Raw genomic sequence first — 72,089 nt, 5'->3', positions numbered from 1 at the left:
AAAAACACTAGTCCCATATAAACTGTAAAACAAAGATTGTCTGTTACAAAGATGAGCTTGGAGCAAAGCAAGAGATGCAAGGAGTTAAGCGGCTAGTCTATATTCAGCCAATAACCGCTTCTCAGTTGGAAAAATGCGTTAAGAAATGATAAATTTATGCCATCCAAGTGGGTTATGCTAACTCGAAAAATAAAACCGCCACATTGGAAAACATTCCTATGATACAAGAGTTTGCTGATGTGTTTCCACAAGAGATTCTCAGACTGCCACCTAAGGGAGACAGATTTCACCATCGAATTGGTGCCAGGGGCAGCCTTGGTATCCCGTGCACACTACAGAATGAGCACACCAGAGTTGATAGAATTAAAGATGCAATTACTGGAGCTGTTAGACAAATACTACATTTTCCACAGTGTGTCACCCTAGAGAGCCCTGGTGTTGTTCATTAAAAAGAAAGATGGGACCCTTCGCATGTGTATGGATTATCGTCAATTGAATAAATTGACAATAAAAAATAAGTACACTCTACTCCGTATTAATGAAATTTTTGATCAAGTAAAAGGAGCAACGATATTCTCAAAGATTGATTTGCAATCAGGGTATCACCAAATCAGGATTAAAGAAGAAGACATAGCTAAAACATTTTTTAGAACACGATATGGTCATTATGAGTTTGTGGTGTTTCCCTTTGGGTTAACCACCACCCTCGCAACTTTTATGTGTTTAATGAACATCATATTTCATCAGCATTTGGATAAGTTTGTGCTAATTTTTATTGATGATATACTGATATATTCCCGAACTATAGAGGAGCATAAGGAGCACCTCAGATTGGTACCACAAACCCTCCGAGAACACCAATTATATGCCAAGTTTAGCAAGTGTGATTTCTTTAAGGAAGAAATACAATATTTGGGACATATAATCACTAAAGAATGGATTGAAGTGGATCCCAAAAAGATAAGGACCATAATGGAATGGCGGTACCAAAGGATGTGGCAGAGATCAGATCCTTCATGGGACTAGCAGGTTATTATAGACAATTTATAGAAGGATTTTTGAGAGTAACTTATCCTATCACTTCCTTACAGAAAAAGGGAAGAACCTTTAGATGGACCCTAGAATGCCAAAAAAGTTTTGAGCAACTTAAACAACTGCTCACCACCACACCCATTCTAAGCATAGCCAATCCTAGTAAAGATTATGTGGTGCGCATGGAAACAAGTAAGGGAGGGGTAGGAGGCATGTTAATGCAAGAAGGGAAGGTAATTGCTTACGAGTCAAGAAAATTAAAAGAGCATGAGCAGAAATATTCCGCTTATGATCTGGAGTTGGCAGTTGTCATTCATGCTTTAAAAATCTGGCAACATTATCTTATGGGAGGAAAATTTTTGTTATTGATAGACCACCACAGTTTGACCAATTATTTTAGTTAGCCCACCTTAAATGCTAGGCAAGCATGGTGTCTGGATTTCCTAAGTGGTTTTGATTTTGAGATCAAGCATTTGAAAGGGAAATAGAACCAGGTGGCAGATGCTTTAAGTCAAAAATTACAATGTCTATATGAGATTTCTTGTAGTGAAGGGAAAAGCACCTTTGAGGAAATGATTAAAAAGTCAGCAGAAAAGATACCAGATATCAACAAATAAAACAACAAGTTCAACACTCAACCAATAAGTAAAATCAACAAGGTTATGCTATGGATGCTTCTGGAATGCTGTATTATAAGAAAAGGTTGTATGTGCCTAATCAAAACAACATTAAAAACTTGATTTTAGATGAATTTCATAAAAGTCACTATGTTGGGCATCCAGGATATCAGAAAATGATCACTGTACTTCGGAGAGAATATTATTGTTTGGGTATGAAGAAAGATGTGGCTGAATACTTATCACGTTGTCTTGAGTGCCAACGAATTAAAGCAGAACACCAACATGCTGTGGGGTTATTACAACCATTACCCATTTAGGAACGGAAGTGGGAAACCATATCTATGGACTTCATAACGGGTTTTCCCAAGTCAAAGAAAAATAACGACTCCATCATGGTTGTGGTGGTCAAGTTAAGTAAATCAGCACATTTTATACCTATGCAATCTACTTACAGAGCTGTGTAGATCGCCCATATTTTTATGCAGAATATATTTAGGCTACATGGATTACCAAAAACAATAATTTCAGACTGTGATGTAAAATTTACATCGGTCTTTTGGAAAACATTGTTTGGAGAATTGGGAACTCAACGAAATTTCACTACAGCTTATCACCCTCAAACTGATGGACAAATAGAATGGGTGAACAAGGTGGTGGAAGACATGTTAAGAGCATATGTAATGCAGCAACCAACCAAGTGGGAAGATTATTTGCACTTGGTCGAGTTTTCATACAATAATGGCTATCATACATCATTGCAAATGAGTTCATTTGAAGTATGGTACGGGCGGAAGTGTCGCACACCCTCAAGCTGGGGTGGACCAGAAGACAGGTTGATGTTAGGTCCCGGAATGCTTAAGGAAATGGAGGAAATGGTTAAGAAGGTACAGTCCAATCTAAAGGCATCTCGGGATGACCAAAAGAACTTTGCTAACCGGAAAAGGAAGTTTAAGGAATATCAAGTCGGTGATCATGTGTATGTGAGAATTCAAACAAAAAAGAGCACATTAGAATGGAGCGAGTGCACTAAGTTGGCACCCCGATTTTGTGGACCTTTTCAGGTCTTAGCAAGAATTGGTCTGGTAGCATACCAGCTTGCTCTGCCGAGTCATATATGGGTCCACAACGTCTTCCATGTTTCCGTGTTAAAAAAATATGTTTATGATCCTAAGCATGTAATCAACTGGTAGGATATACAGGTAAGAAATATCTCCGGTAGATTAATCTAAATGAGTTTAAAAAAAAAACTGATCTAAGATGTTGCATGTTTCAGGTCGAGCCGGAAGGAGAAATCTTGGTCGAGCCGCTGAACATCCTCGACCAAAGAGAAGTAATGCTGCGGAAACGAGCTATTACCCAGGTTAAAGTGCAATGGCAGCACTTTGGGCTAGATGAGGCCACCTGAGAAGATAAAGAGCTCATGAAAAAAGCTTATCCAGGGTTGTTCATGGCCAAAATACATCGGGACGATGTCCAATTTCAGGAGGGGGAGATGTAATGCCCCGAGAAAAATGTAAATATTTGGTTTTACTGTGGTAAAAGAAAAACTGAATATGATATTATAATCTGTTTGAAATTTAATAATATTTTTGTTATTAAAAGATAAGAAATGTTTTTCTTTTAAGAGCTAGCAACTTCTCAAGGAGGAAGTTGGGGAAAAGATAGTTGTTGTGATTGCAACCCTAACTACCTCCCATAACTGGAAGAGTTTCCAGAGAAAGGGAAGAGAGAGGAGGAAGAAAATCTGCATTGTAAGGACAGGCAGAGGAAAAAGGAGGCTAAGTCTGGTGATGATCAGATAGCCATGCACAATGTGCAAGTAACTTGCAGAGGACTGTGGTCTAGCAAGTAAGATAGGGGGGATTCTTGTCCTAAAAGACGAGTCTCATGGTCGGCAGTCGAGAAACAACAGAAAACCTAGGTGAACCTTCCAAGGAGCTCTTTACCAACTGGAAAGACCAGGTAAGTAAAGAAAAAGCTCCGAGGAAATCTGCTATATGAACTCTCATGTGTTTCATATTATTGATGAAAAGAACGAGAGGTTTACCACAATGGATAGCAGTAAATTGCATGTTGAAAGATAGATCTCTTTTCTTTGTTTTCTTTAAAAAAATATAACTGTGGAGTAGTTCTGTGTAAAAGTATTCTTTAAATTAAAATAGGAAATATCTTTTGTGGAGTCTGTTTGTATCCGTCAATTAATTATATTTGAGAATTTGGAAACACAGTAGACTAGAAATAGCATGAAAGTTAATCATGAAAGAGAAGAAAAAAACATATTAGGCAAATAAGAGAACTTTCTTAATATATATATATATATATCTTGGAGAGCACTCTTAAACTCTCGGAATACTAATTTAGCCAAAAGGGGAAGCTGTAGTAATTATAAAGACGAATTCAAAGAAGCATGCAAACTCGAACTTGACTCATATCTAATATCGAGCTAGATTTTACATACATATAAACTACAATAAGATTCGGTAGCAGACCATTTCATGATAAAAGCTTAAACCCCATAACCAGAGACGAAGGAACAATTCATAACCATAAGAGGCTATCACACTACAATAAGTAAAACAATGTATGCACAAGTGGAGAGACATTAACCATGAGAAATTTACTTAATAAATGCCATAAGTCACGAGTTCTGATAAACCTCAATTATAAATTCCCGAGCAAATAAGCCCGTGTTCCCAGAAGTTCATAAAAAGAAAAATTATAACATGAAAGCAGTGCTCTAGAGTCGAAATAGTGAATTTAAATTACACAGTAAACTTTAGAGAGTTATATTCTCATTTTCCAAAAGAACCGGTTCAGAAATAAACACAAATAGAAGCCTTAAGAATTCTGCTTTAGGTCGGCACGTATAGTTAAAGTTTAACATTTACAAACGAACCTAAGGTCCTCTTCAAAGAAATGGAATTATCGAGAATGACAACAACAAAAGAAAACCAAAGAAACCTACTGGCCCAGATAAATCTTTTAACAATTTTTACAATGGACTAAAGTAGCTTGTAAACATACAAAAAAGAACAAGCTCGTAGGCATTAAAACCCTAGAAGTGCGCCAGTGTGACCAAGTCCCTGGTCAAGGATTAACTAGGACTCAAACCCCATTAACAACGGAGAAGGGCCGTAGAGAAACGCTGTTCTGGGTACTCTAGGAGCCGCCACAAAATCTGTTACATAAAAAGAAATAAAAACTATAAACCCTTAAGTTGGGTGGCTCTGTATATGATGAACCCTTCCTTGACAAAACGACCCAGAACATTAAAACTTTCAATGGAACCAGAACTTTGATTCTCCAAGCGGAAATTATTGATGCTTACCGGTGGCCAACGCTGGAGGGTGGCAGCTTGAGAAGCTTCGCCCATTCCATACTACAAGCGACATCCCTTGGCCGCAAACATTACTCCTTCGACCGAAAGACAATCAAATAGAGAGCTGTTATAGTCGTGAACATAATGAAGCCACAAAAAAAGAGAGGAAGGAGACGAATACTAAAGCATTACATAAAACACTTAATTGAGCACATATAGTTACTTGAACATTGGATGGGTTGGCTCTAGAGTTTGAACTCAGGAGGATGAACACAGTCTTATTGATAGACTCGGCGCGAAGGAAGATGGAGCGGAGCTGAAATGAGTGCCAAGGCAAAATGGGCAGAGTGCCTCCTACTGCCGGTGTAAATGAATGCATAATCCACCGAACCAAGCACATCCCTCGGATTGACATCTGAGAACCTTTACCGTTGATCACTGGAGTAGCATGAGGAGCACGATGACCGAGGGTACGCCTACCCATGCCTCACCACATGATAGAGTAGGAGAAGAATAAATGTTAAGCCAAGTGTTAGAAGTTGGCAAAGCTGGCAGCTGGAAGGAGAAAGGGTGACCGTGACAGGTGGTACCACGCTTTAAATCCGATTGACAACCATTCTACCGTAAAGTTTTCTCGTTGCCTGAACTTATTTAACTATGTAATATCGTAAACAAAAAGAGTTAACAATTTTATAAATGCGGAGAGATATGTCGAGCCTTAAGTTAAACAAGGTTTTGCCATAAATTTTTAAATATATATATATGTATATATATATATAGTAATATTATTATATGTAGTAGGTAGGTACATGACATCTAACCCCTTTTCTCAAAATGGTTTTGGCTACAAAATTTAATGTAGGATCATGATGAAAAATCCATTTTAAGGTAGGATCATGGATTTGCACCATGTTATTTAAAATTGTATTTTTTAAAATATAATAAGAATGTTATTCTTTTAAATATAATAAAAATAATAATTTATTTAATTTACATTTACATAATTTTAAAATGATAAAATTTCATTATATTATAATAGAAAAAATTAATATAAAAATTAATTATTAAATTAGTAATTGTTTCTTAAATTATTAGTTAAAAAAACATTTAAAATTTATTTGAATTGAATTTTGAAATTCAACGCGTATGATTATTTCACTAAAAGATGACATAGTATTTAAAAATAATTATAATTTAAATTTCCAAATGTTTTTGGAGCATTTTATTATGACGTTTTTTGTTATTTTTTTAAAATTAAAGTTACATGATTTTAAAATGGCTATTTCTATATAACAAAACGTTTTAACAATATTTTAACAATACGCCCTATATACATTTATTAAAAAAAAAACTCAATAATATACATAAAACATATTAATATATAGTAAGTTCTAAATCTTTTTATCTACTGCAAATACTTTTATAACCAAAAAAAAACTATTTTACTGAAAACAAATTTAATATAATAAAAAAAAACCAGCAAAAATTATATTATTAAAATTTGATAGAGAAAACAAACATAAAACCATTAAAATTCAAATCTACCGAATTTAAATGTACAAATCGAAAATGTGGTGCTGTGTTGATCCACCGCGTATATGCTGTCAGATTTGTCGGATTCCACTAACGTCTCTGTCGATCCGTCAAATTTGTCGTGTTCAATTGAGGTTTATGTATGCATAGACAAGAATATATAACAGCACCAGTACCCTATTCACTAAATCTCCTACTTTCTTGCGAGGCTGATTCGTACTGTCCATTGTTTTCAGAGATGTCTAATCTTGTAGCAACATCGCACAGTATTATACTTGGGGTTTTAACTAATGAGAGGAATTGCTTGAAAAGTTATGGAAAATTTTAGTCATATTTTAAGAAAATTTGGTAAGGATTTTTGTAAATCTAAATTATAGTTGTTAAACTTAAAAAATTTAGATGTTTAGATGTTTTTGATGGTGCTGAATCCATTTCCACGGTCAAAAACAGGATTCAAATACTGCCTTTACAAGATTTTTTGAAATTTTTTATTCCCACCACTTTTGACCGTCCAACCGATTCCTCCACCTCAATATACTACTCCAAAATTACTCGAAAATTGCAGAATTTAATCTTCCAAACTTTAAAAAAATTGCAATAAAAGAATTAATCAGGTTGGACATCGCCTTTGTTACATCCAAAATTTATTCCGATGCTGTAATAAACTAGTATATGAAAGGTTCAATGAATGTGGACAACCTTTTCTGAGGTTCATTGCCTTTGACGCTATATTGAGTTCAATGCAACGCTTGACATGCTCCCAAAGATACATATAGCGAAATGTGTGGAGTATATGATTGCTTCACATGCTCGCAAACATATATATAGAATATATCTATATATAGGAAAATGTGTGGAGTATATGACTACAATATAGGTCAATGTGTTTTTTTAAGAGATAAGTATGGATCAAGGGTGACATGGGTAATGTAATTTATTTTTATTTTTGTAGCATTTTGAAATTTTTTGTTTTAGTTTTAAAAATAAAATAGATAAAAATAAAAAGATAGAAAAATAGAGAAAAGGAAAAAAAAATGAAAATAAATAAAAATCGAAAGAAAGAAATAGGAAAGAGATAAAAAAATAAAAGAACAAAATATATCATTTAAATGTTTTTTATTTTTCAACGAATGTGATCAAGCTCGATCAAATCAACAACTCCTGATCAATTGCAGGACCCCCCGCGTTGTCGTTAATGGACGTGGGTAGCTCTGCAAAGTTGTTTGCCCAATCCCGTCGTTGGGTATGTGGTAGCCCCACATGCATTACGGTACCCCCTTGCTAAAAACCACAAACCATTTTCGACTCCTCCCTTGCCCGCCCACCACTCCGCCTTCCCCCGCAGACCGCCATTCAACCATTCATTCCTTCCACCAACATTTCCTACTGCCAAAACCTCCGCTACAATTAATTATCGCCACTTCCCCTATAAATTTACCATATAAATTTATCGCATAACCGTCACGTATTTAATTCTCCCTCGCCAACGTTCAAAAACATTAAACTCTCCTGCACCACTTTTTCCCGTAAACAAATTTTATCGATTATCAACAATTGATTAAAAGCATATCCCTTTGCAAATTATCTTATTTGCTGCATTTTGTTTACAATCAAGACTCTGAGTTCAAATCTGCAAGTGAATGCGAGAAATTTCCCTGCTTATGATCATTCTATTTCTGAGTAATTGTTCTACTAACCACTAATGATTTTGTTTCCCTTAATGGCTTCTCATAAAGGGAAATTCAAAGTTGTAGCCAATTCCATGCTATCTTTGGTAATCAATTTAGATGAGTTACCTTTAGTTTACACTCAATTTGAAATTGGAGAAACCAATTACGAGTTCGATATTTATGAACTACACAATTGAGCCATTCAAAAATACCACGATGCTAGTGATGAGTTTTCTAGACATGTTATTTCTTTAGTTTCTTGTCTATTAGGATACCCTAGTGCTCAATGGGTAGATCAAGTAATTTTAGGATTTTTATTAGTATTTTCCTCTGGTAAAAAGACTTAAGTTATATTCGATTACAGTTAGTTCCTTTAAGATATTATTCATGAGCGGTTTTTGAAGTTCAGTGTAGAAGTCCTTTTCAAGGATCAATTAATTTTCGTCTATCTGTTTCTATATCATCAGTTATAAATAATTATGTTTCTTTGTAGAAGTTGGATGTTACAGGTAGCCCACTGTCAGTTACTCATTGGACTTCACTAGTGAGAAAGACTTCTGAAGAGTTCTCCTTTAGTGTTTTTTTAATCAATTCTTCTATGTGGAAAATTGTTTATTAAACAATGATGTTGCTCCTAGGATTTCTATTGAAATTAAAATAATTTTACATGTTAGTGAACAATTAAAGGTTGGAGACTGGTATTCATACTAGAATTTTACATAAATTAGGATTTATGGATGTGAGCTACAACCATACAAGTTTCTTATTTTCCTCCCAATGAGAATTTTTTCTCTTGAATATATTAGACAAATGATGAATGTTGATGATGTTCATTTTATTTCTAAAAGACAAAAAGTTAAATTTAAATTAGAAACACAGGTTGGCCCATTTATAGCCAACACAAGAATTGCAGAAAGAGAGGTGGATAATTTATTGAAACATATGAATTTCAAGTTGAGCTTAATTTGGTCCAATAACCCACTAGAGATTATATCATCAGCCAGAGCTGCACATAAATAAACACATTATGTTCATGTGGCTAAACAAGAGATTGAGAAATTTTCCAATAAAGAATAATGAAAAGAAAACACTTTACAGGAAGTCGAGGAAGTAATACCCAGTCAAATAGTGTTAGATACTCCAAAAACCATAGAGAAAGAATTAAAAGGCCAAGGGGAACTTAGTCACCATCAACATTAGATTTACAACAAACAACTTTCAATTTCATGAAAAAAAGAAAAGAAAACAACTAAAGAGGAAGAAGAATCTTAGAAACTCAGACTTCTAAAGGACCTTCTATATAATTCTCATAGGAGAATCACCATGTTCAATGTAGAAGATTGAGAAAAATAGTATAGATTCTCCTTCTCCTTCTTCTCCTTCTTCAAGGAAACAAAGAATATTTTCAAACTTTATAGAAATAAAAAAGAAGAATGAGACACTAAAGACTTCCACATATGCAAAATTTTGGAAATAATCCTCTTCAATGTAGACTAGACTACTTTAAGGATTAGACAGTGAAAGGGGATGGTTCTAATTAACATTTTTGGAACCAAAGGTCACTGTACCTAAGATTGTTGAAGACTATAAAACTTCCTTGATTTCTTTTGATACAAAACAAATTCATCCCGTAGATAATATTGATCTAAATAAAAATAAGGGGAGATGATTTAGACATCTTTGACAAGTTATGCAATGAAAACTTCTAAGCTGCAAGAATCATTAAATAATATTCATTCTCAATTAAAGCTACACAAAATTTATTCTCTAGCAAAGGATATCAGAATTAAGGGACTTGAGACATGGTTTTGAAATTAGTGTTGAATCCTAATGATGTAAAAGTAGTAGAAAAAATAATAAAAAAATAGAAATGTTGATATTCAAGCATTGAGGAAATAGTTGAAGTCACCAACAACTAAATATCCATAGGCCCAAGAAATCATTTAGTTAGAGAATGAGAAAGAGAACATGCTTTAAATGATTGTTGAGTAGGACATACAAATTTAGAAGATGGAAGAAGAAATGGAAAAGTTGATTATGAAAGAGACCTACGACTCAGTAATAGAGTACCAACTTCTACAACAGGAACAACAACAAGAAGAACTTATACAACAATAGTGTCCACAACAGAGAGAGATCCCATTGGCCAAAATTCAACAAAGCAGTTGTCAAAGGCCATGGGAGATCTATCCTTGAAGGATATGGAAATTGAGAAACTTAGAGTGCAGATTGAGAAGATTAAAGGTAACAAAATTAAAATTGAAAATTCATATTTGGCCGAAATACATAAAAATTACAAATTGACTAAGCAATTAGAAATCTATCAAAATAAATCATTGATTGCACAAGATTTATCTCAAGCCAAAGAGAAAATATACATTGATATGAATGTATCTTTAACAGAATTATGGCCATCAACTGAAATTATTTTTAAGCAAGAAGATTCATTGTAGAGGTCAAAGGCACCAATAGTAGAGATTAAAGAAGATCTAGATCATAAACCAAGAGAAAATACTAGGATAATCAATGTACTTGATTCCAAAACAAAGGAAGAACTTAAAGAATTTGGAATTGAAGAGAGGACAGATGCAGTTGTAGAGACACAATTTTTTTTGACAAAGGAAACTCTAATGTTACAATTGTAGAATAAGTTCCACAACTTAGGAGCACATATCAAGAAATTCCATTAAAAAATTAATGCTCTACGCAAAAAAGGAATCCCAAATATTCAAAGTTCTAGTGGCCAATTAACCCCACTAGAAAATTATTAGCACAGGTTGCATGAGATATCAACAGATAAAACCAAAGGTTTCAAAGCTAGAGGAATAATCACATGCAAAGCTTTCATGGAGGGCCTAGAATATGATTTTTTAATTAAACATGAAATTCAATATTTATTTTTAACTAGGCCTTATTTTGAATAGTAGACAAAATTTGACGAGTCATACTGGAAGTTAACCAATTTTTCTATCCCATATGATAAATGAAAAGATAAATTACTTGAGCTCATCAGATAGAACATAATGCAGAATTTCTGTGACCAAAATGTAGAAAAATAGTTGCAGGCAACATAATAATAGGGGCAATAAACAAAAGATTCAATTTCAAGGAGCAGTCATCAAACAACAGCCTCAAAATTTGTGTTTAGTGTTAAAATAAATATAGAATAGCTAATTTTGTGTGAAATTTTTGTAAATATCCAAATCAGTTTTAATATTATTTCAGTTTGTAATAAATTTTGTTTTAAAGATTGAGATATTTTGAGTGAGACTATAAATATTTAGTATTTCGAATAAGACAGGGTTACACCCTTGTGATGAATCAGTGACATGATTGTAAAGCTTTAAGCTATTTCTTAAGATAATTGAAGGATTCTGGATTCATTCTCAAAAACTTGTGTAGCTATGTGAGTTTGTCTTGTTATTCAATTATGTTTCTCCTATTTATTTCTACACATGTTCAAGGTAACATTGAAGTTCGGGCAAGGCTATGTTGAATATCAATCTCCTTGAAAACCCCTACAAAGTTATAATTATTAAAAGAGATTAATTAACTGAACAATTTGTTTTAGTTAATTCCTCTAAATATTTTAATTGTTTCCTTTTGTCATCTCTTGCATATGTATTGTTTCGTCGTAGAAAGGTTCTACATGCGTCTAGTGTATATGATAAGTTAGACATTCAATATGAATGTTTGACAATTATATGCCTTCTTAATTTATGCTTTTCAAATCGATTTAAATATTAATTCTATTAAGGATAAAAATTAACCCTTTAGTTTTCTCAGAAATACCTAAAATTTAGATTTCTTTAAAGGTTTAATGCATTGGTCATCCAATTAAAATCAAAACCTTACTTAGATGCTTTGGCACAATTCCCCAACATAGAACTGTCTACCTATATACAACATTAGATTGGCGCCATTGCTGGGGAACAAAGATTGAAGCTTGTTTTCCTTGGGACAATGATCAAAATTGCCTCTTAATGGTGGATAAGGGGCCAATAGGCTAAAATAATTCACGTGGAGAATCCACATATTAAATATGGCTTCATGTAGAGATACCATATCTCAATCAGATCGATAGTTCTCTCTCCTCTATCGGATCTAGAGAAACATGTGAGAATTGCATCTATTAGATGTAGGTTAGAGGCTTCTATTTCTTCTTCTGCCTCTATTTTATCTGAAATACCCTCGCAATCTAACCCTTCTTATTAAACTTCAATACTTACCGAATTATCAGATCTTCCTCTAAAAAATTTAGAACTCCTTTCTAGAGGAGTAGATCTTCAAACTGCGTTATTAGTTCATCAACTTGAGACCTTTGAACTTAATTATTCCCTTTTAGAAATTTCTGACAGTGAAGAAGATCTTAAACTTTCCCATCCTGAAATTAAACCACTTAATTTTAAATCTTCTGTTGTACATACTTCTCCCTCTACTTCTGCTAAACCTGAAGAGAAGCTTAGTATTTATACTAATCCTCTAGTTTTTGAAGATCTTGAAAAGGTTTTACGTAAAGTTCAAAAATTGGTTATTAATCCTTAGTTTTTCCATAAACCTAAACCTCCATCACAACCATGTTCCACTAAATATGTTTCCCCAAAATAGACAGTTCTATTACAACATGAAATGGCTAGATTTTAAGCAATCAGGAAGCTCGATATCTAACATTAGCTTTTCTACCAGTAGCCCAACTTCATTCTTTTACTGATTGGTATTTAGAACATTTACCTAAATTTAATGGAGAAACAGTGTCATCCGCTGAAGATTACTTGGCTTCCTTTCTGGTTTTTTCTGATAACATGAATATTGAGCATGAAGATGTTTACATGAGACTTTTTGTTCAATCATTAGAAGTAAATGTTAGAATATGGATGAGACAATTACAAGTAAATTATATGAATTCATGGGCTAAAATAGTCAACATTTTCAAGAATTAGTGGACAATAAAAAAGAACGCTATTTACTATTTAACAGAATTTGAAGATTTTAGAAGGAATACTACTGAACCTGTTGTTGATTTCAATAAGAGATTCAATAAAATTTATAACAAGATGCCCCCAAATTGTAAACGTCCAGTCGCTGTAGCTAAAGTTAGGTTTTCTAAATCACTTGAAGATGATTTTGTTGTAATGCATAGAGAGAGAAAATTTGAAACTTTAGTAGACATACAAACTAATGCAATTGAAGTCAAAGCTAATAGGTCATCATCTAGTAAATTAAAAGCAAAGGTAAAAAAGGTTGAATGGAAAATAAGAGGTAGAGAAGAAAGTACGTCATAATCAAAAGCTAAAGATGAAGAACATAAACTTGATGAAATAACCTATTTACTAAGAAATATGTCTAACAAAATCTCAAGAATGGAAGCTCAACCTAGAGTGACCTAACAAGTTGCAACTAGACCTCAAGTCCAATACAAAAGACCTTTTCAACCACAAATTTTATAACGACCAAATATTGATAAGAAAATTCAACCTCCCTTAATGATTGATCATCAAGACCTTGACAAAATTGTTCCTATTACCACAATGATATCAATTACTTTGAAGATCCATCATCTCAAAATGTTATTCTTCCAATCAGTGAATATCAGTCTCTAATTCAAAATCAAGAAACCTCCCAAGTTTCCAAGTATTAAGCTTTTTTTGAGTTCCTCATTGCTGAATTAAATAGAAGGTATGAATAAAGACCTAGACAAGGACCTGGTAAACCTGTGAAAAAAGTCCTTTGATGACCATCAAGTGAAAGAAACTAAAATAAAAACATCATCATTCAACCACAAAATTAGTTACAAGACCAACATATTACTGAAAAATCTGTTCCAATTGTTTTTAATGTTGAGAAAGAGTTAGAAAGATTTATAATTCTAATTCCCTTATCTGATTCAATCTTAAAGTATAGATGTAGAGAGGGATATCATTACTTTACAAGATGAAAAACCTTCAAATCTTTTGTTCCTACTTTTGATATGATTGATGAAAGTGAACATCTTTTTTATGTCACATTGAAAGTTCATGGTTACCTTTTATACAATTGTATGTCAGATCTTGGTGCTTCCCAAAATCTAATGCCTAAAGTAATCATGGATCAAATTCGATTTCAAATCACTATACCATATCATGATTTGTATACTTTTGATTCCGAGAAAGTACCTTCCTTAAGATTAATTAAGGATTTAGTTGTAAAACTTGCTCAGATCGTTGTGAAAAGTATAGTCTTGGACATAGTTGTTACAGATATTCCCCAAAATTTTGGAATGCTATTGTCAAGATCCTATTATGCTAAGTTGGGAGGAAGTCTACAAATGAACATGTCCCATGCTACAATTCAAGTTTATGGAGGTGAACATTTAAGGCTATACAAAGAATTAAGATTTATTAATAAAGTTTGTAAATAAAATCAAGTAATTAATCGTCCAATTTATGCAATTGATCAATATTTTGGATGCTTCACTCTCGCTGCTAATGATCTTTCAAATCCTCAAATCAACATTGAAGAAATTGTCAATACACCTTACTTTTCAAACATTGACATTTGGAAAATGTATTTTGATCGAGAATTTTATAAAGATGGGGTTGGGGTTGTAATTGTACTCATTTATCCTGATAAGAAAAATATAACCCAATCCTTTAAATTATATTTTGAAGTCACAAAATATGTGGCAAAATATGAATCCCTAATTTTAGGATTGGAGTTAGCTACGAGATTGAAAGTTCAAAACTTGTCAGTATATGGTGATTCAGAGTTGATTGTAAAAAAAATTAGAAATATTTGTCAAACTAAAAATCTTGGGCTTAGATCTTACATAAATGAAGTTTGAGATAGTGTAGAAAATTATTTTCAAGCGTTCAATATCACATCAAGCCCAAGAGAAGAAAATATCGATGTCAGTGCCTTCGAAATTTCTGCAAGTTCTTTCAAATACCTAATCCTTTGCAATTACATTATCAAATTGAAGTAAAGTATAAACCTTCTATCCCTGATAATATAAAACACTGGAAAGCCTTTGAAGATGGTGAGCAGAAGAATTTTTTTTACAGGCAATAGATGATTTTTCTACTTTACATGATGAAGAAGAAAATATTGATGAAATCAAGTCAAGCGAGGATGATTCGGATTCATATTTAAAACATAAAATTGTTGATCATGATATTCCAAAGGGTTTGGTTCCCGTTGGAAATTGTTTTGATCATAATGATGTGTCGAAAGCTTCATTGTTAAATTCTGAGCAAGAAGATGTTTAGGACTGTAATCTTGGTACCTCTTAAGAGATAAAAAATGTTAAAATTTCAAAATCTTTACCTCAACATTATAAAGATGTATTTGCATGGTCATATGAAGAACTGAACCTATGACACAACCATTATTGAGCATAAAATTCCTCTTAAGCCTGGATTTGAACCATTTCAGCATAAATTAAGAAGAATAAATCTAGTCTTGCATCTAATCATTGAGAAAAATGTAAAGAAGCTATTGGATGCTAAAATAATTGTTCCCTTAAGATATTCTAAATGGATAACTAACCTGGTGCCTGTTAGAAATAAAAATTGAGGCATAACACTTTGTGTTGACTTTAGAAATCTGAATAAATTGTCTTTAAATGATAATTATCCATTACCAAACAAGGATGAATTTCTTCAGAGAATATCAAGTTCTAACAGGATTTCAATGTTAGATGGTTTCTCTAGATATAACTAGATTCTAGTTAGTGAAGAAGAAAGAGAGAAGACAAAATTTACAACTCCATGGGGTACATTTATGTATTCCAAGATGCTATTTGGTTTAATCAACACTGGAGCAACATTTCAAAGAGAAATGGATTTGGAATTTGCTGGTAATATAGATAAATTCTTTGTCATTTATCTTCGTGATTTAATTGTGTTTTTTATTCTGATGATAAACATATCAAACACTTGAGGAAAGGTTTTGGAAGATGCAGAAAATATGGGATTTCTCTTAATCCTAAAAAGTCACTTTTTGAAATGAAAGAAGGAAAGAAATTGGGACATATAATTTCAAAATAAGGAGTTGTGATTGATCCAAAAAGAGTTTCATAAATTCAGGTAATCATTTTTCCTAGAAACAAAAAGGAAATATAGTCATTTTCAGGAAAGATAAATTATTAAGAAGATTTATATCTAATTATGATGAGGTTGTGAAATATATTACTGATATTCTTAAGAAATATAGGTAAGTTAAATGGACTGTCCAAGATAGATACTCCTTCTCACATATCGAAAAATCAATTTTGGAATCCCTAGTGCTAACTAGTCTAGATTACACAAAACATTTTAGTATCTTCTCTTTCTCCTTGGATACTACCATATCAAATGTTTTATTGCAAAGAAATGAGATCAAGATGATCAACCAATTACCTTTTTCAGTAAGGTTCCTAGATATTCTTAACTAGGATATCATATCATAGAAAAACAAGCTGATGTCTTAGTACAAGTTTTGAAATCATTTAGGATTTCTGTTTTACATTCTGCTATAATTTGTTATGTCCTAACAATGAAGTAAAAGCAGTGTTGACTTAGCTTGATACAGATGGAGAGTGTTGAAGATGGATTGCTGAGATATTTGAGTTTCATTTAGACATCAAACCTACAATGTTGGTGAAAGGACAGGGTTTAGCTAAACTTTTCGTTGAATGAAATTGTAAAATACTGTGTATCAACAATATCATGCAAATTTCAGGTGAGAAGAATCCATAAGAACATTCTCATATTTCAAGTGAAAAGAATCCACCAAAACCTTCTCAGATTTGAGGTGAGAATAATCTACAAGACCCTTCTTCGAGTGTAGTTCTTGTTCCTCTTCCTTTAGATATTGATGAAAAGTTTTTATTATCTCATTGGTATAAGGACATACTACATTTTCTTCACGATTTTGAGTGTCCTCTTGAATTCACAAAGAATCAATGTAGATTTCTTAGAGTGAAGGCCATGAAGTATTTTATAATAAATGAAAATTTTTATTCTAAGGATCCTCTAAATATTCTCTTACCATGTTTGACCGAGAATGAAATTGAAGGAGTAATTGAGTAGTTTCATGAAGGCATTTGTGGAGGACATTTTGCTTGGAATGAAATTTCATATAAATTTTTGAGAGCAACTTTCTATTCTCCCAAATTGTTTTCATAGGTTGGAGCAAAGGTGAGGAGTTGTATCGCATGTTAGATATTTACAGGGAAACAAAGGTTAGAAACATTTTTCTTTGTTCCAGTATCAATTGAATCTCCTTTGTTACAATGGGGATTAGATTTCATTGGTGAAAGAGTTCTAGTTTCTAGTAATCAACATAGATGGACAATGACTAATTATTTCAAAAAGTGGGTAGAATCAATTCATGTTAAGAACGAAATTGATACAGTAGTGATGAGATTTATTGAACAAAACATATTGCCTAACTTTGGTTTCCCAAGACAAATTGTTATGGACAATGCACAAGATTTCAGTAGTATAAAAATGATAGAATTTTTTTACAAATAACAGATTACTTTACATCATTCTTCACCATATTATCCATAAGGTAGTGGGTTGGCTAAATCATTAAATAAAATTCTGATTAAATTCATTAAGAAAGTACGAGTTGATCATAAGAGAATTTAGGATAGTCGTCTCAAATATGCAATATGGGAAAACATAGTTTCACCCAAAAGGTCTACTACTAAATCTCCTTTTCAACTTGTATATGGAATTGAGACAATTTTCCTACACAGTTAGAATTTCAACTCATGAAGTTTTTGTAGGAATCATATGAAGAAGCATAGGATTTTTCAAGCAGAATCAACCAAATTATTGAAATAAATCATAACAGAGATGAAGTTCACCACAAGATTTGACAATGTCAAGATAAAATGAAGAGTTTGTTGTACAAAAAGGATAGAGAAAGAAATTTCAAATAAGCATATCTAGTTCTGAGATGGGATGTCAGAAGAGAAGAAAGAGGCAAACATGGAAAGTTTAATAATTTATGGTTGGAACCTTTCAGCATTGCAGAAGTGAAGGGAAAACATACACTCGTTTTACGGAACCTGGAAAGATAGTATTATGCATTGCTAGTCTATGGTTAATATCTCAAGCATGATATTCAATATTAAATGTTTTCAATTATCATCATTGTAAATTTACAATTTTCTTTAAATTTCATAAGCAAGTGTCATTTTCACAGCATGGACTCGATAGCCCGAGGAGAAGGAACATGGATCTGCAAGTTCTCTTCATGACACAGGGGGAAGCAATCCCAAAATATAGCCGATGTTGTAACTTATTTATAATGTTTGTAATATTTTGAATTTTTTCCTTTATTAATTTTTTTTTAGAAAAATAGACAAAAATAGAAAAATAGAGAAAAGGAAAAAAGAATGAAGAGAAATGTTAAATAAAAAAAATCAAAAGAAAGAAAGAAATAAAAAAGGGATTGAAAAAAGGAATGAAATATATCCCTAGTAATTATGTGCACATCTAAATGGTAGAAGATTTTTATTTTATCATTTTATTTTGATTAATCTTTAGCATTTTAAATAAAAAGGATTATTTATTTATTTTTTAATAAATCACCAACTTGATTTGTTGGATAACATTTAAATGATGTTTATTTTTTGACAGATGTGATCAGGCACGCCCATATCAACAACCCCCGATCAATTACGAGACCCCCCATGCTGTCAATTGTTAACAGAGAAGGGGGGCAAGGGTCCGCAAAGTGGTTAATGCTGTCATTGGGTACATTGAAACCCTGCATCCATTCCGGTACACCCCTAATGAAAACCACAAAACTTTTTCAACCCTCCGCACAAACCACCATTCCACCATTCATTCATTCTGCCGATTTCACCTATCGCCAAAACCTCCACTAAATTTAATCATTGTCATTTCCCTGATAAATTTATCACATAATTGTCATGCATTTAGTTCTCCCATGCCAAAGTTCGAAAACATTAAACTCTCCCATGCCATTTTCACCCATTAACCAATTTCATCCTTTATCATTAGTTGATAAGAAGCCTATCCCTCTACAAATTGTCTTCTTTCCTGCATTTTGTTTACAATTAGGACTCCTAGTTTGAATCTGCAAGTGAACACCATAAATTGACCAGCTTATAATCATTCTATTTCCAAGTAACTATTCTACTGACCTCCAATAATTTTGTTTTCCTTAATAGATTCTCATAAATGGAAATCCAAAGTTGTAGAGAGTCCCATGCTACCTTATGTAATCAATTAGATGAGTTACCTTTATTTGACACTCAATTTAATATTTCAGAAACCAATTGCGAGTTTGATCTCTATGAACTGCACAATTGGGGCTTTCAAAAATACCAGGATGATAGTGATGAGTTTTCATTGCGAGAATCTGTATTAGCTCAATTTGTCTTCCCTTATATCTACCATTTTCTAGATTTCGTTTCCTGGTGTGAAGCTTGCTATATTCTAAGTAAGAGAGCTATCATTGCTTAAAAAAATGAAACCTTGTTTCATGTAAGCCCTGAGTCAATTTTCCAATCCCTCTAATTCAATTCTCAAGAATCCCTACATATTTTTTCTACTAACACATTAATGGAGATTTATAAAAAACATTCCTTTTCTGAAAGAGCACATATTTTTTAATCTTTTATGGCCAAGAATTTTGAATTACCTAGAACCAATCGTCCTTATTCTACTGCCATGTTCCCTCAGTTGTCTAGGCAAGTTATTTATTTAGTTTCTTGTATATTAGGATACCCTAGTGACCAATGGGTGAATCAATTTATTTTATCTTTTTTATCAGCATTTTCCTCTGGTAAAAATTCTTTAGTTATGTTCAATTATAGTCAATTCCTTTCAGATATTACTCATTACCAATTTTTGAAGTTCAGTGCAAAAGGCTCTTTCAAGCATCAATCAGTTTTTGTCTATTTGTTTTTATATCATCAGTAAAAAGATATTTACAATTCCTTTGTAGAACTTGGATTTTATATGAATCCCATTGTCAGTTATTCATTCGACTTCACTAGTGATAAATACTTCTAAAGAGTTCGCCTTTATTGATTTCTTCAATCAATTCTTATATATAGAAATTTTTTTATTAAAAAGTGATGAAGTTCCTAGGATATCTATTGAAATTAAAGTAATTTTACATCTTAGAGAACAGTTAAAGGTTGGAGACTAGTATTTAAGCTAGAATTTTACAAAAGTTAGGATTTATGAATGTGAGCTACAACTATACAAGTTGTTTATCTTCCTCCCAAAGAGATTTTTTTTTTTTTTTTTTTTTTGTCTTGAATATATTAGACAAATGATGAATGCTAGTCATGTTCATTTTGTTTATAGAAAACAAAAATCTCTATTTAAATTGAAAGCACAGGTTGGCCCATTTATAGCCAACACAAGAGTTGCAGAAAGAGAGGTAGATAATCTATTGAAACAAATGAAGTTCAAGTTGAGTTTCAGTTGGTCTTTTGAGTCACTGGAGATTATATCATCAACTAGAGTTGCACATAAATCAACACCTTATGTTCATCTCGCTAAACTAGAGATTGAGTAATTTTCCAATAAAGAAGAATGGGAGGAAAACGCTTTACAAGAAGTCGAGCAAGAATTACTGATTCATACAATGTTAAAGGCTCAAAAACCGACAAAGAGAGAATTTAAAAGGCCATGGGAAACTTAGTCACCATCAAGATTAGATTTAAAACAAATAACTTTTAAGGTCATGAAAAGAAGAAAGAAAACAATTGAAGAGGAAGAAGAATCTTAAAAAAATAAGACTTCTGAAGGATCGTCTACAATAATTTTCATAGGAGAATCTCCATTTTCACTGTAGCAGGTTGAACAAACAAATATAGCTTCTCCTTTTCCTTCTTCCCCTACTTCAAGGAAACAAAGTATCTTTTCAAAATTTCTAGAAATAAAAAAGAAGAATGAGACGTTGAAGACTTCCACATATGCAGAATTTTGGAAACAAAGCTCTACAATGGAGACTAGACTACTTTCAACATTAGACAATGAAAGGGGACAATTCCAATTGGTTTTTTTGGAACCAAAGGTACATGTACGTAAAACTGCTAAATACTATAAAACTTCCCTGCTTTGTTTCAATAAAAAACAAATTCATCCCATAGATCAAAATGATCTCCATAAAAAAGCAGGGAGCTGATTTATACATATTTCACAAATTCTACAATGACAACTTCTAAGCTACAAGCATCATTTAATAATTTTCATTCTTAATTAAAGCTATAAAAAAACATCTTGTCTAGCTAGGGATACCATAATTAAGGGTCTTGAAGACCTAGTTTTCAAATTATGATTAGATATTAAAGATATAAAAGCAACATAAAAATTAATCGAATATGGAAATTATGATATTCAAGCATTGATGAAATAGTTGAAGCTGCCAACAACTGAATATCCATAGGCTCAATAAGTTAGTCATTTAGAGAAGGAGAGAATGAACATGCAAAATATGATTGTTGACCAAAACATACAAAATTAGAGGATGGAAGCAGAAATGGAAAACTTGATTAAGGAAAGAGAACTACAATTCAACACTCGAGTAGCAACTTCTACAGCAAGAACTACAACATTATGAACTTCTACAGTAACAGTGTGAATATTAGAGCCAAAGCACGTTGGTAAAAATGTATCCGAGTAGTTGTCAAAGGCCATGGGAGATATATCCTTGAAGGATATGGAAATTGAGAAACTTAGAGTGAATATTGAGAAGATTTAAAACAACAAAATTAAAAATGATGTTCAGGTGAAATACAGAAAAACTACAAATTAACTAAGTAATTAGAAATCTACGAAAATGAATCGTTAAAGCCAAAGACAAATAATGGATTGATATTAATGAACCTTTGACTAAATTATGGCCATCAATTGAAATTGTTTCTAAGCAGGAAGATTTATTTGCAGATCTCAAAGAAAGCAATAGCAGAGATTAAAGAAGATCTAAATCATAAACCAGGAAACACTAGTAGGATAATCAAAGTCCTACATTCGATAAAAAAGGAATTGAAGATAGGACTGGTGCAATCCTAGAGTCAAGAAAAGTTTTTACAAAGAGAAATATAATGTTAGAAATGCAGAATAAGTGGCACAACTCAGAAGCACAGATCAAGAAATTCCATAGAAAATTTAATGCTTTGTGCTAAAAAGGCTCCCAAATATTTCAGATTCTACTAGCTAGTTATCCCCACTACAAAATTATCATCATAGGTTACATGAGATAGTAGAAAATAAAATCAAATTTTCTAAAGTTAGAGGAACAATCATAGGCAAATATTTCATGGAGGGCCTAGAATATCATTTGTATATTAAACATGAAACTCAACATTTATTTTTAACTAGGCCTACTTTTGAAAACTACAACAAATTTGATAAGTCATACAGGAAGTTAACCAAATTTTCTATCCTAGATGATAAAAGATGGGATAAATTACTTGAGCTCATCGAATAGAACAAAATGAAAAATTTCAGGGTGACAGAAGGCAAAAAAATAGGATAAGAAAACAAAATATTAGGGGCGACAAACAAAAAATTTCAATTTCAAGTAGCACTCATCAAACAACAACCTCAGAATGTGTGTTGAGTGTTGAAATCAATTTAGAATAGCTATGTTTTTGTGTTTTCTGTGTAAATATCCAAATAAGTTTTGGATATTATTTCAGTTTGTAGTAAATTTTGTTTTGAAGATTCATATATTTTGAGTGAGACTATAAATATTTAGTGTTTCGAATTAGACAGGGTTGAACCTTTGCGATGAATCAGTGACATGATTGTACATTTCTAAGCTATTTATGAAGATAATTGAGGGATTTTGGATTCATTCTCAACAACTTGTGTATCCATCTGAGTTTTTTTCGTATATCAATTATGGTTTTAATATTTATTTCTAAACATGTTCAACGTAACATAGAAGTTTGGGCAAGGCTAGATTGAATATCAATCTCCCTGAAAGCCCCCATAAAGTTATAATTATTAAAATAGATTAATTAATTGAATAATTTGTTTTAGTTAGTTCTTCTAAATATTTTAATTTTTGCCTTCTGTCATGTCCAGAATATGCATTGTTTGGTTGTAAAAAGCTTCTGCACACATCTACTGTATATGATAAATTAGATGTTCAATATGAATGTTTAACAATTATATACCTTCTTAATTTCTACTTTTCAAATCAATTTAAATATTAATTCTATTAAGAATGAAAATCAACCCTTTATTTTCCTCAAAAATACTTAGAATCTACAATTGTTTACAGTTTTAATGCATTTATCATCCAATTAAAATGAAAACCTTACTTAGATTCTTTGACACAGTTCCCCAAACTAAAACTTTCTACAAAGATACAACAAGCTCTATTCACATTTTAATTTTACACAACATTTTTATTTCTTAATTTTATAAATATTGGTCAACATTTCAATCCAACATTACAAAATTAGTCAACCATATCTACTAATGTAGTTGAATATATTCAAATATGTTTGACTATGTTTATAATTAACACTCTTAAACTTCGGTCAAACTTAATCACCGACTAATATCATTGTTTGATATTAATAATCAAGCATGTTGTGTTGCTATAATGGTACATAAATCTATCCAATGTTACACTGTGACAAATATTGTCACAATGTTACATTACATTGTGATTTCCCCAACTCCCCAATGTGACAACATAAAATTTTCAACCACATTTACTAATGTGCTTGTGCATGCACTTTATATGCATTAATCATTGTATATCAACAACATTTTCTAATGTAGTTGTGTTAGGAGTTATAAAATTTCTATTTGTTACATTTGGATTTATAATATTAGGGATTTTAATATTGGGTATAATAATAGAGTTTATAATACTTTGTTTATAATACAGTGTGTTTGATATATAGGTTTAAATATATATGGTTATGATATTAGGGTTTATAATAGTTCAACTTTTATTAGGGTTTAATATATGGGGTTTAAAATATTACAGTTTATATTATGGTTTATAATATTAAGGTATATAAGATAGAGTTTAATATTATGGTTTATAATATACAATTTGTAATATTTGAGTCTATAATTTTTGGTTTATGTTTGATAATATTTGACTATGTTTGAAACTTAACACTCTTCAAATTCAATCAAACAAATTCGCCTATGAATATTAATAGTCAAATATAGTCAACAACATTACTCAAACATAGTCAAACAAAGTTAACCTTTACATTCGATGTTTAAACAATGGATCATGATTAAAATTGGTCCATTCTATGTTTACCATTTTTAACAAAAGTCAAAATTCACTCATAGTTGTCCTCCATCAATATAACACAGCCATATTCAATTAAAGTCAATCAAGATTGATTGAAGTCAAACATTATAAGCCTTAGTCAACTTAGGTCGTCCTAGGTCGGCCACGTTTAAGATTAAAAAATATTCAATAATAATAGCAATAAAGTTGACTAATATTAATATTAAGTTTGAGTATACTATTATTATTATTATTATTATAGTTAACAATGATAAAATTTGGTCAACTTTACAATGAGACATTACAAAACTAGTCAACTGTATTTACTAATGTGGTTGACTACATTCAAATATGTTTGACCATGATCAATAGTCAACGGTCTTAAGCATCAATCAAACTTAATCACCTATGAATACGATTCATTAATATTAACAATCAAACATATTGTGACATTGAAATAATACACAAATCTATCCAATATGACAATGTGAGAAAGGTCTAGAATAATAATAATAATAATAATAATGATCACTGGGTCTAGAATAGATGTGATGGATGTATTGTTAAGTCACTCTGTGATGTGAAGGTCATTGGCTCAGTGGGAAAAAATCCATTCATATTAAGGGTTGGTGTGTGATTTTGAAGACATAGATGCCCATGGGTCACAATTTCTCAAGCCAATGATTAGGTCTGTTGTGATAATAATAATACATTATTACAATATTATAAATTGATATTAATTTCTTTCAATTTCTTTCTTCTTTTCTTTACATTCATTCAAATAGATTCTGATTTCTTTCGTCTTAAATAATAGCCATTAATAATATTAGTAATATATTGGATTATCAATAATATAATATATTAAATAATAATAATTTTATTATTTTAATCAATTTTCTCTTATAATTTCTTTTTTTAAACTCTATTTTTCCTACTAATTTATTATTTTATTGATTCTAATCTTATACTCAAAAACATTTTGAAGGAAAATTTGAATCTCTCATGATGTGTGGAGTATTTAATTTAAATCTTAGAGATTTATTATATTCTACAAAGTTCTTCATTCAACATTATCTGTAACTATGAAAATTTTCATATTGAAAACACAAAGCATTTACTTAAAATTAATACCACAAAATTTTAACGATTTTTTTTTTTCGATCACATTATTAAACTGAATAAAAAAGACTTAAAACAAAATATTTTGCAGGATGGGTTTTGGCTTTAAATTCCAAATCCATGAGATTGCCACGGATATCAAGTTCTTTGAAATTAAGGTGTCTATGAAGTTTAGAAATTTCAATTCATATTGATATCCCAATTAATTTCAATAGAATTCATTAAAATTTGGCAATAATATTTCAAGATATTTTGTTATTTGAAATACATTTTTGAATGCATAAATATATTCAATACCTTGAAAAACCCTAGGGCACTGGAATTATGTAGATTAAATAATTTAAATTAATGTTTTTGAAAATATCTATCAAATTTTGATTAAAACTAACCAGAAAAAAGGTCATGAAAAAAACAATTTCGTCACTGCACTTTAAAAAAATTATAATTTAAAAGAATTAAAAGTTACAATTTCATCAAAGTTACAATTTCACTATTCAACTTTGCATTGGTTTTTGCATGTAAATAGTGTGATAGAAAACTTTAGAGTATTTAAATTTGGCTAATTATACAGCTTTAATTTATTATTCCAAAAAAATATCTCCCAAAATTCAAATAAAATGAACCTAGAATACAAACACACATATAGAATATTGCAAAACTTCCATTGATATAAACATTCAATTTTTGTAATTTAAAATTCAACATATTTATCTTGCAAAAATGATGATATTTTACCTCGTTTTATTAGTGAGAAAGAGTAATTTTCAAGTACCTATGTGCTGTCTTTTCCCAGTTAGATAAGGGTCGTTTATCTAACCCGTTTTCTCAAAATGGTTTTGGCCACAAAATTGAAGGTAGGATCACGGTTTATTATAATAAGAATGTTATTCTTTTAAATATAATAAATATAATAATCTATTTCGTTTACATTCATGTAATTTTAAAATTTTAGTATATTATAAAGGAAAAAATAATTATTAAATTAAGTAATTATTTTTAAATTATTAATCTAAAATAAAAAAACATTTTTTATTGAAAAATTATTTTAATTAATTTGTGATATTTAACTAATATTATTATTTCATTAAAAGATGATATAATATTTAAAAATAATCTAAATTTTAAATATTTTTAGAGTTTTTTATTATAATTGTTTTTTCGTTAAATAGATTTATATTGATATAAGTCTTTCGGATTAATCACATTGTTAAGATTTGGTAGACGAACCATATTAGTTGGTTCAAAAAATCGACCAAATCCTAACAATGTGATTAATCCAAAAGACTTATATTTACATTATGAATCACAAAAGTCTTAAATCTAGATTTATGTAATATTAAAATAACCATTTTTATATAACACTAATGTCATCTGGTCCCATGGCCAAGAGGAGTTGGATCTCTTTTTCAATAACCTCAATTGTCAGTCTTCTGCCATCAAGTTCACCATGGAAAAAGAGCTTAATGGTTGCCTCCCTTTCCTAGACATTCTTATATCTAAGGATAAGGATGGTTCACTTACTCACTCAGTGTTCCAGAAGAAAACACGTACTGAGCAGTATCTTCATGCCGACTCCCATCATTTCCCTATTCAAAAGTTGGGTGTTCATAGCACCCTCCCTACTCGTGCCTTGAGGATTTTTGATAATGGGAGTTTCCATAAGGAAAAATCCCATCTCCTTAATGTCTTTGTGGAGAATCGCTATAGTAGGCACCGAGGTTAGAAGGCTTTCCTTAAAACCTCTAAAAATTCGTTAATTAAAAAATAACCTAGAGAACGCCTACTAGGTGTCCATCTTCCCTATATCCAAGGAACCATATACAAGATTGCTTAGATCCTTAAGAAGTATGACATTCCCTCAACCTTTAGGCCCCTCAACACCATTTGTAAATCCCTTCGATCAGTGAAAGATCCCATTGACCCTAAAGACATGAAGGGTGTCTACTTGATCCCTTGTTCTTGTGGGACCCCCTATATCGGGGAAACAGGGCACTCCATCCATCAAAGGATCAACGAACATGCAGCTGACCTAAGACATGGGAGAACCAAGTCTCTAGCGTTAGTAGAGCATGCGGAAAAGACCAAACTTCTTGTTTGTATAGAGGAGGCCAAGGTCATTGGGAAGCTATTGAAATTGAAAGAAGGGCTGAAAATCTCAATAGAGATGATGGCTGGAAGATCAGTAGCTATTGGATCCTCACCCTTTCTGCTTAGTCTTGCCTTCGTTGTTCCCCTTAGTTTCCCGGATCTTTATTCTTGGAGCCTTGTGATGAGCCCCAATTTTTGGTAAAATTTGGGCTCATTTGGCCTACTTGCTTTGCTCAAACCATTCACTTTTTACTGCTTATGCATGCATTTCTTAGTTTATTCATGTTGTTTGTAGGAAGAAGGGTAGACACTTTATCTACGTGACTAATGCATGATGCTTTCAGGTTTTTGGCATTAAAAGGGAGAAAAAGACAACGAAAAGGAGACAAGGAGACAATGAGGTGGCACTGCTGGTTTTTAGGAGAGAATGTCCACGGTCTTGGGGACATTCCTCGTGATTCCCACCAAGAACTCCGAGCTCCAATCCATCTTCCCTCCGAGCTTAGAAGCAGCCAGCTGTTCTACAGGAACAATAGTTACAAACTGTTCTACAGGAACAGTAGTTATGACTGTCCTACAGGATCTGCAGTTAAACTCTAGTTGGACAGCCGAGCTCCTAAAATCAAGGATACCTGTTGGATAATCGTTTTTGCATAAATACTGAGGCCGTAGCATTGTAGAGAAGCTTTTTGAACCTTGCCATTACTTTTGTAATTGGAAAGTACGAGCTAGAGCTCAGTTTTTGTTCCTTTTTGTAAGCCAATTTGGCATGACATCAGATTATGAATAAAGAAGGCAGATTTTGATCTAGTTTTGAGTTTTCTCAAGGAGCTATAGCTCTCAGGTTAGGGCCCAACCTGAGAGCAATAGATCTCCTCAGTGTTGTAGTGTGTTTGCATTTCGTTCCAGCACTTTGAGTTTGTTTATTTTCACATGCAATTCGAATTCACAGTTTGTTAATTTAGTCATTTTCATGAGCATAGATAGGACTAGTTTATGGTGATTTGTTTCAGTTGCTTAAGTTGGATAGAAGGATAGATAAAATCTCTTGGAGCTCCAGCAAAAAGGTTGTAAAGGCTCACTGCCATCTCACTGTTAGGGATTGGGGTGTAGTCCATGACCAACCACCAAAAAGAACAACAGTCTTCTCATCTCCATGCAAGCTGCAACATAAACGTTTTCATTGAAGATCTCTTCATGCATTTTTGACATCGATCCATACTTCACTTCCACGCATAAGTTTCATTTCTTGTTTTCCATTTCTGTTCATAGGTTTCATGTCACATTTATCATAGGTTAATTTCTCGTTTTGATGCATAGGTCATTTGTTTCATTTACGCTGCTCCTTCTCAAACCATTTTCTTCTTCTTCTTCTTGATCTATCTGCAAGTTCTGTTTGACCTCTGTCTCCCTCATTCACCCTCCAACTCTCTCATTTCCCACATAGCTCCATCTCTTTCAACTTTCGTTGATTCCATCCTTTCATCTTTCCAATCATCCAACCATTGCATACACTCTTCCTTCATCTGATTTTCCAGCTCCTGAGCCCTCAACAGGTCCATCTCCATCTCACCTAGCCTCCCACACCACTCCAACACCCCATCATCTCCCAAAACCTCCACGGCTAACCATCCTGTAGAATTGCACAGCCTTCCTGTAGAAACCCGTGAGTTTCATGTAGAAATCCCCTGCAGACATCCTGTAGGAGGCCACTCACTCGGTTGCTTAGATTCTAAACGTGAGGAACCTCTGTGGACTGATGCTAAGGATCTATTGGGACCTCCCACAGCCATTCTGACCTTGCCCAAGCTTTCCTTCCATTCCAACCGCTCCTGCACAACCAAACCCTAATTAAAAGCATCCTCACAATAAGTCCAACCACCTAATGAAAAAATACAAAAACATGATTTTTCAGATGCAAGTAGCTTAGATGCATTTATTTCAGTTCACTGCAAGTAATGGAATTGTTGGTAGTTGTTTCATTCACAGTTTTGCATAGTTAAGGTCTAGCTAGTCAAATTAGGGTTTCCTAGGGTTTCCATGCTTTATTAGTTTTCAGTTTCCTTCTGCAATTAGACTAGTCTCCTTTGAGTTAGCTTTCGTCCATCAATGATAAAGCTTCTTCTGTGAGCCTATAGAAGTTGGCTTGAGCCCTAGCGGACTTGTGCCAGTTGACCAAGTGACAGTTGTGACAAGGGCTAGTACTTGTGCATACAGTACCGTCGCTTCCAAGTTTGTACGAACTACCGGGTTGATAAAATGAGAGACAGGAAGCCCCAGGAGTTGTAGCATTATTGCTACAATACTAGAGCTCACCATCTTTTTGGCGTCGTTGCCGGGGAAGCGTCAGAGTATTAGCACTTGTTGCTTTTCCTCTACTTTCCTACTCTTACCTTCTGCTAAGTAGTTTACTTCATTTCCATTCTGCAAAAGTAGCATAGCATTTCCTGCTTTCATAGATTAGCATTTCCTGCTTTCATAGATTAGTATTTCCTTTCTGCAAGCGTAGACTAGCATTTCCTTTTTGCAATTTCATTTAAGCAAAGTAGATTAGTCCTTTCCTGGTTTCAGTTAATTTTTCATCTTTCATAGATAGTTGTAGATCACTTTGTCTCAGTTTTGCAGGTACCAAACGAAAAGCAAAGCAAAAGCAATCAAAGAGAAAAAAGAAAGTCTTTTCCATTTCATGCCTTGTAGAAACCGAGATAGATCAGGCAAATTCCTACCAAACACCCCCACCACATCACTGAGTCACCCTTCTCTTTTCTTTCGTGACAGTGACCCAGAAGAACCTATAGGTGAAAATCCTGAGATATCCAAAGACCCTATAGGAGAAGAAGAGTTAGAGACTACTCCATTTGAAGCTATGGCTGATCATAGAAGAGAAGATGAGAGAATAGAAGGTGCCTTTCCCATCCGAGAGACCAATGGAGAGATGAAAATGAAAAACATTAGCCCCTCCGCCTTACCTCACTTCCATGGGTTGACCACTGAAGATCCAGATACCTTCCTGTTTGAGTTTGCTGTCCTTTGTAGAACCTATGACTATACTGAAGATGAGCAAAAGTTGAAACTTTTCCCTTCCACTCTCAAGGATGCAGCACTACACTGGTTCATGGGTTTGCCTGGGAATAGTATCACTACTTGGGCTCAGATGCAGCAAGCTTTCAACACCAAGTACCGGGATTACTGTAGGTCCAAGGAAACAAAGGGGGAAATCTTTCGGATGTCCATGGGGAATGATGAGTCCTTAGAGGATTATGAGGAGAGGTTCCAACTAAGCTATAAGCGGGCCAGGTGCACACTTGACCCTGAATCCCTCAAGTTGGTCCTACTCCGAGGAGTCCCTGAAGACCTCTTAGATACCCTTCACATGTTAGCTGGGGGGGACATTTACCAACTGCCTTATGAGGACATCAAGACTGTGTTCAGAAACCACTCCAGGGCAGCTCAGAAACGAGGTAGAGGAAACCACCTCTCCACTAGTGTCCCTTTCTCCAAACACGAGCTTGCAAATCAACTAGAAGATCTTAAGAGTGAGGTGAGACAAACCATTGCCATGCAGCTGGATACATTCAGGATTCAGCAAAAGAAAGAAGAGGCTGAGAGAGCCTTGGCTGTCTTCTGTCCTAGGTGCACAAGGAGGCACCCTAAGAACGAATGTCCATTGCATTCGGTTGAAGTGTGTTTCGTTTGTGAGGAGGACCATCCTACAAATCAGTGTCCAACCTTACCTGGGTTTAAAGCCATGTACCAAGGGACCGAAGCTCCCACAGAGCCTCTCTATTACCTCAACCAAAGGAGGCCACAAGGATCTCGCCCTTATCAGCAGGGGATGCAAGGGGCATCTCAAGCTTATTACAACCCCAACCAGTCAACTCGTATGCCTTCCTAGGGTCCCCCTGCTCATCCTTCATGGTCCATGCCTCCTCCATGGTCTTATCCACCTTAGTACCCCACTCAACCTACTTCTCATCCATATCACTCACATACCCAGCCACAGCCTCAATGGAATGCACCTCAGTCGGGGTGGAGGCCCCAATACAACACTCCTCCTGCCATTTTGCCTCCACCACCAGTTCAACCTCAACCATTACCTCCTGCTCCTCCAAGGCAACCTCAAATGCCTGCTCAACCGAACCCGAACCCCAACAATAGACAGGCCCAGCAGGTATACACTGGGGAAACCTCATGCCCTACCTATGCTGTGGAGATCCAGGAGATCAACCTTCGATCTGGAAAGACTCTACCAGATCGCCAACCTCCTCCCCCAGAGGATGAGGAAGATAGACAGGAAAGTGAACCAAAGGCTATTCCACCCTTTCCTAAGAGATTAACAGCCACCACACAACCTAACCCCGAGGAAGATGAGCTTTTGGGTGAGCTCAAGCAGTTGTGTGTAAAAATCCCACTTCTCCAAGCCATCAAAGATGTGCCAATATATAACAAGCTGGTTAAGGAGAAGTGTTTCAAACACCCAGGCAGACGGAAGAAAGATGCCTCAACTATCAATGTCATAGGACAACTGTCTGACCTTATGCTAGGACAAGTCATCTGCCCAAAGTACCTAGATCCTGGAAGTCCTGTAGTAGATGTTCACATCAATGGCACCATTATCCCCCACACCTTGATTGATCTGGGGGCGGCCATCAATGTGATGACGAGGGATACCATGCTTAAGCTCAATCTTCAGGGTTCCTTGAGGAAGACCTCGACAGTACTGCAATTAGCAGATCGCTCCACCGTGACTCCCGAAGGGATTGTGGAGGATGTCATGGTCTCCATTGATTCTTGGGAATACTCTGCAGACTTCCTGGTTCTGCAACCAAAGGCCAAGCTTACTGGATATCCTCTCATTTTGGGAAGGCCTTGGTTAGCTACTGCAGATGCTTACATAAGTTGTAGGGCAGGAAACATGACCATCAAAAATGGTCCCATGTCCAAGCAGCTAGTCCTATACCGTCCTGCCCAACCTTCTTTAGAGCATGATCTACCACTTTGGTTGGAAGAAGGAGAAGAAGACGAGGTGTACTCAGCACCTCTATGTACCTTAGATACCTCTAGAAAAGATCCCCCAACCGAGGATGACTTGATCGAGACCTTGATCCAGAATCCACCTTCCAGTGCATTACCCTTAGAAGAGTTGGTGGAAAATGCCCAAGCTAGCACCTTAGTGGATCTTTGTACAACCAACCCCGTTACTCCCAGAGTCAAAAGTGTGGAGTTTGGCCCTGAGAAAGCATTGAAGATTAGCTCCTCTCTATCCCCTTCCCAGGAAAAGGAGCTGTGTAGTCTGTTGGCCAACCACCTAGATGCTTTTGCTTGGAGCTATAAGGAAATGAAAGGAGTCCATCCCTCGGTCTGTACCCATCATATATACATCAAGGAGGATTGTAAACCGGTTAGGCAACCTCAGAGGAGAATGAATCCAGCCCTTAAAGACATTGTCAAGGAAGAATTGCAGAAACTGTTGGATGCCGGATTCATCTACCCCATCTCAGATAGTGAATGGGTGTCCCCTCTAGTGTTGGTTCCCAAGAAGAATGGGAAATGGAGAATCTGTGTGGACTACCGAGAACTGAACAAAGCTACCAAGAAGGACCATTTCCCTCTACCTTTCATAGATCAAGTGTTGGATGGACTGGCAGGAAAGAAGTTCTTCTCTTTCCTGGATGGGTTTAGCGGGTACAATCAGATCCAAATCAGCCCGGAAGACCAAGATAAGACCACCTTCACTTGTCCTTGGGATACCTTTGCCTATCGAGTCCTTCCCTTTGGGCTATGCAATGCTCCTGCTACCTTTCAGAGAGCTGTCTTGAGCATCTTCTCGGAGCTGGTTCATGATGCAGTGGAAATCTACATGGATGACTTTACTCCTTATGGGGCCAACTTCCAAGAAGCATTGTCCAACCTGGGAAAAGTCCTAACCAAATGCACTGAGATGAACTTGTCCCTTAGTCCTGAAAAATGTGAATTCCTAATGACTGAGGGGACAGTGCTAGGCCATACCATTTCTTCCCAAGGATTGCAGGTGGATCCTAACAAAATTGCTCTCATCAAGAGGGTTCCACCTCCTCAAAAGGTTAGGGATGTCCGGAGTTTCTTGGGATTAGCAGGATACTACCGGAGATTCATTAAAGATTTCAGCAAGCTAGCCTCGCCATTGTTTGGTCTGTTGGCAAAAGATGTGGAGTTTAAGTGGACTGACGATTGTCAGAGGGCTTTAGATGAATTGAAGGACAAGTTTGTGTCAGCCCCAATCCTGAGAGGTCCAAACTGGGCCCTACCTTTCCACATCCACACTGATGCCTCAAACAAAGCCATAGGTGTAGCTTTGGGACAAGTTGAGCAGAAACTTCCATATGCCATTTACTTTGTTAGCAAGAACTTGTCCAAAGCTGAGCTGAATTACACTGTAACCGAGAAAGAATTCTTGGCTGTGGTCCATGCATTGAACAAGTTCCGACATTACATTACTGGTTACCAGACCTTTGTACATACTGACCATGCTGCTATTAGATATTTGATGAATAAACCAGATGTGAATGCTCGTATTATTAGATGGTTACTTTTATTGCAGCAGTTTGATCTAACCATTGCTGATAAACCAGGTAGAGAAAATGTTGTTGCTGACTTTTTATCTAGATTGGATTTGTCTGCAAATGAGGATGGAACAGTGGACGATCAGATGCCTGATGAGCATCTGTTTGCTATTTCAATACTCTCTCCATGGTTTGCTGATATAGCAAACTATCTTGTTTCAGCACAGTTCCCTCCACACCTATCTTCCAGAGAGAAGAGCAGAATCATCAGAAAAAGTGCCTCATTCACTTGGATCGGGGGCAATCTGTTCAAGCTTGGCCCCGATCAGATCTTAAGGCGTTGTGTAAGGGAGGAGGAAGTCTTTGATATCCTCCTCACTTGTCATGATGGGCCTTGTGGAGGGAATTTTGCAGCAAAGAGAACTGCCTTCAAGATCCTGCAGGCAGGCTACTATTGGCCCACACTTCATCAAGATGTCAGAAGATATGTCAGTCAGTGTGACCAATGCCAAAGAATGGGGAAACCGACCCAAAGGGATGAGATGCCTCTCCAACCTCAAGTGACTCTTGAGCCATTTGAGAAGTGGGGCATGGACTTTGTGGGCCCAATCAACCCCTCTTCGAGGCAAAGGTCTTACATTATTGTGTGTACTGACTATTTGACAAAGTGGGCAGAGACCAAAGCCATCAAAGCAACAACAGAAGAAAAGGTGGCCGAGTTCCTAAGAGAGAACATCTTCTATAAGTTTGGCTATCCAAGAGAGCTGGTCACAGATCAAGGGAGCCAGTTCACCTCCAACCTGGTTGAAGATCTCCTAGCTCATCACAAGATCAAGCACAGAACTTCCACCCCTTATCACCCTCAAGCAAATGGGTAGGTGGAAGTCACCAATAGAGCATTAGAAGGGATCTTGACTAAAGTGGTGAGCAGCAGCAGAAAGGACTGGGCAGATCGCCTGGTAGAAGCCACATGGGCCTACAACACCACTTGGAAGACCACCACTGGTTTCACACCATATGAGCTGGTCTATGGGAAGAAAGCTTTGCTGTCCATTGAGTTTGAATACAACACCTTGAGGATGGCAGCTCAGCTGGACCTAGATCTCAGCCATGCACAATAAGAAAGGCTGCTGCAGTTGAATGGCCTAGATGAGCACCGCATGCAGGCCCTCCTTCACTCAGAAGTGGTTCAACTTCAGAGGAAGGTGTGGCATGACCAACATCTCCATGACAAGCAATTTCAGCCGGGAGATTGGGCCTTGTTGTATGATTCCAGATACAAAGATTTCAAGGGGAAGTTGAGAACCAGATGGCTAGGACCATATACAGTCAAGAAATGCCATGATAATGGATCTGTCCTCATTCGAACCATTGATGAGGAAGCCATTCCCATGCTTGTCAATGGGCATCGACTGAAGATCTACAGGAGACCTCTCTCAAGACAAGAGTTTATCAAAACAATGGAGAAATCTGTATTGGTCATAGAGAGGTGTTCTGCCTCTGCCTCTGGCACACCCTGAAAAAAGATCTGAAAAAAAAAAAAAAAAGAAAAAAAAAAAAAAAAAAAGAAAAAAAAAGAGAAAAAAAGAAAAAGAAATAAAGATCCTTGGGTGAAAACCTCTCTGAGGCGCCCAAGGCAGGTAGTAGGGGTGAAAACCTCATTGAGGCGCTCCTATTGCTTTTCAAAAAAAAAAAAGTTGAAAAAGATCCTTGAGTGAAAACCTCTCTGAGGCGCTCAGGGTAGATGGCATGGGTGAAAACCTCCTTGAGGTGCCCCTGTCATCTTTCAAAAAAAAAAGAAAAAAGAAAAAGAGAAAAAAAAAAAAACAATAAGCAAAATATGGTAAAAAAATTGCAGGTTGCAGATGCTCTATGGAGAAGAAGAAGCCCTTCAACTCACAGTCAAGGGTCCTTATCATGCTGTCAAGGAACCTCATCAGTACCTCCTCCAAGAGCACCCATGTTTTTCAAGGTATGTGCAATTTTATCATGGTTTGAATCTTCTACAGGAAGCTGCTGTCTGTCTACAGGAAGGCGCAGTCTTTCTACAGGAAGGCGCGAATTCTCTACAGGAAAGTGCAGACCTTCTACAGGAAGGCCGAACTTTCTACAGGAAGCTCTGTGTCTACAGGAAACTTCCTGTAGGAGTTTTGGATGGCCAAAATTCATCTTAAAAAGAGATCTCACGACCATGGCTTGGTTTGAGATGCATGCAAGCCTCTGTTAGCATCCTTGCACGTTGCTGTTACCATGCTCCACCACCTGTGTCGACATGCGGCCAAGTCCCTGCACAAACAAAGAAAAATCAATGAGTTCTCGCGGGAAAGCCATTTCCAAAGTCAAAAAAATGATGGGATCTCATACCACATGCATCAAGAGCTCCGGGATTGTGATCAGAACCGCCATCGTGCAGCATGCACCCAAGGAGAAAGGACTGTTACGAGACCCCTCGCGGGGATCCTGTAACAGTTCAACCTGCTCGAGTGGATACCATTCACAGCACCGCCATCCAAGATGAAACACGGCCGCATGCAAGCAAAACCGTCGACTCCAGCGTTGGCAACCTGTAACCACGAGCTCCCGGGTCTGTGTCAATCGCACGCAGCAGGTAGATCTGCTCACCATCGCCCGAGAAATGGAAAAATCGTGTGTAGGCACGCAGGTAAGTGTTCCACCCTTCATTCCATCAAATCGCATGAATCTAACTTTGAATTTGTTTGCAAAGCGTAAAATTGAATGGTTGAGCGGCCGTATGGCCAGTCGACTGGCCACGTCGGCTAGTTAAAGTGTAATTGGGTGATTGGGTGGCGGCCACGACAAGGAGAATGAATGGCATGCACGTGGGAGCACTCTCGTCAGAAGCATGAGTTAAACAGGAAAGGCGGCGGCAAATCTGTGGGAATGAATGCAGCAGTGAGTGAATACGCAGGCGGAGGTTGGATGACGTCCTCCAACGGTCCGGCGGGGACAGCTCATCCCCCGCGCCATGGATTGCGCCTATTCAAAATCCAATCGGCTAAATCATGCACACGCATTTATCATCCAACACTTCAACTCGGCTAAGCTATTCTGATCTCCTCCGCATTTTCATACGCCGAGTTGTTGGCTACCAGAACGCTGGTCAAGCACACCGCGAGCGCGGCCAACTACAGTCCTCCCCGAGAATTGCGCGTGGCTTCTACAGGAACGCGGTTCTACAGGAACGCGGTTCTACAGGAGCACAGTCTACAGGAGCACGGTTCTACAGGAACGCAGTCTACAGGATCACAATCATCTACAAGAAAGCGGGTGCCTTGCAAAGAAAGGTGGGCAATTAAGGAGGTAACCCTGAACTTTTAATGTCATTGGTTATTAGAAGTGGCAAAACCATCGTCCACGGTCGGGTTATAAAAATATTGGTGGAATTGTGTTTGCTGTGCCGTTGCTACTGTTCTACAGGATGTTGGTATAAGTAGTCTGTGTGGGAATTTTGTGTGTGCATGCTCTGTTTTCATAGACCAAACCTCTTTTATATTTGCCACCTTCAGTTCAAACGACTGTGTCCATCATGCCGGGTGGGTTTATAAGGCGAGAGCCCACTGATTCAAATACACTAAGGAGAAACCCTGCAGTAGTAGAGCTCTTCACCAGAGCACAGTGGATGCCTTTTTGTGATAAGCTACAGGGCTACGATGATGAAGTAGCCGAGGAATTTTTGCAGGCTCTGCAGCCTAAATACCAGACACTGGCCACAGTAACCTTCAGAGGTCTGAGCCTCAAACTCACCCCAGAACACATCAGTCGGATCACAGAACTTCCTATGGGTCTGCCGTGGGACAAAGAAGAGAGAAAACTGAGTCAGCAGGCAAAGAAGGAATTTTTCCCACCTGAAGAAGAATTCTCTGAGGATAAAAACGGGGTGAGGAGAACAAGCCTGTCACCACCTTGGAATGAAGTCAGTTTGCAAATAATGAAATATATTACTTGTGAAGGCAGGTTCAGCATCGTGTATGCATATCACTTCCGGCTACTCACTGAGTTGAGGCACGGAATTGACCTTCCTGTAGAGCAAAAAATAAGCATCCCTTATTATCTCCTGCAGTCCCTAATGGAGTGTTCTACAAAGCTAAGACAGGGCATCCCTGATCAAATAGCCCATCATGGGTTAATAAAACTGCTTGTGGAGGATGCATTGCACTCATATAAGGTGCCCCTCTCATGGGAATCCTTTCGCAATTTGACCAAAGACGGGGATATTAAAATGTTGATTGAAGAAACGGGCTCCTCTAGCAGTGAGGAGCACGAAGCAGTGGCCGAAGAACAAAGGAAGGAGCATGAGGAAAAGAAAGGCCAAGAAAAAGGTGGCACACCTACCCCGTTAGCAAGGGAAAAGAGGATGAAGAGCAGAATGGACAAAGCAGAGGTGGCCCACGTCAGCCCAAGTACCTCCACAGCACCTACACCCAAAGCAAAAAGCAAAGCTCAAGCGGGCAAGCAAGCGGAAGTGAAGACACCTGTTTCTACAGGGAAGCAAAAACAGGCTTCTACAGGAAGCCCGAAAACACAAGCTCAGGCTTCTACAGGAAGCCCAAAAATCACTGAAAAACAGGCTTCTACAGGAAGCCCGAAAGCGAAGACAAAGGCTTCTACAGGAAGCCCGAAGATCAGCAAGGAGCAGGCTTCTACAGGAAGCCCGCAAACAAAGACAAAGGCTTCTACAGGAAGCCCGAAGATTAGTAAGGAGCAGGCTTCTACAGGAAGCCCAAAATCAAAGACCAAGGCTTCTACAGGAAGCGTGAAAATCGTTGGAGAACAGGCTTCTGCAGGAAGCCCAAAAACGGAGACAAAGGCTTCTACAGGAAGCCCGAAAGTGCAAACAGAGGCTTCTACAGGAAGCCCGAAGACAGAGACAAGGGCTTCTGTAGGAAGCCCGAAATTGGAAAGAAGGGCTTCTACAAGAGGCCCGAAAGTCATAGAGAAACAGCCTCCTACAGAGAGTCTGAAGGCAGAGAGAGGGCCTTCTACAGGAAGCCCAACGGGGGGAAAGAAAGAATCTTCTACCGGAGGCCCGGAAGTGGGCAAAGCAGGGTCTTCCACAGGAAGCCCGAAATCTGAAAAGGAAGGGCCCTCTAAAAGGAGGCCTGAGAGAGCAAAACACAAGAAAGAGAAGGCTGACACCCTCGAAAATGAGGCAGCAGCGGCACTGGCTGCCCTCAGTACACCTCTAAAACCGAAGGAGAAAAGGGAGAGGGAGGCCCCTCTACCATCTGAAGCCAGGAGGAGCAAGAGGATGACCACGGGCAAGCCACAGCTTCCACCCAGCAGCCAAACCACTTCAGGGGATGTCCCTACTTCACCCAGTCCAAGAACCCCCGCTAAAACATCAGCCACCCCCGAAAAGGGGAGCCCAAAAATAACTTCTTGGACACGAAAGATAGGCCAGTCGCCTTTCGAAGCCCGGCTCAAGGAAATAGGAAAGGGGAAGGAAGCATCACCTTCGTCACCACCAGGGGTAGCAAAGGCAGGGCCGCTAAAAATGGGAAAGGAAGAAGTGCCACCCTCGGCAGAAAAGGCAGAACCACCAAAATCAGGAGGGGAAAAGCGTGCTCCGGGCTCTAGTTCTCGGCCAAAGACGAGGAGCCAGGGAAAAGTTGCTCAAGGATGAGCAAATAGTTTAGCTGGGGGGTGATGATGAGCCCCAATTTTTGGTAAAATTTGGGCTCATTTGGCCTACTTGCTTTGCTCAAACCATTCACTTTTTACTGCTTATGCATGCATTTCTTAGTTTATTCATGTTGTTTGTAGGAAGAAGGGTAGACACTTTATCTACGTGACTAATGCATGATGCTTTCAGGTTTTTGGCATTAAAAGGGAGAAAAAGACAACGAAAAGGAGACAAGGAGACAATGAGGTGGCACTGCTGGTTTTTAGGAGAGAATGTCCACGGTCTTGGGGACATTCCTCGTGATTCCCACCAAGAACTCCGAGCTCCAATCCATCTTCCCTCCGAGCTGAGAAGCAGCCAGCTGTTCTACAGGAACAACAGTTACAAACTGTTCTACAGGAACAATAGTTATGACTGTCCTACAGGATCTGCAGTTAAACTCTAGTTGGACAGCCGAGCTCCTAAAATCAAGGATACCTGTTGGATAATCGTTTTTGCATAAATACTGAGGCCGTAGCATTGTAGAGAAGCTTTTTGAACCTTGCCATTACTTTTGTAATTGGAAAGTACGAGCTAGAGCTCAGTTTTTGTTCCTTTTTGTAAGCCAATTTGGCATGACATCAGATTATGAATAAAGAAGGCAGATTTTGATCTAGTTCTGAGTTTTCTCAAGGAGCTATAGCTCTCAAGTTAGGGCCCAACCTGAGAGCAATAGATCTCCTCAGTGTTGTAGTGTGTTTGCATTTCGTTCCAGCACTTTGAGTTTGTTTATTTTCACATGCAATTCGAATTCACAGTTTGTTAATTTAGTCATTTTCATGAGCATAGATAGGACTAGTTTATGATGATTTGTTTCAGTTTCTTAAGTTGGATAGAAGGATAGATAAAATCTCTTGGAGCTCCAGCAAAAAGGTTGTAAAGGCTCACTGCCATCTCACTGTTAGGGATTGGGGTGTAGTCCATGACCAACCACCAAAAAGAACAGCAGTCTTCTCATCTCCATGCAAGCTGCAACATAAACGTTCTCATTGAAGATCTTTTCATGCATTTTTGACATCGATCCATACTTTACTTCCAAGCATAAGTTTCATTTCTTGTTTTCCATTTCTGTTCATAGGTTTCATGTCATATTTATCATAGGTTAATTCCTCGTTTTGATGCATAGGTCATTTGTTTCATTTACGCTGCTCCTTCTCAAACCATTTTCTTCTTCTTCTTCTTGATCTATCTACAAGTTCTGTTTGACCTCTGTCTCCCTCATTCACCCTCCAACTCTCTCATTTGCCACATAGCTCCATCTCTTTCAACTTTCGTTGATTCCATCCTTTCATCTTTCCAATCATCCAACCATTGCATACACTCTTCCTTCATCTAATTTTCCAGCTCCTGAGCCCTCAACAGGTCCATCTCCATCTCACCTAGCCTCCCACACCACTCCAACACCCCATCATCTCCCAAAACCTCCACGGCCAACCATCCTGTAGAATTGCACAGCCTTCCTGTAGAAACCCGTGAGTTTCCTGTAGAAATCCCCTGCAGACATCCTGTAGGAGGCCACTCACTTGGTTGCTGAGCTTCTAAACGTGAGGAACCTCTGTGGACTGATGCTAAGGATCTATTGGGACCTCCCACAACCATTTTGACCTTGCCCAAGCTTTCCTTCCATTCCAACCGCTCCTGCACAACCAAACCCTAATTAAAAGCATCCTCACAATAAGTCCAACCACCTAATGAAAAAATACAAAAACATGATTTTTCAGATGCAAGTAGCTTAGATGCATTTATTTCAGTTCACTGCAAGTAATGGCATTGTTGGTAGTTGTTTCATTCACAGTTTTGCATAGTTAAGGTCTAGCTAGTCAAATTAGGGTTTCCTAGGGTTTCCATGCTTTATTAGTTTTCAGTTTCCTTCTGCAATTAGACTAGTCTCCTTTGAGTTAGCTTTCGTCCATCAATGATAAAGCTTCTTCTGTGAGCCTATAGAAGTTGGCTTGAGCCCTAGCGGACTTGTGCCAGCTGACCAAGTGATAGCTGTGACAAGGGCTAGTACTTGTGCATACAACACCGTCGCTTCCAAGTTTGTACGAACTACCGGGTTGATAAAATGAGAGACAGGAAGCCCCAGGAGTTGTAGCATTATTGCTACAATACTGGAGCTCACCACCTTGTCTTTTCCTTCCCCCTAAGGTTTCTCCTTTGGTTCAGTGGTTTACTTTTGGTCATGTTCTTGACCTTATTATTTCTATAATGTGTTGCTCATTCTATTTATTTTACCAATATTCATTAATAGCTTATTTTTCCTTTTAATCAAATTTATTAAAAAAACCCCTTTACTTATCCCTAGTGGTTTAAATCATTAATTCAATTAGTTAATGAAACAACCTTAGAATAATATAATTAAATATATAATTAAATAAAGGAATGAATGAATAAATAAGTAAGTAAATAAATAAATAAATACAGAAATTAAATTAAATAAAAGAAATTCAACCAATGTTCACTAATAGTTTATTATTTCCCTATATCAATCTTAAAATTAACCTCCCTTTTTGCCTATCCCTGGTGATTTAATAAATAATTAAATAAGTTATTTTAACAACCTTATAATAATAATAATAATAATAATAACATTGTTGTCCCTAAGGAACTAATAAATTAATTTAATAACTATAGAAAATCTTTCTTAGAAACCCCCCATTTTACTATTATATAAATTCAATAAGGAATTAAATATATTATAAAATAAAATAGAATCACTTTCGAATTTGATTTATTATAATATTTTAATTATTTATTAGAGAGAGAATTTAATTACTATAATTATAATACTTGTTTTTATTACCTTTTGACTAAAATGAAATGGTATTTATAATATAATATAATTACTATAAATATAATATTATTTTTTAGTTTTCAACATTATCTAGCCGTTTTTTATAGTTCTTGATGGTCAACCTAGTTAGCCTAGCTGTTTGGAGGATATGCTCTCCCTATTTAAGATGCAACAATGATCTGACTCAACTTCTCCTGACGATGAACCACATTAGTTAGTTCGAAATGCGTCGACAAAGGTGTTTCTACATGTGATTTACGCCGAATTTCTTCTTATGGCTATTATGGATCATAGAAGCCTCAATTCAACAATTAACAACTTAACAATATTTTAACAATATATCCTATTCATAAAAAATACCTTAATAATAGACATAAAACCTATCAAAATATATATAAGTCTTAAATATTTTTATCTACTAAAAATACTTTTATAACAAAAGAAAATCAACTTACTTAAAAATACTTTTAATATAATAAAAACATAACAATTTCACCCATAATTATATTACTAAATTTTGAATTGAAAAAACAAAAATAAAACAAACATAAAACAATTAAAATTCAAATTTATCCCATTTAAATGTAGAAATCGAAAATGTGCCGCAGTGTTGATCCAGTATATGCTGTCAGATTTGTCGGATTCGATTAACGTCTCTTTGGATCCATCAAATTTGTCGTGTTCAATTGAAGTGTATGTTTAGATATTAGTAGTGATCGCGGTTATGATAGCACCAGTAGCCTATTCACTAAATCTTCTTGTTTCTCGCGAGGCTGATTTGACTGTTATTGTTTTTAGAGATGTCTAATCTTGTAGTAACACCGCATGATATTAGAGAATAATTTTCTAGATAAAAAAAAGTGGGTTTTTATCGCGTAGTCTAACCAAGTGAAGGAGTTGTTCGGAAAGTTATCGAAATTCCAGTCATATTTAGAGAAAATCTGGCAAAGATTTTTGTAAATCCAAGTTATAGTTGTTAAACTTCAAAATTTTAGGACTCTTAGACATTTTTGATGGTGCTGAATCCATTTCCACCATTAAAAACACAATTCAAACATTGCCTCTACAAATTTTTTTGAATTTCTTTTCCTAGATGCCGGCCACTTTTGGCCGTCCGGGCAATTCCTCCACTCCGAGCAATTCCTCCACTTGTTAGACGACTCTGTTTTTATCAATTGAGAATGGCAGAATTTAATCTAATGCAATAAACTAATCACTCAGCTTGGACATCACATTTGTTACCTGAATAACTTATTTCAATGTTGTAATAAACTGGTATATGAAAGGTTCAATGAATGTTGACAACCTTATCTGAGTTTCATTGCCTTTGGATGCTCTATGGAGTTCAATGCAACAATTTACATGCTCACAAAGATATATATAGCAAGAGGTGTGGAGTATATGATTGCAAAATAGGCCAATGTTAAGGAGATAAAAAAAAATAAAAGAACAAAATATATCCCTAGTAATTTGGGCACATCATATCATTTTTATTTTACTAATATTATTTTGATTAATTTTTAGCATTTAAAACAAAAATTATCTAGTTATTGGTAATAAATAGCCACATTGATTTGTTGGATAACATTTAAATGTTGTTTATTTTTCAACGGATGTGATCAAGCTTGCCGAGATCAATGACCTCTGATCAATTGCAGGACCCCACGTGTTTTCGATTGTTAACGCGGGGGGGGGGGGGGCTGTAAAGCTGTTTTCCCAATCCCATCATTACAAATGTGGCAGCCCCACATTTATTATCGTACCCCCTTGCCGAAAACTACAAACCATTTCAGACATCCCCTCCCTGCAAATTGTCATTCAACCTTTCATTCCTTCTGCCAATTTCGCATACTGCCAAAACCTCCACTACATTTAATTATTGCGACTTCCCCTATAAATTTATCACATAACCCTCATGTATTAAATTCTCCTGAGCTAATGTTTGAAAAAATTAAACTCTCCCACACCATTTTCGCTCATAAACCAATTTTGTTTGTTATCAACAATTGATTAAAAGCATATCCATTTCCAAATTATCTTATTTGCTGCATTTGTTTACAATCAAGGCTTCTAGTTCAAATCTACAAGTGAATGTGAGAAATTCACCAGCTTACGATCATTCTATTTCTAAGTAATTGTTCTACTAACCCCCAATAATTTTTTTTTTCTTAATGGCTTCTCATAACGGGAAATACAAAGTAGTAGCTAGTCCCATGCTACCTTCAGTAATCAATTTACATGAGTTACCTGTAATTGACACTGAATTTAAAATTGCTGAAACCAATTGTGAGTTCTATCTCTACAAACTGCACAATTGGGTCATTTAAAAATACCATGATGCTAGTGATGATTTTTTTAGGTAAGTTATCTTTTTAGTTTCTTGTCGATTAAGGTACCCTACTGATTAATGGGTCGATCAAGTAATTTTAGGATTTTAATTAGTCTTTTCCTTTGGTAAAAATGTTGGAAATAATACTGAGAGGGGGGGGGGGGGGTGAATCAATATTATCAAGTGAAATATTCCCTTTTTCAAATTCAGATAATATACGCTACTTCAGTTAAGTAAACCCGCGTATATACGCAAATATGTAAAAGGAAAACTGTGTATACAATGTAAACTTATAATTTACTTTATTTGTCAGATGTTGATTGTTAATCTGTGTATCAGAATCAAATAACCAGTAACCAGGAACAGTAAAACAGAGCAGAAGACAATCACACACAAGAACACAAGATATAAGGTGGAAACGCAATGTGGGTGAAAACCACCTGCTGCAATTCGTCTCTATCTTCTTTTAATTAGAAACTTCCTTTTACAATGTACTGGTCCAGTCCTTTACCAGTACCCAGGCTGCAACCTGCAGAGAGCTACAACCCTCTCTCGTTCTCCAGCTTCTACTGGAAGGGAGCTCCAACCCCCTTAGCTCTTGCACTAGCCAAGATACTAGTACGTAGGTGATGGCCTATAGAAGGCTACAACCTTCTCTTTCTTCCAGGGACCACGTTTCATAAATTTTCAGACTGGATCCATGAACATCAATCAATCATAAACAATTTCTGCAGCAAACAACCTCCTTTTCACCAATAAGAACTGAATCAAGTAGATACTTCTCTGACAGTTGTACCCAAAACACAGTAACAGTAACCATACAACAAATTCTGAACCCAGAACACTGTAGTAATAAACATAAGCAGCTAGATCACAAGTCAAAAGATATACGCTACTTTAATAACCTGAAACCTGCATGCATACGCTTCTATTCTTGGAGAAACTAGCATATACGCTGTTTTCATTCACTGAACCAGCGTGTATACGCGCCTTCACTTCACTGAACCTGCGTACAGATCTATAAAAGATAATTCATTCTTTCAAATATTCAGACACTGATTAAAGTAGATTATCAGATTCATGGATCAAGCATGCGCCACATATAACAGATCAAAATCATGCAAAGATATTATCATTCAAGCCAGAAGATTATGACCCATCAATAGAACTTATCCTTCTTTGCGCTAAGGTTCCTCCTTCATTCAGATCAAGATCTGCACCATAACCCCAATCACCAATATTTCAAATCTCGCACTTATTAGATATTCAATTAATTCAGATGATTGTTTGCCAACTGATCTCCTTCCTCTTTTATAGCCTTAGGCCTTTCACAATACCACGGTCCAAAACCATAATAACACAATACCTTGGACCGAATACTTGGGGTCAAAACTTCTGACGAGATACCATGGTACAAAACCATAGCTTCAAATACCAAGGACTAACTACCACAGACCAAAAGTAAGTTATACAACATATACATGCTTTTCCTTGCATGAAAGTGCGTGTATACGCATACGCGCCTTTGTAACGTATAACACGCGTGTATACGTGCCTTTTTCTAGGTGAACCTGCGTATATATATTTTTCTTCATTCTGAAAGCCTGAACTGAGATCTGGACCTAAGATCTATCACCAAAGGGAGTTGCCATCAAGGACAACACATGTGCCATAGCTCCAAACTTGTTCCATAATGCCAACAATCTCCCCCTTTGGACTTGATGGTAACCCCACAATCCTCAAAGTCATTCTCCCCCTTTGTCATCAAGGGCAAAGGGTTGTGCTCCCCCTGAGTACATGCTAAAATCTTTGCCCTATTGTGCTGACCATGCTCCCCATGACTGTAGGCAAGATCTACAAAAAGATGTTCTTCAAGAAGAACCATGACTTATACATTATAAAAGACCTTCCTATCACCAAAAGACGCATTACATACATCCATCACCCAACCAAATGAGGATACATCCAACCAAGTTCATTACATTTTCATCATAGTGGGGAAACCAAAATAGGCCGTTACATGACCTTGACAGAGATACCATAAAAGAGATACACAAAAGAGATACATGTCCATTTTTCTCTGAAACAAACAAGTTTTAATAGCAAGATGATGCATCAACTACTCCCAGCTTCTGTTTGAGGTATTCAAAAGTTTCCCTGGGCAATGGTCCCTTAGAAGGAACATACTCCAATTTGACCTCTTGTTCCAACAAGAAAGTGATACTTGATCGGTATGTGCTTGGTCTTTGAATGCATGATTCTTTGAAATGCTTATTGCACTTGTATTATCACATAAGATGGAGATAGGTGGTGTAGAAGTGATTTGAAAATCCTACAAGGTCTGCATCATCCAAAGGAGTTGAGTGCAGCAAGATGCAGCAGCCACATATTCTGCTTCAGCTGTAGATAAAACAATCGAACTCTATTTCTTGCCGAACCAAGATACTAATCTGGAACCCATAAAGAATGCACCACCACTTGTGCTCTTCTTTTCATCCATGCTTCTGGCCCAATCTGCATCTTTATAAGCATGAAGTGTGAGATCTGTATCCCTAGGATACCATAAGCCATAGTTTTGAGTTCCTTGAAGGTACTTGAAGATTCTCTTAACTGCTTGAAGATGAGTTTCCTTAGGATTTTCTTGAAATCTTCCAACTATTCCCACTGCATGCATGATGTCTAATCATGTACCTGTCAAATAAAGTAGACTTCCAATCATAGATCTATAGGTTGGTTGATGCACCACTGCTGATTCATCATTTGCACTGAGGTTGCATCCTATAACTATTGGGGGTACATACTGGTTTTGCATCTTCCATGCCATATTTCTTCAATATCTGCTTGAGATACTTGGTTTGAGACAAAAAGATACCGCCTTCATTTTGTTGGATTTGCAATCCAAGAAAATATGTCAGTTCTCCAAGCAAGGACATTTCGAATTCTTTTTGCATCACCAAGGCAAAGCTTTGACTCATAGCTTCTTCATTGCTGCCAAAGACAATATCATCTACATACACAACAAGTATTAAGAATTTGTCATTTTCAATTTTTATATAAAGATTGCTATCTGCTGATCCTTTTGAAAATCCTTCTGATGAAGATATTTGTTTAAACGGTAGTACCAAGCCCTTGGAGCCTGTTTAAGACCATATAGAGCCTTTTTTAGTCTGCATACAAGGTTTGGATCATTCCCAAGAATGAAACCATCTGGTTGCTCAATGTACACTTCTTCTTCTAAGTCTCCATTCAGAAAGGTTGATTTCATGTCCATTTGAAATACTTTGAACTTCTAAAAGCTAGAGAGAGCAAGGAACATTCTGATGGCCTCAAGTCTAGCAACAAGAGCAAAGGTTTCTTCAAAGTCTATTCCTTCTTGTTGAGCATACACTTTACAAACAAGTCTGGCCTTGTTTCTAATCACTTCCCCATTTTCATTCAACTTGTTCTTGAAGATCCATTTTGTTCCTATGACATTCTTATCTTTTGGTCTAGGGACCAATTCCCAAGTGTTTTTCTTTTCGATCTGCTCAAGTTCTTCATCCATTGCCTTGACCCAGCATTAATCTTTGCATGCCTCTTTTACATTTTGTGGTTCAATGGATGCTTATGAAATTTTTCTTCTTGTTTGTATACCTGCCTCTTTCTGCCCCAAAATTTGAGATTCTGGATGATTCTTCTGAATGTACCTGGATGGAGTCTTCTCTTCTATCTATTCCTCTAGTGCCTCTTGAGCTTCTTCTTCATCATCAGTCTGATTTGAAGGGTGGTCTTCATCATCTTCGAGATTTTCATAAGCTACGTGCCTAGGAATGTTTCCTGCTTCATCAACCACTACATCAATGCTGTCAACAATTCTTCCAAGTCTTTTATTGTAGCACTTATATGCTTTTCTGTGAGGAGAATAACCAAGGAGAATGCCTTCATCTGCTCTAGGTTCAAACTTTCCAAGATTTTCATCATTATTCTTAATATAGCATTTGCTTCCAAAGATTTTGAAATGTTTTATCGAAGGAGTCTCACCATACCAGAGCTCATGAGGAGTTAGAGTGCTGTTCACCCGGACATTTGTTTTGTTGAGAATAACAACTGCATCAAATGCAGCTTCACCCCAGAAGGTTGCAGGAGTTCCAGACTCATCAAGCATAGCACGAGCCATTTGTTGAACCATTCTGTTCATCCTTTCCACGACTCCATTTTGCTGAGGAATCCTAGTTGTAGAGAATTCCCTTCTTATTCCATGTTCTTCACAAAAATCGAAAAATTCATTTGAGGTAAACTCCCCACCTCTATCACACCTGAGGCACTTCATTTCGTGATTTGATTCGTTTTCAACTAAGGCTTTGAAAGATTTGAATTTTTCGAAGGCTTCGTCTTTGTGCTTCATAAGTCCTATCCAAGCCATCCTGGAGAAGTCGTCAATGAATAATATAAAGTATTCTTCTCCTCGAGGTGACCTTTTCCTAGATGGACCACATACATCTGTATGGACTAGTTCAAGAGGCCTGCTAGCTAATCCTTCCTTCTCAGGGAAGTTAGTTCTAGTTTGCTTACCAAACTTACATGATTTGCATATTGTATTGTCCAGAATTTTGATGTCTGCAAGACCACGAACTCCCTGGTATTTGCATGCTTTCCTTATCTGTGAGAAGCTTAGATGCCCCAACCTCTGGTGCCATAACTAGTGTTCATCTTTCTTGCTCAAATATCATTGTTGTTGTCCTTCTTCAAATATGTATAAATTATTTGGAGTTCTTATGCCTTTGATCATTGTTTTCCCTGTATCAAGATCACTAACACTACATCCATTTGATCGAAATATTACCTCAGTTCCTTGATCACACATCTGACTGACACTCAGTAGATTATGCTTCAAGCCATCAACATACAAAACATTTCCAGCCTTGACTTTTTCTTTCAACTGAACAGTGCCTTTTCCTTTTGTGACTGTAGGGGTATCATTTCCAAAAGAAAATTTCTTTCCCTTTTCTAAAGCACTATATGATTGAAGTTTTTCTTTATCACCTGTCATATGCTTGGAACGTCCACTGTTGATGTACCATTGATTTTCCTGTCCTTCTGCATATAAAGCTATCCCACACCTTTCTGGTTGCGGTTCCTTCATTCTCCATGTTCTAGCATTCGAGGTTTTTTCCTTCTGAGTTGTCTTTCAAAACCTGCTCCTGCATTCAGAATCTTCATGACCGAAGTTATTACAAATAGAACATTCAATTTCACTTTCAAGGGCAGAAAAGTTGTTATAGGTCCTTTTCATGAATCCAGTCATACTTCTTTGTTTTTGAGCTTCTCTAGTCATGATTGTCTTATAGGCAACACATTGAGCTGCTTTGTGACCAAAGTTATGACAAGAGAAACATTGGCCATTGAAGAAACTCCTGCGATTATCAAATCTATCAACCAACTGATTGTAGTTTCTACTGACATCCATTCTTGAGGAAAATTGGGAATATTTTACCTATGGCTGGTTGTGGCTTCTGTTTTCCCTTAAGTTAGATTGCCCCCGATTTTCTTGATAGTCTTTGTTCATTCTTGAGGTAAACTGTCCCTGATTTACGTGATGATTTCTATTAGGCCTTGGCTCGCTCCTCCTTGTTGCATCAAGATAACTTTTGGAGGTGGATGCTTGAGATGCTTCTCCATTATATCCTAGACTTGTCTTGATTAGTGGAGAATGCTGCACATTGATAATCTCATCCAGAGTTTCAGATCCTTTAACAAATTTAAGATTAAGAGCTTTAGTTTTCTCAATCTCTTTTCTAAGTGCCACAATTTCACATTCCAGTTTTTCATGATGTTTTTCCCTTTCAACCAGTTGACATTGCAGAGAATCAATAATCACATTTTTCTCTTCTAAACTAATTTTGAGGTTAGAAATATCTTCACAAAGACCTTCTTCATCTATAACATCCATGTAGTCATCATCTTCAAAAGCCATTAAAAGTTTATAATTATTACCTCGTTCATCTTCGTCATTATTTGAAACTCCATTAGCATCTTCATGAGTGTAATAGCTTTTCTTATTTGCATTTTGTTTCTTGTTGCATCTAACAGGTTCCTTCCCCTTGTCAATCTTATCCTTATGAGGACATTTGGCAGCATAGTGACCAACTCTTCCACAAGCAAAGCATTTGAAAGGTAACTTACCTCAGAATCGTCCAGAACCCTGTTGAAGGTTCTTGACAAAATTTGATTCTTCTTCTTCTTCTGACACGTGCCTTGACTCATAGTAATCTCCTCTGCCTGAAGCCTTGAAAGCAGCTTCTCTCCTGTCTCATGGTCCTCCTTTCCTCATTTCATAAGCAGTTAGAATTCTATGCAACTGTGACATGGTAAGGTTTCGTAGATTCTCTTTTTCTTCTATTGCAGAAACTTTAGATTCAAACCTAGGGGACAAAGATCTTAGAAACTTTTCAACGACAACAACCTCTTTTATTTCTTCACCCAAATTTTTCATACAATTAACAATCTCATCTACATGAAGAAAATAGTTAGACACACTTTCATCATTGTGCATTCTGAGATTTTCATACTGAATTCTGAGGGTTTGAAGTTTTTCTCAGTTTACCTGTTCATCTCCTTCACAGCTCAGAACAATCTTGCCCCATATTTCTTTTGCGGATTTATACTGCATAACCTTCACGAATTCTGATTGAGATAGAAATCCTAAAAGAGTATTGACAACCTTTGCATTTGTTTCATATTTCTTCTTTTAAGTCGGATCTGTAGGAGTTGATGATGGAAAAGCGTATCCTGTATCTATGATATCCTAGACTTCTGTACCAAGAGATTGCAGATAGGCTGTGACTCTTACCTTCCAATAGACGAAGTTGGTCCCATCAAAAATTGGTGGCCTGATAGATGCTTCTATCTCATAGTTTCTCATGATGATGAATCTTCCCTCAAGCGATCAAGCTTCTTCAGAAGGACCTGCTCTGATACCAATTGTTGGAAATAATACTACGAGGGGGGTGAATCAGTATTATCAAGTCAAATATTCCCTTTCTCAAATTCAGATAATATACGCTACTTTAGTTATGTAAACCCGCGTATATACGCAACTATGTAGAAGGAAAACCACGTATACAATGTAAACTTATAATTTACTTTATCTGTTAGATGTTGATTGTTAATATGTGTATCAGAATCAAATAACCAGTAACCAGGAAGAGTAAAACAGAGCAGAAGAAAATCACACACAAGAACACAAGATATAAGGTGGAAACGCAATGTGGGTGAAAACCACCTGCTGCAATTCGTCTCTATATTCTTTTAATTAGAAACTTCTTTTTACAATGTACTGGTGCAGTCCTTTACCAGTACGCAGGCTGCAACCTGCAGAGAGCTACAACCCTCTCTCGTTCTCCAGCTTCTCCTGGAAGGGAGGTACAACCCCCTTAGCTCTTGCATTAGCCAAGACACTAGTACATAGGTGCTGGTCTACAGAAGGCTACAATCTTCTCTTTCTTCCGGGGACCATGTTTCATAAATTTTTCAGACTGGATCCATGAACATCAATCAATCATAAACAATTTCTGCAACAAACAACCTCCTTTTCACCAATTAGAACTAAATCAAGTAGATACTTATCTGATAGCTGTACCCAAAACACAGTAACAGTAACCACACACCAAATTTTGAACCCAGAACACTGCAACAATAAACAGAGGTAGCTAGATCAGAACTCAAAAGATATATGCTACTTTAATAACCTGAAACCTGTGTGCATACGCTTCTGTTCTTGGAGAAACCTGTGTATACGCTGTTTTCATTCACTGAACCAGCGTGTATACGCACCTTCATTTCACTAAACCTGCGTAAAGATCTATAATTTAGATAATTCATTCTTTCAAAAATTCAGACACTGATTAACCCAGATTATCAGATTCATAGATAAAGCATGCGCCACATATAACAGATCAAAATCATGCAAAGATATTATCATTCAAGCCAGAAGATTATGACCCATCAATAGAACTTATCCTTCTTTGCGCTAAGGTTCCTCCTTCATTCAGATCCAGATCTGCACCATAACCCCAATCACCAATATTTCAGATCTTGAACTTATTAGATATTCAATTAATTTAGATGATTGTTTGCCAACTGATCTCCTTCCTCTTTTATAGTCTTAGGCCTTTCACAATACCACAGTCCAAAACCATAATAGAAAAATACCTTGGACCGAATGCTTGGGGTCAACACTTCTGACGAGATACCATGGTCCAAAACCATAGGTTCAAATACCAAGGACTATCTACCATGCACCAAAAGTAAGTTCTCCAACATATACGTGCTTTTCCTTGCATGAAAGTGCGTGTATACGCATACGCGCCTTTGTAACGTATAACCCGCGTGTATACGCACCTTTGTCTAGGTGAACCTGCGTATATATCTTTTTCTTCATTCTGAAAGCCTGAACTAAGATCTAGATGTTATGAAACCAGCTCAAGAAAAGATAGAAAAGATAGATCAACGCCTTAGAATTCAGCCTCTTCGAGGGGGAAACCTCCTTTACATTACATAAATGAACAATTCTTTGATGATTCAAATGATAAAACCTCCTTTCTATATAGGAGTCTATGGAGTCACAATATAATCCAACCGACCTAACAATAATAATATAAAGCCACAAAAAGAATAATAGAGGGATTCTATGGGCACATTAATAACAATATGGGGGCAATGGGGGTACAACAATATAAATAAAGGGTATAACTACAATAGTAATGGGGTAATTACTAGTATTATAGGGACCCAACATGCCCCTCTCCTTCAAAAAAGTGTTGTCCTCAACGCTTGAGTAGTTTTGGATACTTCTGCATAAAATTCTCATCCTCCCATGTGGAATCTTCAGCGGATAAGTTCTTCCACTTGATAAGGTACTCTGGAATTGATCGATTTCGTAGCTGTCAAGTTCTTGTTTCTACAACTGCTTCCGGTTCCAATATAATTTTTCCTTCCTTGTCAATTTCTGGCAATATTGTTTGAACTGGGAGCTTGTCGCCTATAACCTTCTTTAAGCATGAAACATGGAAAACTGGGTGCAATCGAGAAGCTGCAGGAAGCTCCAATTTGTATGCCATAGTACCAATCTTTTGCAACACCTTGTACGGACCATAATACTTTGGTGATAATTTATTATCCTTCTTAGCTTGCTTGAGGGACATTTGCTTATATGGTTGTAGCTGTAGGAATACCCAATCACCTACATCAAAACTTCTTTCACTGCGATGTTGATCTGCCTGTTGTTTCATTCTATTCTGTGCCAACACGAGGTTATCCTTTAAGAGTTGGAGGACTTGTTGTTGATGTTCGATGTGATGTTTCACTGCCTGAACCTTAGAATTTTCTCTTAAATATGATGTGATGGATGGTGGTTGATACCCATAAAGTGCCATAAATGGGGTCATTTTTGTTGTTGTATGAAAGGAAGTGTTATACCACCATTCAGCCAGAGGCAACCATTTGACCCATTGTGTCTGTTTATCATATACAAAGCAACAAAGATATCCTTCCAAACATTTGTTTACTATCTCAGTTTGCCCATCAGATTGAGGATGATAAGATGAGCTATGAGCTAACTGAGTACCAAGACAAGAAAATAATTTTGTCCAAAAATTTCCAGTGAAAATGGGATCTCTGTCACTTACAATAATCTTTGGGTTACCATGGGTAAAATGGATGTGATAATGCACAAAAGTGTTCATACTTGGTAAGTCTGTCAACTACCACCATGATGACACTCTTTCCCTCAGACTTGGGTAAACCTGTGATAAAATCCATTGAAACCTCCTCCCAACGTTGGCTTGGAATGGATAAAGGTTGTAATAGACCCGGTGTCTTAATTGTTTCAACTTTATTTTGTTGGAAAACCAAACATTCTGCCACAAACTTTTGAATATCTGATTTAAGGCCATCCCAAAAAAATTCCTTCTTAAACCTGTGGTAAGTTTTTAAAAATCCTGAGTGCCCTCCTAAGGGAGAAGTGTGCAATTCCATAAGAATCTTTTGTTTTAGCTGGGAATTCTTACAGAGGTATAAGCGATCTTTGTACCATAACGAATCATTTTTCCAGCTAAATGTATCAGACGTACTGGAATCTTGTTGTAGCTTTTGAATAAGTGCCCACACTTCTTCGTCATTCTTCCATTCCTCCCTTGCTTCATTTATCCAATCTGGTTGGATGATAGAAATAGCGCACAACAATGCTTCCACATCCTCATCCTTTCTTGAGAGTGCATCTGCCACCACATTTTGCTTCCCTTTTTTGTAGATGATTTCAAAGTCATAACCCAACATCTTTGTGACCCACTTTTGTTGCTCTTCAGAGGATAATCTTTGTTCTAAAAAGTATTTAAGGCTATCATGATCCGTTTTTACCTTGAAGTGTCTTCCCATTAGGTAGGGTCGCCATTTCTTAAGTGCATGGAGTATTGCAACATTTCCTTCTCATAAATAGCTTTGCTTAAAAACTTTCCCTTGATTGGACGACTTTCAAAAGCAATGGGTCTTTCATCTTGCATTAGAACAACACCAATTCCATTTCCTGAAGCATCACATTCCACAATAAAGGTTTTTGTGAAGTCCGGTGTAGCTAAGACCGGTGCTTGGCACATTGCCTCTTTAAGATGTTCAAAGGCCTTTGTTGCTTCCGGAGTCCATGAAAATGCATCTTTCTTCAATAATGTCGTTAGAGGTGCTGCTATTCTCCCATAATTCTTAACAAACTTGTGATAATACCCTGTCAACCCAAGAAATCCGCGCAAATGCTTTATGGATGTGGGGATTTTCCATTCCTTAATGGCTTTAATTTTGCTAGGGTCTACCTTAACTCCTTCATGAGATACAATATGACCCAAATATTCCACCTCCTGGACTCCAAAGAAACATTTGGATCTTTTGGCATATAATTGTTTCTCCTCCAATAGTTGTAGCACCCTGTCAACATGTTCAACATGATCCTTCCAAGACTTGCTGTAGATAAGTATATCATCAAAAAATACTAACACAAATTTTCTAAGGAATGGTTTGAAAATTGAATTCATCAAACCTTGAAATGTTGAAGGTGCATTGGTAAGGCCAAAAGGCATGACCAAAAATTCATAATGACCCTCATGAGTTCTAAATGCCATTTTCGGAATGTCTTCAATCTTCATTCTGATTTGATGATATCCTGAACGAAGATCCAACTTGGTGAAGTAAATTGATCCATGCAATTCATCCAGTAATTCATCAATGACAGGAATGGGGAACTTATCTTTAATAGTGAGCTTTTTGAGCTCCCTATAATCCAGACACATGCGCCATGATCCATCCTTCTTGTGCACCAATACTACTGGAGCAGAGAAAGAACTTTGACTCGGTTGAATTATACCAGCCTCTAGCATTTCTGCAACCATACGTTCAATTTCACTTTTTTGGACATAGGGATATCTGTACGGCCTGATGTTTGGAGGAACACTTCCTGGAATCAGATGAATAGCATGATCATGATCACGCATAGGTGGGAGACCTTTGGGAGTCTCAAATACCTTGGAATGATTGTCCAGGACTTTTTGGAGATCTGGAGAAATAGATGATTCTAATGTGGAAACATCTAGCGAACATAATTGTGCAATTACACCCCTTTGCTCCTTTTTTAGAAGCTTTTTCATACCATTAGAGCTGATTATCTTTCCTGGTTTCCCTGCAATACCCCTTAATTCAACTTCCTTTCCTTCCACAGAAAATTTGATGAAAAGTTCTTGAAAATTAAAAGCTATTGTACCCAAGGATTGTAGCCATTGGACTCCTAGTACAACATCAACACCTCCCATTGGAATGGAAAGCATTGGGCTAGTCAATACATATTCTCCCATGGATAGCTTGATATTATGGCACTTTCCAGAGCAATTTATTGTTCCTCCATTTGCAATCATCACTTGACACTCTGGTGCTGGATATAGGAAGCAATTCAATTCTTTTGCTACCCTACAATGAATAAAATTGTGGGTGCTTCCTGAATCAATCAACACTATTACCTTTTTCTTCTTGATTTGTCCTTCTATCTTGATGGTTTGAGGAGTGGTAATTCCCGCCAATGCATTACAAGATATGGTCGGATTTATTTGTTCTTCATCTAGGCTTTGTTCCTGGAGTATATCCTCTTCTTTTGACCTTTCTTGCTCCTTTTCTTCTTCCTCTTCACAATCTATGTAGAATAATTTCTTCTCAGCACACTTATGACCTTTAGTGTATTTGCTATCACAACTGTAACAAAGCCCTTTTGCTCTTTTTTCTTCCAATTGTTGTGGTGTCAACCTTATAGGTTGTGGAAGACTAGGGGAAACAACACTTCCATCTTTATAGTTGTGAGTGGTATGCTTCCTGGTTGCCATAATTTTGCTTTCCATTTTTCTTGCTAACCTGAATGCCTTCTCTAATGAATCAGGTTCCCAAAGGCGAACATCATGTTGGATATTATCCTTTAAAGACCTTATGAACACATCAATCCTATGCTCCTCTGGAATATCTTTTACCCTTATGTTCAATTTTTGGAACTCCTCAATGTGCTCCATTATTGAACCCTTTTGTTTGAGACTTATCAATTGGCTAAAAAAAGTGTTGCTTTTTGTATCCTCATAATGTGCTATCAATTCTTCCGTAAAAATTACCCAAGTGATAAATTGTTTACGAGAGCAAAGCCATTGATACCATACAAATTGATTTGGTTCCAAATATAAAGTTGCCATACGTACCTTTTGTGTGTTTTGCACATTATTGAGATCGAAGAACTGCTCGATCTGTAATATCCATGTGGCGGAATCCTTGCCATCAAACTTCCTCATATCGATTTTTGGAATATGTGGGTCTTCGATCCAACATTAGAGTCTATGGAATCATGATTAACATTTGTTTTGTTCACATCATGAGTTTCCTTTACAACCTTTTCACCATTAGTAAGTATTTCTTGTAGAAAATTTGTCAAATCTGTCTTCAAATCTACCATGTCTGTCTTCAAATCTGTCCTCAAATCTGTCTTCAAATCATCCATCTTAGCTTCCATGCTCTTTATCTTAGATTCCATGCCATTTATCTTAGCATCTGTTAGCTTTTGTGAGCATGACATTTGTTGCACTTGTTCTTGTAATTTTGATATATCATGTAGCATTTCTTCCTCTTCTTCATGAGTCATGCTAGAGCTTTTAGGTTCCTTACTAGGTGTTTGCATTTTCTTTCCTCGGGGTATCTATTACCAATAATAATGCTTTACTATGCCCTTTGAATTCCTTCAAACCAAGCTTATGCAAAAATAAAAAATAAAAACTACACACCTTTTTTTACTTTGTAGAATCCTGATATTGAATCTGATGTATCTCTGTAATTTCGAATCGTCCAGGTCTGAAATTGTGACCTGTAGTAACCTTCTATGTCCTCTTTCCAATGCCACTACTCTGATCTAAATTGGATTCTCCAAGAAAGAGTTATACACAATATCTCGCAGTGACCTAATTATAGACTTGTTCAGTAGAGCGAACTTGTATGAAGTTCCACATGTCACTGTTTCAACCTTTGACTCTCAAAAATATATAAAACAAAACTACCGTCCGTCCTCTTTCTGTACCTTCTTACGAAATTTCAATCCGATGCTCAGAAAGAAAGTTATGACGATTTTTCCCAGGTCACCTGTTTTGAGTGTAATTCAGGAGTCTGCAAAAAGACCAACTTCCTGAGATCATATCTCCGAAAATATCATGCGAAAAGCTCTGAAATTTGGACCCAAGGTTCAGCGCGATTTCTTCTCAAATGGGTTTTTTTTGCGACTTCTGAAACGTCACAGAAAAAATGTTGTAGAGAAAATGCCACGATGACTTGTTTGGAGCAGCGAAACCCTAGAATCCAAAGCTCTGATACCAAATGTTATGAAACCAGCTCAAGAAAAGATAGAAAAGATAGATCAACGCCTTAGAATTCAGCCTCTTCGAGGGGGAAACCTCCTTTACATTACACAAATGAACAATTCTTTGATGATTCAAATGACAAAACCTCCTTTCTATATATAGGAGTCTATGGAGTCACAATATAATCCAGCCGACCTAACAATAATAATATAAAGCCACAAAAATAACAATAGAGGGATTCTATGGGCACATTAATAACAATATGGGGGCAATGTGGGCACAACAATATAAATAAAGGATATAACTACAATAGTAATGGGGTAATTACTAGTATTATAGGGACCCAACACTAGACTTGAGATCTGTCACCAAAGAGAGTTGCCATCAAGGAAAACAACTGTGCCATAGCTCCAAACTTGTGCCATAATGCCAACAAAAAAGCCTTCAGTTTTTGAAGTTCAGTGTAGTAGGCTCTTTTAAGCATCAATCAGTTTTGGTTTATCTGTTTCTATATCATCAGTTAGAAAAATTTATGTTTCCTTTGTAGAAGTTGGATGTTACAAGCATCCCATAGTCAGTTATTCATTGGACTTCACTAGTGAGAAAGACTTATGAAGAATTCTCGTTTAGTGATTTTTTCAATCAATTCTTGTATGTACCAAATTATTTATTAAGGAGTGACATTGTTACTAGGATTTCTACTGAAATTAAAAGAATTTTACATCTTAGTCAATGGTTAAAGGTTGAGTGAATATAGCATGACAGAAGGTGAGTTAAAATAGATGTGGAGGAGATGAACTGAATTTTAGTGGCACAGAGGAGAGGAACTGGAAAGAGCTAGGGCTTACAGAAAAAACTAAGCGTTGGACACCATGGAGGGGTGTAAGGCGCGAAGCACCACTCCCTCCTATAGTCAAGTAGTCTCCAGTCACGGTAAGAAATTGCTGGATGCTGAAAAAGGTTTTTTGGGAGGAGGAAAACAAGACAACAGGAACACACATGAGCAGAACAATAGGCAGGAAGACACCAGAAGAGAAAAAGGAGTAGAGGAAAATAACCAGAATGCAGAAACCAAAAAACATAATGGTCCATGTAAGCCTAAGGCTACTATCAAACCCAGAGTGGTGTTAAGTGATCCAACGCTGAAGGTGCATAGGGATCACATGATGACTTATGCTATCATTTGCAAATTCATGGGGTTATGGACAACAGAGAAAGTGCTATAGGCATGGATCAAAAATCATTGGAAACCAAAAGGGGATATAGACCTAAACCTTGGATCAAAGGGTTTATTCATTGTATTTTTCACTAATATTGAGGATAAAGACAAGTTGTTTGAAGGAGGGCCCTACTTCTATGCAAATCCAGGCCCCTGTATGCGGCCTTCGATGATGAATTGTGTCCTAGAGCGAGAGACTTTCACTTTGGTCCCAGTTTGGATACGGCTCTACTCCCTACCACTAAATTACTGGCAACTAGAACCATTATCAGCAAAAGGAAATAAACTAGGGTGTTTTGTTAAAATATCTGAGGCCATTGAAGGGGAAAGTACACTTCCTTTGCTCGTATATGTGTGGAGATGGATCTCTTTGGAGCTCTACCAGATGAAGTGATCGTGGAAGTTTTTGATGAAGAACGGGTACAAGCGATGGACTATGAACATGTTCCTTTCAGATGCCGCAAATGCCATTAACATGAGCATCTATTCAGGGACTGCCCTTGGAAAAATACAGAGAATTAAAGTCATAGTAGGGAAAGAAACTGATAGCTTTCACAAGGTGGGAAATAGAGGTAAAGGAGGGAAAAGGGTATAAAAAAAAACAACGAGGAAAAGCAGACAAGCCAGAATAGATATAAGGTACTAGAAGAAGAACATGAGTTAGAAGAGGCAAATTAGACTATGGAGGATAGCCCAGGGGAGAAGGAAAAGGAAGAAAAAATGGAGGAGATACAATATATTAACCAACAAGAAGACTATGTTGAGAAACATGGAACATTATAAGGACCAAGAGATGACCTCGAGTGAGGTGGAAACAGAGGATCATGAACTGCAGGACATTCTCAAAAGGGAACATCTAGATCTGGAGAAATTCCTGAAACAGGGAACCACAGAGGGAATGGATTCATTAACTCAAGTAGAGTTCAATAGAGTGAAACAGTTGTTTTTGTGGAGAACTCAGACAAAAGGGTTTGGAGGTAAAATAAACCTCGAGATTTAGGACAATGAAGGGGTGAAAACCATGAAAACGACATCGAGACTCACTCCCAGAAACCTAGGTAGGAAAAGGGGTAGAGAGAAACAAAACGAGTTATTGATTGAATGTGGAAAACTGGTGATAGATTCAGATAAGATGAAAGATCTATCTAGCTACTCTTTTATAAATCTTTTTGAATGAAGCTCACATCTTAGAATATTAGAGGTCTAGGAAGTAAAAGGAAACAAAGAAATCTTAACAATAGAATGAAAGAAGAGAAACATGATATGATTTTCATCTAGGAAACTAAATGCTCAATAGAAAAAATAAGAGAAATACATAACAAATGGCTTAATAGATATGAATTTCTATAAGTCAAACCAGACAAAACAGCAAGAGGTATTCTAACACTTTGGAACCCTCAAAGAATAGGTATAGTGGATGTTGAAGCATCTAGGAATTATTTATCAGTGGTTATTCAGCCTTTGGGAGACAGGGAAATTTATTTAATCACAAATGTTTATGGTCCACAGAAGCGTGATGACAAACTCAGACTACTTGACTCACTAGAGGATCTGAGAGACAAACATTCAGGAATACCATGGATTTCGGGATGGGACTTCAACATGATCAGATCCCCGTCAGAAGAAAGGGTGGGACCAGAACACTAGGCAGAGACTCTATAGAATTTCAGAATTTTATAAACAATATGAAGCTAGTTGACACAGATACAAGTAATGGCCTCCTTACCTGGAACAACAAAAGACGTGGAGAGTCTCAAGTAGCCTCAAACTTTGACAGATTCATAATCTAAGAGGACCTTATGTTCACAGGCCTTGATATGACAGCGAGGATTCTCCCCTTTGGTGGATCAAACCATTGGCCTGTTCAACCTGAGGTTTCCTGTATAGGAACCCCAAAAAACAGACCTTTCCGGTTTGAAAATATCTCAGTCACCCATCTAGACTTTATTAGCAACATTGAAAATGGTGGAAATAAGATTTGCAGATTCAAGGAACGAGAATGTTTCTACTGCACAAAATACTGAAACATATCAAAATCAAGCTCAAAGATTGGAATAAGAATGAGTTTTGCAACATTTTGAGGCTAAAAAATTTGTCGAAAGGAAAATACAAGAAATAAATCAAACCCTAATCATCGATGGATTTGATGTGGAAGGAAATGAACAAGCTAACAATCATCAATGGGAATGAGAGGAATTATGAAAACAAGAGGAAATATTTTTGAGGCAAAAATGAAGAGTTCAATGGCTAAAAGAAGGAGATAGAAACACAATGTTTTTCCAGAGATCTACCATGGAGCACAAATCTCACAACAGGATCTCATCTATCAAGGATTCTAGAGGCAACTAGCTCAACACCCACAAAGATATAGAAGTTGTGTTGGCTCAACTTTTTCAAGGCATAGCAAAGGAATCTCTCTTAGACAGATCTCAATTTATTAGTAACTTCACAATGCACATTCCTAAGCTAGTAACAAGAGAAGACAATTATAATCTTAATAGGCCAGTGAATGAAGAGGAGGTCACTGAAGTCATCAAAGATATGCAGAATGGAAAAATGCCAGGCCTAGATGGTTTCAATGTAGATTTACGTAAAGCTTTTTCGGGTATTGTCAAGCAAGATATATTGAATGTGGTGGAGGACTCCAGGAAGAATAGAATTGTATCGAAGGAATTCAATACATCGTTCATCTCCTTGATTCCAAAATAGGAAAATGCTATGACACTTGATAGATTCATACCTATAGCCTTATGCAATGTGGTGTATAAAATAATTTCCAAAATAATAGCCAACGGGCTTAAACCCCTTCTACCAACTCTGGTTTCTGTGGATAAAATGGGATATGTGGAGGGTAGACAAATTCTCGACAATATCATTAAAGCTCATAAGGTGGTTCACTCTCTGATAAGTAAGAGGCAGGTAGGAATGATTATGCAATTGGACCTAGAAAAGTCTTATGATAAGTTAAATTGGGCCTACATTAGGAAAGTCCTTCTAGCTTATGGATTTGACCATAACTGGATGAGATGGGTAATGGCCCTTGTTACTACCTCCAGTTTTTCAATTCTAGTAAATGGTTCTCCTTCGAAGATCTTTAATCCTTCAATAGGCCTCAAGCAGGGAGACCCTCTCTGCCCCTTTCTCTTTATTCTTATGATGGAAGGACTAGGCTGAGTGATCTAGTTTGCCAAAAAAAAGGTAAAATCCAGGGTCTTAAAATATCCAGGAACGGACATGCTTTAACCAATCAATGATTTGTAGATGTTACCATGCTACAGGGTATTCCCACGATCAAGAAAGTGCTAGCTTACAAACAAATCCTGCAAGACTTTGCTATGGCTGCGGGAACAGAGGTAAGCCTCTTCAAATCAAAGATTTTCTTTTTCGACACTAACATTGCTATTCAAAGAAATATTTCCAGAAATCTAGTCATTCAAAGAGATATGCTACCATCCAAATATTTTGGAGTACCGCTCACAGACAAACCTTTGAGCAAGAAAGTTTGGGAGCCTGTGATTAATAAGTTACAGGACAAGATATGAAAATGGACAAGTAGGACTTTGAACTTGGCAGGCAAGATGGTGCTTACAAAAGTTGTGCTTCAATCAATCCCCATATTCATGTTTTCAGCCCTTCTAATTACAAAAGGACTTATGCAATGATGCAAAAATACACAAAGAGATTTTCTTTGGGGCAAAGGGGAAGAAAAGAAAAAATGGGCCTTGGTAGCCTGGGAAAATATATGCAAACCTAAAACACATGGAGGTTTAGGACTAAATGATCTTGAAGTGCTAAAGAAAGTTTTGGGTGAAAAATTATGGTGGAGATGTTTAAAATATTCAGATGCTCCTTGGGCACAAATTTGGAACTAGAAATATACAAATAATTGGCAAGACAAGGACCACATATGAATGTTTGGAATCATAAAAGGCTCCCACATCTGGAACAAAGCTTGTGAAAATAGAGGCATAGTTTAGAAAAATAATTTCTGGGAAATTACAGCTGGAGAGCTTGCTGGTTTTGGTAGGATAAATGGAAATAGGAACTAGGATATTAAGAGAAGACTTTTCAAATCTCAAGAATGATACTGACACCAAAGGGTTACTCTGAGTAAATAAGTTTTTCGATTAGACAAATAGCGGAGGAAAATGGAGAATTTGGAAGGAAATGGAGTACAGGGATAATGCCCCCTTGAAAGCACATGCTGATGCTCTAAAAACCATCCTAGATCAAAGAGAGATCTTGATATTAGCTGATTCTAACCAACTAAGATGGGGCAATAACAATGAAGGAAACTTTAACCTTAAACAGGAAAAGTGAATAGCCCTTGAGCTTGATTCTACAAAACCTGATTGGGTTTGGAAGAAGATATGGAAGAACCAAGGATGCATGAATACCAAACTATTCATGTGGTTAGTGCATCATAAGAAACTTATGACCTGGGAAAAAATTTGGAAAAGCGGTGTTTATAGCCCATCCAGATGCCAACTATGTGAATCACAAGAGGAAAATATGGAGCACCTTCTCAACCTTTGTACATTTACTTCCTCATTGTGGGATGGGATTTCCTCTATATTCAGACAAACTAATAGGGATAGAGGAAGCATTACCAATACCCTAAGGAATTGGAGGAGAAACTTCTCTGATTATGAAACAGTAAACAAAGCTTGGGCTTTAGCTCCAAGCTTCCTAATATGGGATGTCTAGAAAGAACGCAACAATAGAATTTTCAAAGATAAAAAGAATTCCTCCCAGAGCATCATGGAACAAATTTTAAGACAGCTCAAGGAGATGGTTGGAACTTTAATGCAAACACCCCCTAAGAACCTCCCTTTAGATGTTGATTTGTAGATACTTCTCCAGTTGGGTATGCAGGGGCTTATTCCTTAGGCCAATAACAGATCTGTAGATCAACTACTCACTGATAAAGACTTCTGGCATCCTCTCCATCAAGGAAGTATGAAATTTAACATAGATGGGGCCTCAAAAGGAAACCCATGAGTAGCTGGTTATGGGGGAGTGATAAGGGATGAAAATGGTTTCATACAATACATTTTTTATAGTAATTTGGGAAGAGCCACAAATAATATGGCGGAGCTAATGGCCCTAGAGAAATGTTTAGAAATCCTGAAGAATGACAATTTTCAGAACATCATAATTGAAGCAGACTCTGAGCTGATTATCAATTCAGTTAAGAGAATCTGTTGTGGTTCGACTCTAGAAAAAGTCTCGAAACATTGGAGGCTTCTTCAGGTTTATCAAAGGATCCATTCCCACCTTCAGAACATGAGGACCTTAAGTTTCATACATGTGCACTGGACCGCCAATAAATTGGTGGATATATTAGCCAATAAAGGTGCTCTCTATGCTAAGAGCAGTAATAAGTATAGATGGCATGAGGTTCCCCAGGGTAGATTGAGGGATGATTATGTTAGCCAAGTGAATGCGGATCAAGAACTCTATCAGAATAACGAATTCTAGTAGATCCCAAAAGTCGCAGTTTAGCAGATAAATAATAAACATGCAGACGTTGTCTTGGATGAATTCTGAAAATGGCATCAGACCCATAACAACTCAGACCCCGGGTTCTAGTGTGGGTGAAGATTTACAGCAAGAGGATTTATATAAAAGATTGACATCAAAGATCAACTCCACTTTGCTCTACAAGGAGATGAGGTGGAGAGCTTCCAGCCAGAAGAAACAACGGAAAGTTCGTGTCTCCTTGCCGATTGGACGATAAGGGGTACAGTGAATTGGCATTATTTTGAATCATACCATGGACAAGATGGTTTACGGGTTATTGGATGGCCTCAATAACCGAAGCATTTTTTTAGAAATAAGCTCGATGCCACTCATTGATCAACACATGTATGAATAAGGAGAGAGAATACCACCTTTATTGGGCGGGTATTTCTCTTGCTTCTCTTCAACTTGATATCCCTCTCAACTGTTGGATCAAGCAATGGAGGATCAATGGCTGAGATTCAATGTGCATGCTAGTGTGTCCGAGTTATACTTTTGGCTTCCTCAGGAGACCTAAAATCTTCTTTATATACGATCTAATGCATCTTTAGGTCCACCACTTTTCATTATATACCGCCATCAAGATGGCCTCCAATTCATTGGATGCCCTCAACACCGGAAGTGGTTTCATGGAAATGAGCCCGATGCCACTCGTCCTTCAACACGTGGCTCAAGGAAGAGAGAGAATACTGTCCTCATCAGGGGGTATTCTCACGACTTCCTTTCCACACGATATTCCTCTAAACTATTAGATCTAGTAGTGGAGGATCAATGGCTTAGGTTCACTATCCATGTTGGTGGGTTCGGGTCAGATTCTAGGCTTCCTTAGCGGGCTCGTAATCTTCATTTTGTTGGCCATTTCTCATCTATAATTACATTGATTTTTGGGAAGGGGACACATATTTTTGAGTCATTTTGTTCTTCGTTCATTGGATCTTAGAGCTAGGGTCAAGTGGTTTAGAAGACTCTTGGCTCAGATCGCGAGCCGTTAGCTCTTTGCCCAAGGTGCCTAGTGATATCCATATCTCTAGCCATTTTCAACCTTGGGTTTTATGTATTTTTTGTAATATATTTTATAAAGATTAATGAAAAGAAGGATTGACTCTTGCTTAAGCAAACAAAAAAAAAGAATGGTTAATGGTTGGAGACTCGTATTTATACCCGAAATTTACAAAAATTAGGATTTATGGATGTCAGCTACAACCATACAAGTTTTCTATCTTCCTCCCAATGAGAATTTTTGTTGTTGAATATATTAGACAAATGATGAATGTTGATTATGTTCATTTTCTTTCTAGAAAATAGAAAGTTAAATTTAAATTGAAAACACAGGTTAACCCATTTATAACCAACACAAGAGCTACATAAATAGAGGTAGATAATTTATTGAAACAGATGAAGTTCAAGTTAAGTTTCAGTTGGTCTTGTGACCCACTAGGGGTTATATCATTAGCCAGAGTTGCACATAAATCAACACATTATGTTCATGTGACTAAACCAGAGATTGAGAAATTTTCCAATAAAGAAGAATGGGAGGAAAACACTTTACAGGAAGCCGAGGAAGTAATACCCAGTGAAAGAGTGTTAGAGACTCCAAAGACCATAGAGAAATAATTAAAAAGGCCAAGGGAGACTCAGTCACCATCAGGCTTAGATTTACAAAAAATAACTTTCAAGGTCATGAAAAGAAGAAGGACAAGAACTAAAGAGGAAGAAGAATCATCAGAAGTTCAGACTTATGAAGCACCTTCTACAATACTTTTCATAGGAGAATCACCATTTTCCCTGCAACAAATTGGAGAAACTAGTCTAGATTCTTCATCTTCTTCTTCCCCTTCCTGAAGGAAACAAACTATCTTTTCAAAATTTCTAGAAATAAAAAAGAATAATGAGACAGTAAAGACTTCCACATATGCATAATTTTGGAAACAATCCTCTACAATGTAGACTAGACTACTTTCAACATTAGACAGTGAAAGGGGATGGTTCCAATTTGTATTTTTGGAACAAAAGGTTGTTGTACCTAGAACTGTTGAAGACTATAAAACTGCCTTCTTTTCTTTTGATACAAAACATATTCATCCATAGATCATATTGATATACATAAACAAGGAGGGGAGATGATTTATACATCTTTGGAAAGTTATGCCATGAAAGCTTCTAAAGTCCAAGCATCATTAAATAATATCCATTCTTAATAAAAGCTAGAAAAAAATTCTTCTCTAGCAAAGGATACTAGAATTAAGGGACTTGAAGACATAGTTCTGAAATTAGGACTAAATCCTAAAGATGTAAAAGCAACAGAAAGAATAATCAGAAATAGAAATGTTGATATTCAAGTATTGAGGAAACAGTTGAAGCTGCCAACAACTAAACATCCATAGGCTCAGGAAGCCATTTAATTAGAGGAGGATAAAGAGAATATGCTTCGAATAATTGTTGAGCAGAACATACAAATTCAGAAGATGGAATCAAATATACAAAAGTTGATTAAGAAATCAGAGTTACGAATCATCAATGGAGTAGGAACTTCTACACCAGGATCTACAACAACAGGAACTTCTACAACAGTAGTGTCCATAGCACAGAGAGAGCCCATTGGCCAAAACTAAACAGAGTAGTTGTCAAAGGCCATGGGAGATCTATCCTTGAAGGATATGGAAATTGAGAAACTTAGAACTTGAAGATTGGGAATATTAAAGGAAACAAAATTAAAACTGATAATGCATATTTGGCCAAAATACATAAAAATTACAAATTTACTAAGCAATTATAAATCTATGAAAATGAATCATTGATTGCACAGACTTTATCTCAAGGCGAAGAGAAAATCTAGATTGGTACAAATGTATCTTTGACTGAATTATGGCCATCAATTGAAATTATTTTTGAGCAATAAGATTGATTGCAATCGTCAAAGGCACTGATAGTAGAGATTAAAGAAGATCTAGGTCATAAACCAGGATAAGGTACCCAGATAATCAAAGTATGTCATTCCAAAACAAAGGAAGAAGTTGAAGAATTTGGAATTTAACATAGGACAAATGTAGTCGTAGAGACAAGAAATTTTTTGACAAAGAAAAATCTAATGTTACAACTGCAGAATAAGTTCCACAACTTAGAAGCACATATCAAGAAATTCCATAAAAACGTTAATGCTCTATTGGAGTCCCAAATCTTCAAAATTCTAGTGGCCAATTGACCCCACTAGAAAATTATCAACACAGGTTACATTAGATATCAAAAGATAAAACCAAAGTTTTCAAAGTTAGAGGAATAATCACAACCAAAGATTTCATGGAGGGCCTAGAATATGATTGTTTTACTAAACATGAAATTCAACATTTATTTTTAACTAGGCCTTCTTTTGAATACTACACAAAATTTGATGAGTCGTTCAGGAAGTTAACCAAATTTTCTATGCTAGATGATAAAAGAAAGGATAAATGAATTGAGCTTGTCGAATAGAACATAATGCATAATTCTAGTGAACAAAAGGCAGAAAGATAGGAGCAGACAACAAAATAATAAGGGCAGTAGACAAAAAATTCAATTTCAAGGAGCGGCCATCAAACAAGAACCTCAAAATGTGTGTTGAGTGTTCAAGTCAGTTTAGAATATCTAATTTAATGTGCTATTTTTGTAAATATCCAAATCGGTTTTGGATATTATTTCAGTTTGTAATAAATTTTGTTTTAAAGATTGTATTTTGAATGAGACTCTATAAATTTTTTAGTGTTTCTAATAAGACAAGGTTAAGCCCTTGTGATGAATAAGTAACATGATTGTAAAGTTTTAAGCTATTTTTGAAAATAATTGAAGGATTATGGATTCATTCTCAACAACTTGTGTATCTGTGTGAGTTTGTCCTATTATTCAATTATGTTTTTCAAATTTATTTCTTCACATGTTCAAGGTAACATGAAAGTTTGGGCAAGGCTTTGTTGGATATCAATCTACCTAAAAGCCCCTACAAAGTTATAATTATTAAAAGAGATTAATTAACTGAACAATTTATTTTAGTTAATTCCTCTAAACATTTTAATTGTTTCCTTTTGTCATCTCTTGGATATGTATTGTTTCATTGTAGAAAGATTCTACATGCATCTAGTGTATATGATAGATTAGACGTTAAATATGAACGTTTAACAATTATATTCCTTCTTAATTTATTCTTTTCAAATCAATTTAAATATTAATTCGATTAAGAATGAAAATCAACCATTTAGTTTTCTCATAAATAATTAGAATTTACATTTGTTTAAAGGTTTAATGCATTGGTCATCCAATTAAAATCAAAACCTTACATAGATGCTTTGGCATAGTTCCCAAACCTAGAACTATCTACAAAGATACAACATTAAATTGGTGTCATTGCTCGGGAACGAAGATTGAATCTTGTTTTACATGGGACAATGATCAAAATTGCTTCTTAATAGTGGATAAGAGGTCAGTAGGCTAGAAGCCTTCACCTGGAGACTCCGCATATTAAATATGGCTTCACGCAGACAAACCATATCACAATCAGATCCATAACTTCTCTCTCCTTTATCAGGTCAATATAAACTTTTGAAAATTGCATCTATTAGATGTACGTTAGAGGTCTCTATTGGTTCCTCTACCTTTATTTTATCTGAAGTACCCTCACAATCTGACCCTTCTCAGTAAACTTCAATACATTCTGAATTATCAGATCTTCCTAAAAATATTTTAGAACTCCTTTCTAGAGGAGGAGATCTTCAAACTGCGTTATTTGTTCACCAACTTGATACCTTTCAACTTACTTATTCCCATTTAGATATTTTTGATAGTGAAGAAGATCTTAAATTTTCACATCCTGAATTTTATCCAGTTGATTTTAAATCTTCTGTTGTACATACATACTTATCCCTCTATTTATAATAATGCTCTAGTTTTTGAAGATCTTGAAAAGGTTTTACTTGAAGTTCAGAAATTGGTTATTAATCCTCAATTTTTCCAGAAACCTAAATCTCCATCACAACCATCTTCCATTAAAGATGTTTCCCCAAAATAGATAGTCTATTACAACATCAAATGGCTAGATTTCAAGCAATTATGGCAGCTCAATATGAAACATTAGATCTTCAACCAACAACCCAACTTCATGCTTTTCATGATTCGTATTCAAAACATTTACCTAGATTTAATGGAGAAGAAATGTCATCTATTGAAGATTACTTGGCTACTTTTCTGGATTTTTCTGATAACATGAATATTGAGCATGAAGTTTTTTACCCGAAATTTTTTGTTCAATCATTAGAAGGAAATGTTAGAATATGGTTCAGACAATTTCAAGCAAATTATATGAATTCATGGGCTAACTTAATAAACATTTTCAAGAATTAGTGGGCAATAAAAGAGGATCTTGTTCACTATTTAATAGAATTTGAATATTTGAGAAGGAATACTGGTGAACTTCTTGTTGATTTCGTTAAGAGATTCAATAAAATTTATAACAAGATGCCACCAAATTGTAAACCTTGAGACACTTCATCAAAAGTTTGGTTTTCTAAATCATTTGAAGATGATTTTGTTGTAATGCTTAGAGAGAGAAAATAAAAAAATTTAGCAGACATACAATCTAATTCAATTGAAGTCGAAGCTAATAGGTCAATATCTAGTAAATTAAAAGAAAAGGCAGAAAAGGCTGAACATAAAATAAAAGGAAAGTATGTCATCATCAAAAAATAAAGCCGAAGGACATAAAATTGATGAAATAACCTCTTTACTAAGAAATCTATCTAACAAAATCTCATGAATGGAAGTTCAACCTAGAGTAACCCAACAATTTGCAAATAGGCCTCAACTCCAATGCAAAACACCTTTTCAACATCAAATTGTACAAAGACCAAATATTGATAAGAAAATTCAACCTCCCTTAATGATTGATGATTAAGACCCTAAAGAAACTATTCCTATTACCACAAATGATATTAATTATTTTGAATTTCCCTCATCTCATAATGTTATTGTTCCAATCAATGAAGATCATTCTCTAATTCAAAATCAAGAAACCTCCCAAGTTTCCAAGTATCAAGCTTTTTATGAGTTCCTCATTGCTAAACTAAATAGAAGGTATGACTTAAGACCTAAACAAGGACCTGGTAGACCTGTGAAAAATGTTACCTTTGATGGACACCAAGTGAAATCAACTGAAACACAAACATTGTCTATTCAAACAAAGAATCACTTACAAGAACAACATATTGCTAAAAAATATGTTAAAATTGTTTTTGATGTTGAAAAAGAGTTGGAAAGATTTAAAATTCTAATTCCCTTATCTGATTCAATCTTAAAGTATATATGCAGAGAGGGATATCATTAGTTTACAAGATCAAAAACCTTGAGTTGTTTTTTGGTCCTAGTTTTGATATGATTGATGAAAGTGAACCTATTTTTTATGTCGCATTGAAAGTTCATGGTTACCTTTTATATAGTTGTATGTCATATTATGGTGCTTCTGATAATATAATGC

This window comes from Pinus tabuliformis, chromosome 1_1 (genome assembly GCF_031772625.1).
Source record: "Pinus tabuliformis cultivar Carrire ecotype Pingquan chromosome 1_1, CPIR1, whole genome shotgun sequence".
NCBI classification, from domain to species: domain Eukaryota; kingdom Viridiplantae; phylum Streptophyta; class Pinopsida; order Pinales; family Pinaceae; genus Pinus; species Pinus tabuliformis.
Note: the sequence above shows the minus strand (reverse complement) of the source record.